The sequence below is a fragment of the Dreissena polymorpha genome, chromosome 1 (genome assembly GCF_020536995.1).
Source record: "Dreissena polymorpha isolate Duluth1 chromosome 1, UMN_Dpol_1.0, whole genome shotgun sequence".
Classification (NCBI taxonomy): domain Eukaryota; kingdom Metazoa; phylum Mollusca; class Bivalvia; order Myida; family Dreissenidae; genus Dreissena; species Dreissena polymorpha.
In genome coordinates this window covers 149,674,127-149,746,215 of record NC_068355.1, presented here as the reverse complement: position 1 = coordinate 149,746,215, position 72,089 = coordinate 149,674,127, and the positions used below count along the sequence as shown (strand labels likewise).

Sequence of the window (72,089 nt, the reverse complement as noted above, 5' to 3'; positions counted from 1 at the left end):
CTTCGCCGATTGAGCTACGAATGTCCCCGACCTCAAAATATCGGAAATCGGGACAAATCATGGGGAATCGGGTCGTAGTGGAATACCCCAATTAAGGCAATTAAACAAGTTGCAATTTGTTTTGATTCCTCAGTATTGTATTTTGTTTTATGTATCATGTAACAATCAAGATAAATATATTAAAGAAGATGGGTCTATGTAGAGTAAGTTGGACGTTATTCAAATAAGGAAAAAGGAGCATTACCGTATGTGCCGTCTTTGTATTTCCACCTTGTGTGTTTGTTTTTCCATTTTACTCTTTAAAACGGTAGACTTACCCATTTGTATACATGCGAATTCCCTAGATATGAGAAGAAAGCATCCAATAAGATAATTCAACATTGTATAATTTCAATATTTCGTTGTGCCTCCCATTCCAGCGCGCTACAGCGAAGCGCTGTTCTGGATTGGCGGCACAAAGACCGGAAGCAGTCCTGAGCGTTGGCAGACAGGAAGAAGTAGCACGTCTAGGTCAGTGCGGTCACTATAAAACTCGTCTTTTAATCTATCTTTAAACTTTTAATCTTTGGTGGCCAATTTTAGCAATTCTGTATGTGGCAATATCGTTTCGGCGAATGTTTTCGTATTTAAAAGCACTTCATTTGCTTAACGCTTATTATGCATATTATATATGTATAATGGACACTTATAGTTCTAAGTAATTTGTTTAAAAAATCCGTGTCTTTTAAATTAAGCCTTTTTTTATTGAATTTCATTAACAACATTTCAATTCAATATGACATGGACTATTCTATTTAAATTGCAATTATAAAAATGTAAACATGATTTGCATCATCTACTTTATGTGTATGCTTTAAGACTGTGTATATATTTTAAATATTCCTGTATATTAAATTTACATTAAATCAGATGGCCTGATGGCAACGGCCCGGTTGCATTAGGGACGGAGTGTGTTGCCATGGACGGACGCTACAACTTTCAGTGGCAGATTTTCCCATGTGACAGACCGACATTCTTTATATGCGAGGAACAGTATGTTGAAATCATAATTTTTATATGAGCTTTAATAATAGATATCATATTATTAAGTCTCTGTTTAGTATTCGCCATATTTTTATCATAGGCTTCACATTTTTAATCATTTGATCGAAAACATAAAATTACTCTTGTTATAGCACCTTTATGGAATCGAATATATACAAAATAATAAAAGATAACGGTTTCAACTCTTAATAGATAATTAAAATAGTTCGTGTATATTTTATGTGAATTAAATTAAACATATTTTTGGGTTAATAGTAACACACACATAAAATGTTATGTATCAAAATTTTCACATGTCAGAAAGTAGTATTTTTTCTTCTTGTATCCTTACACGTGTAACGATGATTCAAATTTTCTTTCTTTTCAGAACTATATATGTTATTGGCTAAACGTCCTCGAAGATGCTTTATACTTTGCACGTTCATTTTGTTTTAATAAAAAGGTTTTATAGAAATGTAAGTGGTATTGTTGTTTTCAATCATAAATAATAAGATGGGTGAGGAGTAATTTAAAAAAAATCTCTTTTGCAATTAACAAAGCTATTACTAAAGGAGAGGAAAGGGGAGAAAAGGGGAGAAAATGACGCTCAGACGAACGAGAGAAATACAAATGAGGTTTGACTGCAAAGAGGTAGTGACTAAAGAAGGTTGTATTAATAAAGAAATCTCAATTGTTTTTAAGAAAACAGAGAACTTAAAATATGATACAGTGCAGTTAATGTCAGGGGATAAGGGAGAGTATATCAACAGATACAGCAAATGACATTGAGCTGAAATAAAAAAAAAAAAATAAGGATATAGTGCTGAAATGGTTATAAATTAAGAAGAAAACACCAATAAAAAGCAAATGACCTTACTATTAATCAAGAGAATTAGAAGAAGGCCATGGTGTTGAAAATGATAGTGAATATGGCAGTGTATTGCAAAATATTAAGAACAGGACCTCGAGAAGTATCAAGCATGAAGATCAATTTAAAGAAACTAGTAAGTTAATAACTATAAATGAGGATAGAAAATACATACAGAGGTCGCAAATAAGATACGGCATATCAAGCGAGAGAGCGATAAAAGCACTGATGTGTTGGAGTTATACGCACGTAACTACATTGTATGTACTGTGTTACTTGCGTGACTGCTCGTATCCCCGCGTTCCATAATAGGCGGCCATTATCTTAAGAACAGGAACTTAATGCATATGTAGTCTGTAATCTAAGGAGATGACTCGGACGAGATAAAAGAGCATTTACGTTTAACAACAAAGGGAATAATGTCAGTTAAAACAAAACTAGATCTTTTATTTGTACTGTATATATCAGGTAAGCTTGACAATTCTAAAGATGTTTTTATTCAATACTTTTCAGTTGTGTAATGCAAACTCCTTCTAGGGTGGAATTAGAATTACATAAAAAGAGCTAAGTAACGACATGATAAGGATAACTAAAAGGCGATAAATCAATCAAATTCAAATTATATGAAGGGAAACTGGAGGATTATAATCATCAGTGGATCTCAAGTATTAAAGGGATCTTTTCACGGTTTGGTAAATTGACAAAATTGAAAAAAGTTGTTTCAGATTCGCAAATTTTCGTTTTAGTTATGATATTTGTGAAGAAACAGTATTACTGAACATTTACCATAGTCCAATATAGCCATTATATGTATCTTTTGACGATTTGAAAACCTAAAAATTATAACGCGTTGCAACGCGAAACGATTGAATATTGGAGAGTTCTGTTGTTGTCGTTTAAATTTACAAAACTACGAAGATTGCTTATATAAGGTATAAAATACTTAAATTGTGTATACCCGGCGGAATAGCCGAGAGGGCTAGTGCGATTTTACTTCAGACTAATTCCGGGACTCCGGGGGTCACTGGTTCGAGCCACTGGTTCGAGCCAGCTACTTTTTTTTCCTTTTTTTTTGATATTTTATTATTGATTTTTTACTGGAGCTTTTAAGATCCAATGTTTATTATCAATATAAAGCATTTAATTACAAACTTCAAAAATATGCTAAAATCTGTGAAAAGGCCCCATTAAAGCATTTTATAAGAGGGAATTAACCAATTTCCACGTTACAAATTACACAGCAGCAGTCATATTTTATTATAATGTTGCTAGTCAACGATATTCATCATAAAATCAGACATGTATCATTAAATTCATATATTTCTGTTTAAAGATTATTTATTTTTCCGAAATTAGACATTCCGCGATTTATTATCATTATTATTTTTATACTGTAATTTTGACTTAAATGTAGGTTTATATCCACATGATTTTTGTATTGAGCAATCATTTAGTACAACTTGTTAAATGCTTATTTTTTTAGTCGAAAATATAATTCCGTATAATCCTTTTAAAGTGATATTATGGGCATCTAACAGTTTATAGGGTTCTATCGCAACCGTTGTTTATTTTTTGGTGTTTTCGCTTCATTTACACTTACATATTTGTCAATGCAGCATCAACATACTAAAACAATATCCCGGAAAGAGAAAAATAATGCATTTGAATATCAACCGTACTTTCGTTTGACAACTGATCATGCATGTACGATATGAACATAAATTTAGTTTTAGTGCAGATTCATTCATACGACACAAAAACACAATTTTGTTTTACGGATCATTTCGGCTTAGAGGACTAGGTGAGTCACGTAAAAATATCGAATATAAAATATATTTTTATAAACAACTGGTTGCAAGTTCAGTTGCAGATAATCAGTCAGTAACCACATTTTAACTAACTCTTTTGACCTGTTAATTCTTTTCAGCTCAATTCAACAGTGAAAAATGCCCATAATATCACTTTAATATAACTCTTTAAATGGTTCGTGTGTCGCGTTTAACCGTTTAGGCATCACCAATGCGTCGATTTGTACGAACAACCAGGCCATATTTTTCCAATGGAGCGCCTGGTCCGAGTGCACCGGAAGTGAGCACAGTCGCCTCTGCTACGCTGATCAATCGTACGAGACGGCTATCTGTGGGAGCCCCACCACAACCGTTACTATGACCACTGCCCGGACAACAACGTTAATGACGCGGTCGTCCTTTACTACCGTTCCCCATTTCGGTAAATCCATTAGATTTCTATTTTATCTTGTTCTCCCACAGCGTACTAAAGTCATAACAGCACAATCAATTAAATATTTTGGACATATCCCTTTTCAGGAAACTTGCAACATAATTGTCATTACAGTGTGTGCGTGAACAATTGAACGTTATGTAATTTATGATAGGAAAATACATTTAAAAAAAAAAATAATGAAAATAAAAAACCGCAAAATTTCTTTTTGAAAATTACCGGTATGTATGCAAGGATTTTACTTACAGTATATCCCATCTAACTCAACTTTTGAAAGGGTTCGATTTATGTCCGGGGCGGAGAATTTTCATTGTTATTATAATTAAAACTAACAGTATCATATTTTTAAAAAGCACGAAACGTAGATTTGTGAAATTCAGCTGGCATAGCTTAAAGTGTTTACGTCAATCTTAGAGTGTTTATTTCCCTTGTACTTAAAAACATAATATAAAAGTGATCAATGTCTACCTCATCTGAACTATTTGATAGGGTAGGTGAAGTTTGTCTTTCGATGTACTTATTAAAAGAGTTATTGGATTTCGATGACGTTTACGTGGTTTTGTCTGTATTTCGAATGGAAAATTGTAGAATTCTTAGAACATGTTTATACTTTTGAGAACTCAAGGCTTATGGGGTCCTTTCAGGCAAACCGGAAGCAGCCATCTGCACAGAAAACCAGGCCATCTTCTTTCAGTGGGAAGCATGGGGTCCATGCGCGGGTGGCACGCGCAGTAGACACTGCTACGCAGACGACAAATACGAGCACGAGACGTGTGGGGGTGCAATCACTTCCGTTGTGACAACAGCTAGCCACGTAACATACACAAATACTGATCTGAGTGAGATTCATTCAACATCCTCTCCAACAGGTAGATATATACATAGGAAAAAAATGTGTTGACTTCAAAGTTTATTAAATGAGATTGGTTATACATACAATTATTATGATAATTGTGATGGTGGTGTCAGTGATAGTGTTGTTGATGGTTGTGATTAAGATAATGAAAATAATGAAGGCGGCCACGATGAGTATTATCCTAATCATGGTCGCCATAATTATTTTTATCAGAGTAAACTAACTATGCGCGTTCATATCAACGTCTAAGATTTCTAAGACTCCGTTTCTTCTGACAGACACCCGTAACTGTGCGGATCTCCCGTGCGAGAACGGTGGACATTGCACACAGCTCCCAGTGGGACACCACTGCGCATGCCCTGGGGACTACACCGGAGATAATTGTGAGAAATGTACGAGCGTTCTATTTATGGTGCATGGTAAATGTCGGTACATATAGAATATTTGTAAGCTTTCGTGGTATTACCGATAACAATTGGTATTAGTAAGTTAAGAAAATAAATGTGTTTCCACGTGATGGTTTGCAAGTGTAAATGTGTTAATTTGCTAATTTTATTTAGACAATATTTTAAGGTATTACCAAGAAAACAAACACATTTTCATTTTACTTAATGCTTTTGATTAACCTTTTAATAAAAGTTGCCTTAATGAAGTTGTATCCCCGTACTATTTTTCAGTGATGTGCTCTGTAGTAATTTGGTGAAGAACTCAAAAGTCCAGCGCCATGTTTGTTTTCAATAAATATTTAAAACTGTGCATTTCAAACGCCCTTTGTTTAGGTTCTACTTGCCCTTCCAGAAGGCACAACGACAATGACCGTCGTGTACAAAAGCCATTAAAGTTTCGGTCACACACAATTGATTCGCATAAGTCAAGTATAATATCCTACAAATGCAATGTCGAAGAGATGCACGGTGGAATTTTTTTATAGGGATTACTCATTGCGATAACGTTTCATTTCGAATGTCAACGTTATGGATTTGGGAAAGTTACATTGACAACTAAATAACGGAAAATTGAATGCTGAGCACAGAGTCGGATTAAAAATACACTGGATTTGTCTAGTAGTCACATTGATCCAAGACGACCAAGGTTATTAATCGTTGAGACATTTTATGATTACGGAACACCGTTAGTGCTATCGTGGTTACACACTAAAATACAGTGGGCGACAATGCAATAGTGCGATAGTAGTATGGCGACAATGCGATAATACGATGGCGACAATGTCATAGTACGATGGCGACAACGCGATAGTACGATGACGACAATGCGACAGTGCGACAAAACGATGGCGACAGTTCGATCGTACGATGGCGACAATGTTATAGTCATGTAGTACTGTCGCCATCGTATCATCGCATTGTCGCCATCGTTATAACGCGTTATCGTACTGTCGTGATCGTATTATCGCCATCGTACAACGCACTGTCGCCATCGTATTATCGCATTGTCGCCATCGTACTATCGCACTATCGCATTGTCGCCATCGTACTATCGCACTGTCGCCGCCGTATTGACGCACTGTCGCTATCGTAACTATTTTCGCATTGTCGCCATAGTACTATTGCACTGTCGCCATCGTATTGTCGCACTGTCATCATCGTATTTTCGCATTGTCGCCATCGTACTATCGCGTTATCGTACTGTCGGCATCGTATTATCGCATTGTCGTCTTCGTACTATCGCACTGTCGCCATCGTATTGTCGCACTGTTGTCATCGTACTATTGCACTATCGAGTTGTCGCCCTCTGGATTTTAATGGGTAACCACGATGGCCCTAACGATATTCCGTATATGATTGTAACATTTTCCTATTCAATTATGTGTGTTTATATATATATATTTGTGACATTGACATATATTTATATCATTAACACAAATGTATAATTACTTATTTTTTATACGCCCGTTTTTAAAAACGGGACGTATTATAGTTTCACCCTTGGCGGGCGGCGGGCGGCGGGCGGTGGGCGGCGTCCACAGCAGTGTCAGCTCTCTAATTCAAATAGTTTTCATCCGATCTTCACCAAACTTGGTCAGAAGTTGTGTCTAAACAATATCTAGGTCAAGTTCGAATATGGGTCATGCCGGGTCAAAACCTAGGTCACGGTGTCATTTAGTGCATTTCAAGGATTAAGCATGGGCTCTCTAATTGTAGTAGTTTTCCCGTTCTTCACCAAATTTGGTCAGAAGTTGTGTTTAGATGATATGTAGGTCAAGATTAAATATGGGTCATGCCGTTTCAAAACTAGGTCAAGAGGTCACTTAGTGCATTTCAAGCATTTAGCATGGTGTCCGCTCTCTAATTGAAGTAGTTTTCATCAGATCTTCACCTAATTTGGTCAGAAGTTGTGTCTAGATGATATGTAGGTCAAGTTCGAATATGGGTCATGCCGGGTCAAAAACGAGGGTCACGAGGTCACATAGTGCATTTCAAGCATTTAGCATGGTGTCCGCTCTCTAATTGAAATAGTTTTCATCTGATCTGCACCAAATTTAGTCAGATGTTACATCTAAATGATATCTAGGTCAAGTTCAAATATGGGTCATGCCGGGTAAATAACTAAGTCTCGAGGTCACTTAGTGCATTTCAAGCATTGAGCATGGTGTCTTAAACCTTCGAACGGGCGTATCTTGTGACAGATTGGCACTCTTGTTATTATTTTTTTATGAATAGTGGCCTTATAATTATGCATTAGACTATTTCCAAAAAAGTGAAATAAAAAGTAGTCCTTAGCAAATAAAATGAGAAAGACGTGCATTAATTGCCTGAAAATAAGCATCACTTACAATTAAACCAAAATGTCGACAACCGATTTGGTTATCTCAGTTGGTACAGCGCCGGGCTTAACATTTAAGGATTCGGAAATCCTGTTTTGACTCCTGCCCCGGATATATCACTTATGTGGGGAATAATATTGGGTCAACCGACAGCCAACAAATGACTGAAATGTGTTGAAAGTGTCTAATAATCCAAAGGAAAGGAAACTAAATAGCAAGCCAACAAGCAAAACGTGTAATAAAATCGTATGTGAATACATTTTGAAATGCTTGACAATAACATGTTATGCTCTTTTGTGATGAATATCATACGTACAATTTCTTTTATACCTAATGATAAAATATGACATTTCTGCAGTGAAATAACAGCAGTGAAAATAAACAAATTGTTATTTTCACTGGTGAAAATAACAAATTTTCGGAACTACTTTTTCTATTTTTAGATTATCATATCAAGATTTACTTCCCTTGTTTGACCCACTTAACAAGTACTTGCTTGTTAAAATCGACATTCCACCCAATCTAACATATTTTCTTTTTATTGTATGCTTTTTTCACCGTTTATTTACAATGTAAAAGAGTTTAACCGGAGAATTTCGCTGGTATAACAAACACTTATGACGTCATTTTGTGTATTGAAATGTATTGAGGCACGCCACGGGAGAAAGGGTAACTTTTCAAAGAAAGGGAAACAGCTGTTACTTTTTTTCTTGAAAAAGGGGCATAAAAGAAAATTTGTTCATGTCAGTGTAAGATCGTTTGTTATTTCACTCGTGATCATAGAAAAATAATGTGTTCTATGATCACTCGTAAAATAACAAACGATCTTACACTGATACGAACAAATATACTCTATATATTCCATTTTTAGATTTATTTCCCCGCTTTGACAACACGTGTCGCACGAATTCCTCGTGCTACGCTGTATTTAGCGAGGCGATTATGTGGCGAGATGCACAGAATTCTGCGCGGCGAGGCTTGGGCACCTGGCCGTCCTGAATGATCTCTCCGAGGCGCTGCACATTGAAACGTTCGTGGAGTCCATGAGAAGTAATCATGGAGATTGTAAATTAACACCTTATACTCGCTAATCTCTCTATCGCTAGAAACAACTTAAGTAATGTTTAATAACCTTATAGACATGGAAAATAGGAAACACCAATACATCCTTAGACTTCAGAATATTATAAACTATTTTAACCAACAAAACGCAGTCCTCACTTTGAAAATGTACATAATATCGATACTGCTTTTGGCATCAAATAAATGCCGTACAGACAGAATTACGTGAAAAGAGGTGGTTCATGCCAAGATTGATATTAAAAAAATTAAGTCTTAGCCTTACGGCTTAAAATGGTTTGGTGAATTCGGGCCCAGATCTTGAGCATAGTCAACATTTCATATGCAAAAGTTTATAGATTCACTCTAAACTCTTACTTGTTGTTTATAAAAGTAGAACACGTTTTTTTAAACGACCGTTGATTTTTTTTAACGAGAAGACATAAAGTGCTGTCGAAAAAAAAACATTGGATATAAGCTGCTGTGCGTTGTATTTGTAGTTCTACTTTTATCAAAACGTGTTCTTGCCCTCATTCCACTTCACACCTACGTTTTACTATAGCCCATTCAACTTAAAATAAACTTTGTAATCAACTTCGAACAAACGTAGTCTTAATTAGACTCCGGTCCTCTTCAAACAAACGTCCGCCAGTTTTATTAACTTTTTCATTGCAGGCAGGTATTCAGAGCTTGTGTTTTGGTTGGGGGGTACGGTGACCACATTCCGGTACAGTAGAATGGCTAAAGGGAGAACCTAGCAGTGTTACACGGTATACATAATGTATTATTATTTATTTTATTGAATTAAGTTGATCAATACAAACAATATGCCGTTCGCGACTATTAGTTTGTAATGTTGACTTTGTTTGTACTTATCTTTCATAAAGTTTGGAGACAAATGTCTCGTTGGTTCCCGTATAAACTAAATTCTTTATTATGAAGACTAAAATCATAAAGAACTAGTTTTAACCGTGTATTGAATTTGGAAGTGTTTGATTGGTTATATTAATTATAAGTATATGTTCGTAAGGATATGAGCATGCCACTCATGAACCAAGATGTAACATTTGCACGAACTGGGCCTTGTGGTAAAATGTCACGCGTTATGCCTAGCATTTTGCAGATGCAAGCCAATCAAGTATGTAGTTAAGGCTACGGTTGATGATGACGCAATTTCCGCTATCACTTCAGGTGGCTGGACGGTCTAAGTCCTTCCATGTCCAGCCCGGAGTGTCTTGCTCTGGACGGCAACATTGGCTTCCGATGGAGACCCATGCCTTGTGAAAAAACGACTTAATTTTATATGCGAGGAAAGGTACGCAACCGTGTTGTTAACAGAACAGAACAGAACAGAATAGTTTTATTTTTGACTTAAGCATGTGAAGCTCATCGTCATTAACATACATATAAATAACAGCATGCGTTGAAGTACACACAAAAACACACATCATTTTAAAGAATAAATAATCTAAATAAACACGAAATAAACATATTTCGTGAACATATTTCGTGAGAATGTTACATGGATGGGTTTAATACACAGTGGTCACACAATGTTATGCATATATATATATATTTCTGACCTTATTTTTCGTAAAAAATGTATTTCTATTTAACACTACATATATATGACATTTTCTCTTATTTTAAAGCATGTTAAACAATACATGGCTAGCTTTCTTAATACAGTTTTGTTTGAGCTATTAAGTAGTTTAATAAACGTGAACATATTTGGTCGGATTCTATAATATTTCGGAATAAATGCATTCCTAACATCATTATAATAAAGACATTTAAGAACAAAGTGAAATTCATTCTCATTGTTATTTAGGTTACATAATATACATTTGCGTTGATCTCTGTCAATATTCTGGTGTCTGCCCGTTTCTATGAATAATTTGTGAGAGGACAAACGTAATTTTGCAATAATGTTCCGATGCTTTTGTTGTCAACAATATCAAGATACGATGATCTTTCAAAAACCGGTTTGAGTTCCTTATATAAGATCATTGAGCTACACGACGTCGCACTGACATCCCAGTTGTTAATATACTGGTCTCGTAATCTGTTTTTGAATAACGGGATAAAGTGATCATTGTTAACAGATTCGGGGAATAGCCATACATCGGTGAAACCGGTTTGGTTAAGAATGTCCCGTATTTTCGATGACCAATTGTTAGCATTATTTTTACGTTCAATTTCTAATCTTTGTAAAAAAACAACTTATTTAAGAATACAATTTCCCTGTTTCACAGTATGTAAATTCAAAAAATATTTAACCATCCTGACATATCTGTCGATATGCAAGGGAAATCGACCAGCTTCGGCATATAGCGATAGTGAATTTGTTGACATTTTACGTTCAATAGTCTTTTACAGAATTTACGGTGAACGCGTTCAATATTTTCCGCTTTGATGGATCCCCTAACTTCGCACTTATAGTTTAAAATGGATGATACATATGCGTCAAATATATTAAACATGATATTTATGGGTACGTCCATATATTGTGTTAGGTTGAACAAAGACTGCATTACTTTTAATGCTTTGCCATATAGTGTATTTGTTGCGGGCACAAACGATCCGCCACTTGACATCACAATTCCAAGGTAATTAAAATTGTTCACAATTTCTAGTTCTTGACCTTTATAAGTCCATTTGAATGCTTTACTGATTGAACCCCCTTTTCGGAATACCATGACCTTTGTTTTTTCAATGTTAACTGTTAAATTCCATTTATCGCAATAGGTTTCTAAATTGTATAATGACTCTTGAAGACCGTCTTGTGTTTCAGAAAATAAGACCGCGTCGTCTGCGAATAATAAGAGATAGATAGATATTTGTTCTAATGTCATGCCGGCGTTTATTCCATTCTGCAGACTTAATTCGATGTCATTAATAAAGAGTGAAAACAATACGGGCGAGGTTATCTCCCCCTGAAATAGACCAACGTTACTATTGAATATATCTGACAGTGAACCCATGTGTTTAACCTGTAATTGACTTCATTGTACATGGATCGAATAAGGGTCAAGAGTTTACCGTCGATGCCCATATTAATCATTTTACTCCATAATTGACCGCGATTGATGACGTCATATGCTTTCCGGTAGTCAATATAACAACAAAATAGTTTTTCTTTATTCTGCAACTGTCTTTCTATGAGGGCATTAAGAATAAAGATTGCATCTACTGTGCTACAGTTTGGTTTAAAGCCGAATTGCGCATCCGTTAAAAGTTTGGCAAAACAACTAATTAACGTAATTCCCCGATAGTTATTTGGGTCTGTAATGTCGCCACGTTCATGTATTGGTATGATAACTCCGGACGCCCAGCTGCGTGGAAGACACTTTTTATTCATTATGTAATTAAATAATATTTCTAAAGGCTTTGAAATCACATGTATTGTTTCAGTAAAATATTCATACATTATATTGTCCTGCGCATGCGCTTTATTGTGTTTCAATCGTTTTGTTGCCTTTATTATTTCTTCTATCGATATGGGATTATCTAATTCGGGGTACGACGGGTGTGTGTTTTGCCAATTGTCAAATTCATTTAAGAAAGTTTCGGCGTCAAAAGAATTTAGATTTACACTGCTTTCGTCGGCTAATTTACTGAAATAATCACTAAATTCGCTTAACGATATCGTGTCTGAGATTTGTGATGAAGGTTTTCGCTTGAACAGTTTCCAAAATTCACGAGGTGATTTCCGTCTCATATTATTCATTCGCTTGCTTTGGTCACTGTTATATTTTAATTTCGTTTTCCTACATGCATACTTGTAATCCTTCTTCATAGAAATCATTTGTTCTCGCGTACGTTCATTTTTATTTAGATTGTACTCGTTTAAGGCTCTTGTTAGCTGAGATTGTTTGTTTTTACACTCTTCATTAAACCATTTTTGTTTATTTTTATCAGAATATAAAAATCGGTTATTTTCAGGTTTTATAATGCGCTTAAAATATTTCCCCCCCCCCCTTTAAATTTAAATATTTTGAGAATTCTCCCACTAAAATATCAGGGTCAGCGTTTGAATCAATTTGCGATAATAAAGTTTATTCCAGATTCTGTACATCGCACGATACATCACGCACAAAATCGCATTTGTTCTCTGGTTTCCATTTAAAATAAACAATCGGATTAACATTCGCTACAGATTGGCAACACCAGTACATTGAAATGCAAGGCTACGGTATTAAGTGGCAACACCAGTACATTGAGATGCAAGGCTGCGGTATTAAGGGCTGTGCCTTCGTTAACGTCTATTTATACGATATAATTTTACTTGCATGGGCTTTATGGTTGTGACTATACGGCTAAAGAGATGCAAGGCTGCGGTATTAAGGGCTGTGCCTTCGTTAACGTCTATTTATACGATATAATTTTACTTGAATGGGCTTTATGGTTGTGACAATACGGCCAAAGAAGATAAAAAAGGAGCAGATAACGTCCCACCACTTCATAGATATCTAGTATCCATATTGTAGTCACATGATTCTGACAATCAAGCCTAAGAGTTACGTCATAAATCTGTCCGCGACGTGTTCATATCTCTTGATCGTATTAATTCATTATAGTCGATATGTAAAAAAGCTTTCGCGTAGAAAGAAATAATGTTGCAAGGTCGCGATTTAAAGTGTTGAACTGAGAAGAATACCATTTCACTGTAACTTATTTATTATCTAATAACGATTCATAGGTTGGACACTTACTTTTCTACTACAAATATACCACGAGTTTTTGTTATTCATTTCAGACAACTGTACCACGTCGGCCTACTCGGATGATAATATGGAGCCTCTACAAAAACTTGATAGAAAGATGTCTTGTCCATGTGTGCAAATAAAAAGAAACTACAAATACTAACTAAGAGACTATTCACTGCTTTGTCAAGTGAATTTGAGTTTGCACTGCGGTTAAATTCATTGTCTTGCGTATTAAGTTCCATTGTGAACTAAAGCTCTGTCAGTGAAAACTGCCCACATATACCGCTTAGACTCAGTCATAGATCCACACTGTATTTTAAAGTTTGATAGCAAAGTATTACCACATGGAAGCATTGTGTAACTATAAAAGAGCTGCGTTCTGAGAAAACTGGGCTTAGCACAGGCTAATCAGGGACGACACTTAGCACAGGCTAATCAGGGACGACACTTAGCACAGGCTAAACAGGGACGACACTATCCGCTTTTATGACAGTTCTCGTTTAAATGAAGTCTCTTCTTAGCAATAATCCAATTTAGGCGTAAAGTGTCGTCCCTGATTAGCCTGTGCGGACTGCACAGGCTAATCTGGGACGACCATTTATGCACAAGCATTAAGCCAATTTTTTAGAACGCGACACAAAATGATACTTTTTCGTTTAACTAGTTTGACCTAATAGCACCAAACTGAAAATCGGCGAAAAAATTGCTTTTTATCGGAAGAAGTTTCTTTTTTGTAAAAGGTACTAATTGATAGCAATTGATTGTTAATTTAACTAACCAAAGGAGATAATTCAATTCGATATTCACTTACCCTTTTTGTTCCATTTAAATATTTCCATGTTAACAATAGTAATAAGGAATAAAGGGACAATGCTTTTTTTTTGCTTTTGAATTATTGAAGTTAAATCATAGTTTGACGCAAGCATTGCCATTACGCATCTGTGTAAAGTTGTAGATTTCGCTGTTTCTTTTAGCAATCGTTAAAAGTGACAGCTCGAAACCAGCACTGGGTTACAGTTATGTACAGATTAAATTTTTGCTAAACAATTGTTTATTGATTTATTATAAAAATATTAACAATAACTTAACTGATCGAAGCAAAACATATTCGAAAATAACCTTATCCGATTAAAAAGGTTATGATTTTAGGCAATACGTATTTTACTGGTTACGTGTAAAAAATTGTAACGACTTGAATACAACAGTTTAAAATGATGTCATACCGCATGCCTGACATAAGATCAAACATATTAGGTATAAAAAATGGCGACATAATATTTTTAGCGAAGAAAATCATATAATGCGAAAATATTGAAAACATTTCTTCGCAAAGTAATGACGCCCGTACGGAAGGGAATGTCCGCCAGTCCATTCATGTTGCTTTTAAAAAGGGACTGTCAACCGCGATTGACGAAAAAAGAATAGTTCTAAAATACCGTGTGTTTTTTTACAATTATTAGTTTATATTGATTAAAATATCACGACTGGTATATTAAATTACTTGAAAAAAGTTGTTCAGTTTTCATATTTTCCGTATATTCGGTAATAAATTTTACTGGGTATGTCTACCAGGTAACTACCAGTTAACTATATATCATGCAATTAGATTGATCATCATCGTCACGTGGTAAACCGGCCAGGAATGCAAATTGTGCATGCGTAGTGAATTGTATATATTTTATATATAAAATGATCAATCTACTTACGTTGTTTATAGTGTGTATATCGTTATGTCATTTATTTTCGCAATGTACTTTCGATTTCACATCGCGAACTTTTATTACCGAATATACTGAAAATATGAACTTTTTTCAAGTAATGTGAACTTTTTTTGTCAATCGCGGTTGACAGTCCCTTTAATGACAATTGCATATTGCTTAATGCCAATGCATATTGCTTAATGCCAATGCATATTGCTTAACGACAACTCCATGTTGACATATTACAATGGAATTTTGGTATATGACAAATGCTTTTTGTATTGTGATATTCGTCACCAACATACTGTTTGTACATTCCGTCTTTACATTAGTAATTACACTAGCAATTACTCTAGTTATTACACTAGCGATTCAACAAGACGAAAGCAATATGCCCTAAACATGTTGCAAGGCATGACGACACATGAAGTTAATCAAATGCGCCATGGCAATATGTAATTCATATAAAGCGCAGAATCAGAACTATCGGGACAATAAAACTCCATTTTTTTTTACTTATAAACCACGAACTTTTTGGGTCGAAAAAGCCCTGTCTCTGCGAGTACGTAAAACGCCAAAAGCAGGCTAGTTGCGTGTGCCCAAGCAAATCGATGCATGGTTAAAACGTTTGATTGTCAGCACTTTTGTACTTCCATCTTTGCGTTTCAGTCACACAGAACGTTAATTATTAACACAGCTGCGCACTTTGGAATCGTCAATGGATATTTTGTTGACTTTATGCAGTTAAATAATTTCTAAGATTTGCACGTCATTTTCATTTTTCATAAATTTTAGAAATCATGTTAAGGGGCTTGTTCATGGATTGTCGTAGTTAAGAAAAATCTCACTTAATACGTTTTCAAACCAATCTATACTGTTTCCCCAGGATTGGAACCCGGGTCCTCTGGAAGCAAAGCAAGGGGGTTACCACCACTGCGCTATGTACGCTGTTATAAATTATTGCGAATAATAAACGCTATGTAAGTAGTACTCATATTTTACAAATTATCGAGGGAAAGCTTTATTATATTACCGATTTCGAGTGCCAAACTGTGAACAAGTCCATCTAACTGCTTAAAGTCCACAGAATATCCGACGACCCGGTTTCAATTCCACTCCTGGCGCATGTACGTTTTGTTAGGGGTCATAATACCGGGAGAGCGGTTCCTCCGGGTACTCCGCCCCACACAAGATCAACACTTATTAGAAATTGAAAACAAACATTAAAATAAAATATCCAAAACTTGCGGCTATATTTAAACATTCGTCCCAACTTTCGTGCATCTAGTTATATAATAAGATCAGAGATATTGCCAAAATATAAATATTAGCCTACTACATAAGATCCTTTAATTTGAAGGACAAATACAAGCATTGTATAATTTAAATAATCAACTATACAATATTGCACAAAATATGAAGTGCAGAAAAAAATTTTTTTTTAATTAATCTGTTTTGTGTGTGTTTTTTAGAATGCACGCAACTGTCAATTGTTTCTATAGTTTGAAAATTTATATTTTGCGATAATGTTAAATGTTACGTGATTATAAGCAACTTTATATAAATGCGTTTAACCGTTGACAAATGGACTGATATACAGTATTATATTTTGGAATAGCATCTATGTAACGCAGAACACAAGGAATGTCTATGAATGTCTTCCACGCATGTAACTCTTTTTATGCAACATCTTTTTAACAGTTTGAAGCATTTTGTGTAAATTCAACTAAATTTCCATCTGTCAGGGAATAACGTATTGAGAACCGTTTTAAAGTGCGAAATTTGATGTTGTGCTATAACAACTCAGAAAATCAAAATAAATCGTTTCGAAACAAAAAATAAAACACATCGTTGTTCATAATGTCTGCAATAATGTTTATCTTAGCAGTTTTGATGCTCATATAAGTAACTGAGTGTAGTTTAATATAAGGAACACACGATTGCCACATTTTTGTTGTTGAAAGTCAATCTACCAGCTTAACTTATATTAATTGTCCAACAGAATGTGTTTTTTCCGCCATTTTTCAATCAGTGCACAAAGTGCTTAATTTCTCTTTAACAATAACTAAGTGCTCAAAGCGTTAAATCCTTGTGTTTGATGACTTTTTTGCATTCTTTAACTTAATTCTTGCAAATGCTCTTTTATATAGGAATTTTTATTTCTTGAGCTGTATCTCAAACCATATGTTAGCCACAGCCATGCAGCGTACCACAGTTGATTTCAATCATCTGAGGCTGAGTCACATGCACGGAACATTACCCTAAAGGCAATGTCAAGATCACAACTTGAAGTTTAAGATCACAAATGTGATGAATGATCCATAATTTAGCCATGTCTACACTATGCAGCATGGTATTCAGTTTGAAGTCAATGGTAAAGTCAAATAAAAGCTGCGCCATGAGCGCATGATACGCCCGTCGTTCGCCAATGAAGTAGTAAGGTAATAAATAACCCTTTGAATAATTTTTTTACTTCAGTTTATTTGTATTTGAATACATGGTTTATTTTATAAGTACATGAGCATGGAAATCACGAAATTTTGACGAACAAAGTCCCATAACTCTGGAACGACAATTCAGAATTCCGTCAAAAACGAAAGGGGATCAGGGTTTATCAATATTAAGATTGTGTTGAAATTTGAAAAAAATCCATCGAAGGATATTTGAGCTACAGTAGGACATTCAATGAAATCACGAAATTTTGACGAACAAAGTCCCATAACTCTGGAACGACAATTCAGAATTCCGTCAAAAACGAAAGGGGATCAGGGTTTATCAATATTAAGATTGTGTTAAAATTTGAAGAAAATCTGTCAAAGGATATTTGACGTAGTGTACGACATTAACAGACGGACGGACGGACGGACGGACGGACAGACGGACGCGGGGTATACCATAATACGTCCCGTCATAGACGGGCGTATAAAAATGAAGGTCAAATGTTCAATATTTTTTATTTAATGTCTTATTTTTCTAAAATTATACAGAATCAATGTTCTCCATCATCTAAAGCTGAGCCAAATGATAAACCTATAACTCTAGAGGTGAAATGATGGTCACACATTTAGGTCAAAGATTACAACTCGGATGTTTACCTACTTTCATGCAACGATAAGGGACATAATTCTGCTAAATTTCAAGTCGGAACTTAGCATTAAGCCCAAATACATGTGTGCAGTTTTTCAGTTTTCAATAATAACAGTAGCAGCTGCTGTATGTACTTTTTGCACATAAACTTTTACATGAATGTTAAAATTTGTACTTGCATGCAACCGTTCATCGGAATTTTCAATTTTCAGAAAGGGAACACTTTTACTAAACTGCAGGCCAGAGTGATGAGGCTTGGTCAGTCACCCCACATGAAGAACCTTTTAAGAAATGTATGAAGTTTAATTTGAATATCACCAATACAGGTTGTTACAGACACATGATAGTGTTTCATGCAAATCTTAACCTTAATTTCACCATGCACGCACAACTTAACTATTCTTTTATAAGTTCTAAAGAGGGCATACTCCTGCTAAAAACGGTCATAAATGTCACACAAAAGGTGGTGTTTGCTGGTCATAACAGTGCTACTACAAGAGCTGCTTTATGGATGTATATTGTTTTCATATACTATACTGAAACAAAACCTACAGTAACAAAGGAACGAAAATGCGCTTTTTGTATATTATATTTACTGAATTATACATCCATTCCATAGAAGAATTTTACATCCATTCCATAGAAGCAGATTTAAAATTTTCAAAACACGACATAATTCAAAATGTTTACACTTAATAAAACTAAATATTGTTAACAATTCAATCAATACAAAAAAACATTAATAAATACAAATCATTTGTCAAAAAAATAAGTATTTAATTGGCTGAAAACAAAACAATGGTAAAAAATCAATAAAATAGTAAATAGTTTACCATACTTTATATACATTTAAATTTAACAATACAAAAATATCTTGGTCAATAGCTGTACTCACTAAACTATTAAGCTTAAGAGTTTGTTAGGTAAATTTCTAAGCAGTCAACACCTAAAAGTACAACTTTATGATTCTGGCTTTAAGAAATTATATTTTTTATTGATTCCGGAAAAGGCAAATTTCGCTGATGCCTGTATGATTCACTGTAAATTTATTGAAGCCAGAGGATCTATGTGACATTTGTGCATCATTTTCCTGGGTAGAACCAGTGGCGTTTCCATAGAAAAAGTTACTCAGAATACTTCATAAGAAGGAATGAAACTCGCAACCTCCCTATGGCATGGCAGACACCATACATAATACTACAATTACACCACTTTCACTACCCAGACCCTTCAACTATTGACCTTGCCAGGAATATACTGCGGATCATCGTCTAGCGTGTCAATGTCTGACTGTGATGCAGTGTCATCAAAACCTCCGGTCATGTTAAAGGGAGATAACTGTCATGGTGTGTCTCTATTGTCACTCTCCGTTGTCAGAAAATCCATGTCATCTTCTGCTGGCGAGGCCTTAAAAGGAATTAAAAAGACTTGACAGCAAAGGCTTCCAATTATTTCAACGTAGAGACTGTGTACAAGAGGACCACAATTGCTCTAAGGCGCTCAAGGTACACCAACTGTCAACAACTTGCTAACCTAGTTTTTTACCACACTTGACTAACATTCAAAATGGCCTTACTATTGTCAAGATAAGCATTCTGACCGTATTTATCATGATTTAGTCACAAATAAGGCTTCTAGAGAAATTGGAATGCTTTCTTACAATTTGATATGGTGCCCAAGTTTTTTGACACATGCTACCAATATTGGAACTCAGTCTGGTGAATGTCAAGATAAACATCCTGCCCAAGATTGGTTCAAAAATGTAGATTGAAAATCAGCAAAATGTTTTTTTAAGAATTGACCTTGACATACCCGGTAGTTTTGGGATACACATGACCCAGATTTAAACTATGTCTCAAGATAACCATTTTAACCAAGTTTCGTCCAGATTGCATACACAAATATGGCCTCAAGAGTGGTAACAAGCCAAAAAGTTGACCACAGACGACGCATTATGACTGACGCTAAACTTTGGGTGATTAAAACTTCTAAATATAAGCACTTTGTGCTCAGATAAACTAAAAAAGTGATGATCAGGGTCATTGACTTGAAAAACAAGAGATGTGTTTGTCAGAAACACAATGCCCCCTTCTGCGCCGCTTTGAAGCCATGTATTTGACTTTGACCTTAAAGAATGGCCTTGACCTTGCACCACTCAAAATGTGCAGCTCCATGAGATACACATGCATGCCAAATACCAAGTTGCTATCTGAAGCGACATAGAAGTTATGAGCATTTTTCGAAACCTACACGCAAAACCTAAACGCAAAGTGTGACGGAAAGACAGACAGACAGACAGACGGACGGTCCGATCACTATATGCCCTCCTTCGGGGGCATAAAAAACAAACACAATTGATATTATGTAATACAAAAAGTAATACAAAATGTTCAACTTACTTAACACTTTGATAAATGATAATAATTAAAGCAAACTTTTAATTAACATACTAATGAATAATGATATTATAACAATTATAATATATTATTAAAGTTAATGAATTAATGAATGAATGATGATATAAAAACAATTGTAATATATTATTAAAGTTTGTTCGGAAGCCAACCTCTAACATGGTGCTTTGCTTGGGACTGCTGAAGCAGGCAAACGGCAGCTCCTTGGGTGGACTTTCGACATCGAGGTTCTGGAACATTCAGTGCAGAGCATGTGTTCAAGGTAACTTCCTTGCCCCATAATGCATCATTTAAAATACAGAAACATAATTCATTATTTGAGCCTTGTTCTGGAAAAATGAGGCTTAATAAATGTGCGTTAGTATGGTTTCAGATAAGCCAGTGATCTTCACTTGCTATCAGGGATTACACTTTCCGTCTAATCTGCATTTTCGCTTTAAAGAGACTTCTTTAACACTAAAAATATCATAAAGTCTGCTGTCACTAATAAACCTGTGCGGACCGCAAAGACTACCCCGGTATTCTGGGACGAAATTTTTAGGCACATGCATTTAACCCTGTTTTGCCACAACCAGTCACATTCCTATAATTTATTTCAAATGAATTTCTTCTTTTACCTGGGTTAAGGTATGGTAATATTTAAAATGCAAAAACTTGTTGATTAATTTTCATGTAAAACAAAAGGTGTGTTTGTCAGAAACACAATGTCCCCTATTGCACCGCTTTGAAGCCATATATTTGACCTTTGACCTTGAAGGATGACCTTGACATTCACCACTCAAAATGTGCAGCTCCATGAGATACACATGCATGCCAAATATCAAGTTGCTATCTTCAATAATGCAAAAGTTATTGCAAAACTTTAACCAAGGTTAAAAGTTTTGGGACACACATAATGAATGAATGAATGATAGACAGACAGACACACCAAAAACAATATGCCCCAGATCTTTCGATCCGGGGCATAAAAAAAACTTCAAATTTTCTCTATGCAATGTTTTTCCAAAGTTCCTATCAGAGATCTCAGCATGACATGCATGTATTTTAACATTTCAAATATTTATTTAAGCGAAATCCTAATTAAATCGGTCTAATGTAAGCAATATCTTACATAATAGTGTAAACAAATAAAATTGTGTAAAATCACCTATCCATTAAACAATTAGACACATAGGGAATTGTACTATTTCAAGAAAGTTTTCCTCAAAAGGTTTGTTAGAACACTTCCCAGTCATTAATCGCTGAATTACACACTGCATATGAGTAGCGCTCTCTGAAAAGGAGGTTTTATGCATGGTTGTAGTGTCATCACATATTAGCCTGTGCAGTTTGCACAGGCTAATTAGGGACAACAATTTCCGCCTAAATTGGATTTTTGGAAAAAATATACTTTCTTTAAACGCAAAAATATCATAAAAGCAGAATGTGTCGTCCCTGATGAGCCTGTGCCGATTCTGCAGGCTTATCTGGGACAACACTTTATGCATATGCATTAAACCCTCTTTTCACAGATGGAGGCTCATATCTCACCTCATCTGTCACATTAGGTGTTGCAGAGCGACTGCGATACTTGGCCTGCTTGGGAAGATCAGTCCTCATGGAGACCATCTGTGCTTGCATCTTCTCTATCATCCACATGGGTACCGTGAAACCCGTCAGCGTCTCCACATTGATACCTGGCGTGTCTCTACAGTGAACAGCATACAGTGGTTTATTACAAGCACTCAGGTTGTTATAGATGAATAATAAATGTTCACAACTTTTTGAGGTAATATAGTAATGATTTTGTGATTTCTAATACAATATTCAGATAGTCATATGGCGTATGTTGTGACAGATCTACAAATTAGACCTATTTATCATACATACAAACGTTTTTGTTATTATTGTGTGTGTATGTTTGTTTGTACAGCCATTTGTTTACCCTATCATTATCATTAGCAAGTTTGTTGTAAATTATAACCACAACTACAAAGCAAGGTCAACATGACCAATCAAATTAAATTTTCTGGATAGGTATACCATTTCAGCATCTATCACTCATTAAAATACTGTCAAATATGGGACAGTTAGAAATGTTTGATGTGAATTTAAAATCCATTAAACAAATACAAACTACTGTATTAAATAAGATAGATAACTTAGATTTGAATTAATACTAATCAATATTCATGCATTGGTACCAATATTATTTCAATTTTGTATGCATTTCAATAGACAAGTAGATCGAAAAATTATATGAACATGCAGATGGGTTCAACAAAATGACAGTTGTCTCCCATACTTGTACTCGTCCGACAGAGCAAGTTCCCTCACATCGTTGAGCACAATCAGATAGGACTTGCCGCCCGTGGCTGGCATGTGCTGGTGCTCATATAGCCACGTCTTGTCGTCCTGGTCACCATTGTACTGAGGGGAGAGAGATAATACAAATAAGCCTTGTTCTAGCAAAACTGGGCTATATGCACTGGTGTAAAGTGTAATCCCATATTAGCCTATGCAGTCAGCACAGTCTAATCTGGGACAACACGTTCTGCCTCAAAGATTTTTTTCTAAAAAATACCTTTGAACAAAAAATATCAGAAAAGCAGGTACAGTCATCCATGATTAGCCTGTGCAGACTGCACAGACTAATAAAGGACAACATATAACACACATGCACTAAGCCCAGTTTTTCCTGAACAAGGCTAAAATAATGACCTTTTATAACTGATTATAGTATGGACTATTCCTGATGGAATTTAATAGCAAAACTTACTGAATAAGTGGCATGAATGGTTCTTGTCGAATGATGATCTCAATTCAAATAAATAGTCTTTGTAATAATAAATTATAAATCTTGGTCTGTTAATGCCAATTGTCATGTTAGCTGGCTTTGAAGCGGTCTGTGCTCAACCATAGCTGTTTAGTAAACCTGTTTTTGTCAAGGTGATTCAATTTACCTTGAATAAATCTGGATGCTTCATATAAAGCCTTCCCCTAGTGGCTCCAAACCCCATGGCCCTGGAAAACAGGTCATTTAATAAAAGAACCAACAAAAAAATCCTTATGCCCAATTTGATTGGAACAAAAGAGAAACATTTAAGTACTTATATTTTACCTGAAGTAAATTCTAGGTCTGTCATTGCTGTAAAAGTAAAGCACACTTTGCATAATTTACAAACATGTGAAAAGATAAAAGTTGATTATTAAGCTTGAGATATTTTCAGGTAAAGAATTTTAAAGTATAGATGACTATGAAAGGTTTGAACAATATGTTTAAAAATACTGTGTCACTGTCAAATTTAATGAGACTTCGATAATAATTTAAAGCAGAATGAAACCTTAATTTTGACAAACATTTAAATAAATTGACATCAACTGGACCAATATTAACATGAAAATGACAGTACTTTTCAAACTAATATAGTACTGGCATATTGTTTATGCAAACTTATTTTTACTAGCTTTGTATAATAACTAATGGAATATTAAAAAACCCAGACATTTCATATAGAGTTAACAAAATTACTTTGTAACTTATTAAGATTCTATACATACACCTATTAAACTTGAAATTTAGTTTACTACATGATTTAGTTCTATATATACTTTGATTGAGCATATTTAACTTTCAATTGATGTTAAATGGAACATCTAAAAAATAAGAATACAAGCCATGTGTCCATACAGCACAGATAAGCAACACATTCCATTTTCATCTGCAAAAATCACTTGTGTAAAAAAACTGTTTTATGGACAAATTGGATTTTTGACCTCTACGTTTGAGATAGAAATACGGGTGTCATGTGCAACACACACCATCAAAGTACATTTTTATGCCAGAGTTATAGCTCAGACTAGAAGTTGTGCACAGACGCACAGACTGCTGTTCACTTTGAAGAGGGACATAAAATTCCAATGACAACATACTTATTGGCTTTTGACCCCATCACGAACATTGTTTCTTCATTGAGTCTTTCTGGTTCAAACTGTAAACAGTGAAAAAAGAATAATTAAGTTCCAATTTAATTTCTGCAATTAAATATATAATACCTCTAAATAATAATCACCAATCTAAGTATATTGAAAAATGAACATATTCTTTCTTCCGATCTATCTATTAATGAAGTGGAGAGCACACATATGAAATATTAATAATTTGTTTACCATGAATAATCAACTGTACTTGTACTTATAAAAGAAATACACTTCAGAAAATAAATTAAAAACTAATGACAATTACCTTTGGACCTTCACGTTTTGCCTGCTGAATAGCCAGTTTGGATGGTGTTGAACGACTGAAAAAGTACATGAACACATACAAACATAAACAATGTACAGTCCTACCTGCCGGAGCGACCGCCTGTGAATAGCCACCACCTGTCCATAAAGACCACATCGATTTACCCCCACACGATTTCATTATATATTGTACCTGCGAATAACGCCCGCCTGCAAACAATGACCTGCACCACCATTTTAAATTCCCAAAGTCGATTTTGATAGTTAACAACGACCACTTCAACGACCAGCGACCACCATTTTACATTCTCAAAAGTCGATTCACTAACAAAATCGTTTTAATTATCATAGTACAACGATTTATAACGATTAATTTGGATTCGACAAAACAGCATACATTAAGTTTTTAATACAATGATACAATATTTTTTGCAGCATTTTCTATTCAACATTGTACGTTATTATCGGTTTGCAAAATAAAAAATATTGTATTCCTTGAAATAGGCTAACAACGACCACTTCAATCATAACAATTAAAGATTTCACAACTTTCAACTAAACAATTGCCGCAATGATGCTGTGAAAGTCACGTGATAAACATCTTACCAGTGCACTCGTCGGTCGCTATTGAGATATTGGCAAGTGACAGTTTACTTAACTCGAAAGCAGTTTTTTGTTTATTTAACACACATTGCTAATTGGTAGCCGCCTGCTTCTTTTATGCATTTGACAGTTTTTCGAAAATGTAAGAAGTTGCCTTTTTATGTTAGTGGCTCGCGATTAAGGTACTATAATTGCCGAAAAATATCAAAGACAAGTTTGGGTCTTACATCAACTCATTAAGCAAATTAGCGGTTTCGTTACAATTATGATGCCAATTACACACATACATTTTGATATTACATTACTTCCTTAAATTTCTCCGTGATAAGACGTGCATAGATATGTTAATTGTCAGTACCATTATGGCATCTAAGCGTCAGTTCTTGACGTTGAATAAACGTTAAGGTGATTATAATGTTAGCCAAAGTACACAGTTATAAGAGAGTGGCTAGTGGTCTTATAATTTTATGTTTAGAAATTGAAATAATACATGTATATATAAAAACTTAACTGTATTTTCAATCCTTAATAACATAAAACATGCATTAGTATGCACACATTTAAACAATAGAGCACATACGTAGATAAAGTGCCTGTTAAAGGGGCCTTTTCACAGATTTTGGCATTTTTTTAACTTATTCATTAAATGCTTTATATCGATAAATGTAAAAATTGGATCGTAAAAGCTCCAGTAAAAAATCAAGAATAAAATTAAAAAAGGAAAAGAACATTGCCCGGACCTGGTTTCGAACCAGTGACCCCTGGAGTCCTGCCAGAGTCCTGAAGTAAAAACGCTTTAGCCTACTGAGCTATTCCGCCGAGTACACATACATGACGTATTTTATACCTTATATAAGCATTCTTCGTAGTTTCACAAAATGTAACGACAAAAACAGAACTCTCCAAATTATTCAATCGTTTCGCGTTGCAACGCTTTATAATTTTTAGGTTTCAAAATCGTCAAAAGATGCATATAATGGCTATATTAGACCTTGGTAAATGTTCAGTATTACTGTTTCCTCACAAATATCATAACTAAAACGAAAATTTGCGAATCTGAAACAACTTTTTTCAATTTTGTCAATTTACCAAAGCGTGAAAAGATCCCTTTAAAAGTCTACTAGCCTATTTTGCAAATGATCAATCGACCCTGCCAATAAACCGCATGTGAACAACGACCACAACGACCAAATCCCTTGAGTGGTCTTTATTGGCAGGTTGGACTGTACATGTATACAATTACCTTATGATGTACAGAATACTGTTTTCCATATAAGGGAAGTAACTTTTAAAATAAGGTAAAAAACATTAAATGATATCATGGAAGTTAACAAGACAAACTTATGAAATACAGAAAAACTTATTTTTGTACAGCTATAATATGGAAAAAAAATGGTCATGGTAAGATAAATGTGTAACTTTTCATCCTGTGCAGCAACAAGGGCCAGTTAGAAGCAATGAAACAAATATTGTAGAGCAATCCTATTTAATGAGAACACATAGGTGGCTCTAGATCCCTCATGTGTGTAATTTTTTTTTTCGCCAATTGTTAAAATTATGCAAAGGGATGTGATTTATAAAACCTCTCAGGAGAGGAAAATGTCTTGCCCCCACTTCAGGGTTCAACTAGATTTTAATGTCTTGCCCCCACTTCAGGGTTCAACTAGATTTCATTTCGATGTAGATCCAGCAAAGTTCACAACTATTTGCAAAATTGGTTTGACATTAAAAGAAAGGCGACAGCTGAAAGGAGGAGATATCACATCCCTGAGGTTTTATTAAGCATATGAGCAAGGTGAATGGCAAGTTTTGACCGAAGATGCATGATTTGAAGAAAAGTTACATACCAAATATTACTGGGCATGGTAGTTGCACAGAACAAAATTTCCAAAATTGTTAGACAAAACATAAGAAATGTAACCCCCAAGACGTAGCAAGTTGTTACCTATTGCGAATTATTTTAACAAACTAAATAGACAATCACCATTACATCAATAGGAAATATTGTTTAATAAAAGAAAACTAAGTTATTTCGTCTATAAAGCATATGAGCTGTGCTCAGTGAAAAGGGGGTTTAATGCATGTGATTCCTTCTCTGGGACAACACTTTACGCACATGCATTAAACCCCCTTTTCACAGAGCACGGCTCATATATTATAATGAGATCCCTGAAGCATGGATAATATTGAACCCATGGGCATGCTTTGCTCAAATGTTTAACAGATCTACTATCTGATGTTACATACCCGAAATACCAGCTCTGGAACTTTTCGTATCAGGAATGAAGATTTAAATTTATTGTGATTAATTATGTAACTCATGAGACACCAGGGTCATTGCCTGTTTGACTGCATGGGCATAATTTAAACTAACTGTGTAGAAGACCATTATCAAATGTCTTATATCACATGTATGGGCATTGACCATAACAGTCCCATAGGAGATCTTTGAAGTTATAACGCCATAAAGTAAACATATAACGCAGGGTCATAGTTTGATTATACTTATATAAATCACTATAAAATGTTAAATAAACATTGTTACACCTCTGGGAGTTTACTGATTCATACAGAAACATTCTTGAAGTGACTTGCCTAACAGAAGTAGTATTTTAAATGAGTCTCTAGAGCCATCATCTGTTTTGACACCAGATGCATAATTTGTACAAAGTTGTGAAGACCACTATATAATGTAGTATACCTTATGCCAAAGATCTGAGACTTCTGGTTTAAGAGAAGATGTTTTAAGTTATTTTACTCTAGAAATCAATAGACACTACGGCGCAGCCATGGGCATGATCTGAACAAAGTTGTAGAATACTTCAGTATACAAAATTGTATAACCAAGTATCAAGCCTCTGAAACAAGCTGTTTCGCAGGAAAATGTTTAAATTATAGTATAGACAATTTACCTCCCTCCCTCCCCCACTGGTGTTGCATATTTTGAACAAATGGGAATTATTTTAATAAATGAAGTAGAGGGCCAATACACACACATTCCAAATATAAGAAATATTACACATCTGGGCCTTGTTGTTTTTTAAAAAGTAACTTTGTTATCAAAAGTTTATGCAAGATGGCCAGGATATCCCTAAAGGCCTCTATGAGTTCAAGAAAGAGTTCAAGTTCAAGAAAAGCCAATAGTAGAAACTTGACCTGGTATATGTAGTGACACAAAAACAAGCTGCTTAAAAAAACTGTTGTTGCTATTTTGTAGAGTGTGTGCCAATGAAATTAGAATTGAATGCTAACACTATAAATACTTCTATTCTTATTTAAACCTAAAGGGTCAAATGTAAATAACCTAGTACTATTTTTATATTTATCAAAAGAAACAAAACATGTAATAAATAAGTAAATACCAACCCAGTCAAATTCACAAAAAGTCTGCCTTTTTTCTGAAAGAGAAAAATATAACAAGGGCTGTTTGTAAAACATGCATGCCTCCCATATGGGCTGTCAGTTGCAGTGGCAGCCATTGTGTGAATACATTTTTTGGCATTGTGACCTTGACCTTTGACCTAGTGACCTGAAAATCAATAGGGGTCATCTGCAAGTCATGATCAATGTACCTATGAAGTTTCATGATCCTAGGCATAAGCGTTCTTGAGTTATCATCCGGAAACCATTTTACTATTTGGAATAACTGTGACCTTGACCTTTGACCTAAAAATCAATAGGGGTCATCTGCGAGTCATGATCAATGTACCTATGAAGTTTCATGATCCTAGGCATAAGCGTTCTTGAGTTATTATCCGGAAACCATTTTACTATTTCGGGTCACCGTGACCTTGACCTTTGACCTAGTTACCTCAAAATCAATAGGAGTCATCTGCAAGTCATGATCAATGTACCTATGAAGTTGCTTGATCCTAGGCCTAAGCGTTCTTGAGTTATCATCCGGAAACCATCTGGTGGACGGACATACAGACCGACATGAGCAAAACAATATACCCCCTCTTCTTCGAAGGGGGGCATAAATATTAACTGAATAGACGCTGCATACTGGGAGCTTAGATCATGCAGTCTGACATATGTGCGTTTTACACTTGAAAAGGAGGCTGCTACACATATTTATGATCTTTTTTTTTTGGGGGGGGGGGGGGGGGAATGTTCATATTTTCAACAAGTATAGCTTGCAAACATGAAAGAGGCTATTAATCATTTCGAATGTATGCTTATTTAAAACATTAATGTATATCCTAAAACATTATAATTAATGAAGAACATTTTCATGCTGAAAGAAAAAAAAACAAATCACATATATAAAATTTAACTTTAAAAAGTTGCAATTTAACAAAAACAAGGCCAAAGCAGGTTTTGAATGACATACAATTATATTAACCTAGTCATGTGAAAATGGGTCTCATGTCATATGCAGCCAGCGTAGCTCCACATAGGACAGCGCAATGACACATTTGTATCAGCAGCTATCCTGTCTGCTTATGGGACAACAAAACCTTGAGTGACTTTAAAGCAGAGAGTATAGCTACTGAACGGACTGCACAGGCAAAGGACACGGGTAAAATAAGTGACAAAGTTACATACTAACCTTTTTCAAAGCAGCTGGTCTATGACTGGCTTCAGAATCTGTGTCTGATGGGTGACGTCTTTTGCTTAGCGCAGACTGGGTGAGTTTTTCAGAAAGTATAGCAAAATGTACTTATGTTTAAGCCATTAACAAACACAACACCATCAAATATTTATTAAAACAACCTTTTGTTTTTCTTCTGCAAAGACACTTTAATGAGTATGAGAGGAGAAAGAATGATTTTTCGCTCTACCAATGTCACCCATATCCCCAACGCCATAGACATGACACAAAACCCAGTTGTTCAAAATGATAAAATTGACCAGGGTCATGGGATGTGGGTCTTATGAATTTGCGCAGTCAGTTGAGAAGTACCCAGATGGCTAATTAGACAAAGAAACCTTGCATAACTTGAGTTGACAGGGGAGCTCCTGACCAGATAAATGGATAGGCTGGTCTGCAGCATAAGACCTATTTTGGAATGATTTAGCTCAGATAACCAGGGCTAATAGTTTGGTGACAAATCTTTTGGTCTTTACTGAAATGAAGTCTATTATGAAAGAGCTTAATTTAAAAGAAATAGTTAATACTTTTTTCACTGAGACTATTTTTATTTAACTTAAGATTATAAACTCTATGTGAATAAGAGATGGCTGCCATCAACCAGATGGTAATGTTTTGAACAAGTTGGCCTTGATGAATATTATCAGACCATTGTTTCTGAATGCATACTTACCCTACGCCCACTGCTGCCAGTGTCTGACACGCTGCCAGAAAGGTCTCTGGCAGGGGACACACTCTGTCTGTTGGACTCTGTTGTCACACTCATGTACATCTTCTTAGCCTACAAAAACAGTTCAAAGGGATTGAAATACAGTTCTGCTCATACAATTACTTTTTTCTGTCTGATTTTGCACCATCTACAGCCACAATAAATATATTAAAATAAAAATAAATATTAATCTTCTATTTGTAATGCTTCAAAGATTTTAAATGTAATTTTGGGGCAGTATAAATTCATATTAATCTGATACAGACACTTAAAAAAAAAAAAGCAAAATGATGTCCTCCAAGGAAGTCCAGTGAAGCTGTTATATAGAGATGGTTACTTAAAGAAAACACGAGTAATAAAAGTGAAACAAGAGATGTGTTTGTCAGGAACACAATGCCCCCTATTGCGCCACGTTGAAGCCATATATTGACCTTTGACCTTGAAGATGACCTTGACCTTTCACCACTCAAAATGATCAGCTCCATGAGATACACATGCATGCCAAGTATCAAGCTGCTATCTTCAATATTGCAAAAGTTATCGCAAAACTTTAACCAAGATTAAAGTTTTGGGACAGAATGACAGACAGACAGACAGGCCAAAAACAATATACCCGCGATCATTCGATCCGGGGGGCATAAAAAACTACAATTGATAAATTGATAAGTTATAAAAGTGAAAAACAAGAGCACCGCCTTGCGGGTGCAGACCGCTCATCTATTTTCTTTTTAAAGGTGAAGGGACTCTCATTTTCCATCACAAAGGAGGGAGGGGTGGAGTGAAAAGGGTAGTATAGTGTGGGGGTGTGGACATTTATTACATTTTCTTCCAAAAATGCGAAAAAAATGCAAAAATGCAAAAATAAAAATTCGGGGGGGGGGGGGGGGGGTGGAGGGGGGGGATTCTTGGGTGCGATGGTTGGATGGTATTTCAAACATAAAATAATATAAATAAATATTTGTGTTTAACTGTTTCAAAAAAAAAAGTAGTTGGGGGATGGGGGGGGGGGTATAATGTGAGGGTGTGGTGGTAATTTGTGAGATGATCTTAAAATCTTTAAAAAAAAAAAAAAAAAAAAAATTTAGGGGAGGGGGATTCGGGGGGAGGGGGGGGGGGGGGGGTGTGTGGGGGGATTCTTGGGTGTGATGGTTGGACGGTATTTCAAACCTAAAATAATAAAAATAAATATTTGTGTTTTTTAACCGTTTAAAAAAAAAAATGGGGGTGGGGTGGGGTGGGGGGGGGGGTATAGTGTGAGGATGTGGTGGTCATTTGTGAGATGATCTTAAAAAAAAAAAAAAAAAATGGGGGGGGGGATTCGGGGGGGGGGGGGGGGGGGGGGGAGGGCACGGGGGATGGTTTGGGTGGAGTCTATTGTGGTATGTCAGGTAAGAGTAGTTTTGTCAAAGTATCAATCAAATCTAATCATAACTAAAGAAGGTATGGCAATTTTAGCAAAATTTAATAATTTGACCTAGAAAGTCAAGGTCATTCAAAGGTCAAGGTAAAATTCAACTTGCCAGGTACAGTAACCTCATGATAGCATGAAAGTATTTGAAGTTTGAAAGCAATAGCCTTGATACTTAAATAGTAAAGTGGATCGAAACACAAAATTTAACCATAAATTTAAAGTTACTAAGTCAAAAAAGGGCCATAATTCCGTAAAAATGACAACCAGAGTTATGCATATTGTCCTTTTACTGTACCCTTATGATAGTTTGCGAGTATTCCAAGTATGAAAGCAATATCTATGATACTTTAGTGGTAAAGTGGACCAAAACACAAAACTTAACCAAATGTTAAATTTTCTGAGTATAAAGGGCCCATAATTCCGTCCAAATGCCAGTCAGAGTTTCATTACTTTGCATGCACAGTCCCCTTATGATAGTTAGTAAGTGTTGCAAGTATGAAAGCAATAGCTTTGATACTTAAGGAATAAAATGGACCTAAACACAAAACTTAACCAAAATTTTCAATTTTCTAAGTATAAAAAGGGCACATAATTCTGTCAAAATGCATGCCAGAGTTATCTAACTTTGCCTGCCCAGTCCCCTCATGATAGTAAGTAAGTGTACCAAGTTTGAATGCAATAGCATCGATACTTTCTGAGAAAAGTGGACCTAAATGCAAAACTTGACCAAAATTTTAAATTTTCTAAGTATAAAAAGGGCACATAATTCTGTCAAAATGCACGCCAGAGTTATCTAACTTTGCCTGCCCAGTCCCCTCATGATAGTGAGTAAGTGTACCAAGTTTGAATGCAATAGCATTGATACTTTCTGAGAAAAGTGGACCTAAACGCAAAACTTAACCGGACGCCGACGCAGACGCCGACGCCAAGGTGATGACAATAGCTCATAATTTTTTTTCAAAAAATAGATGAGCTAAAAACTACAATTGATAAATTGATAAGTAATGCACCTCCTCCAGTATTTGTCTGCGTACAGCATGGATGTGGTCATCAGTAACAGAAGCCTCTCCATTGTTCAGCCGGATATTCTTTATACCCAACTTGAAGAATTTCTGAAAAAGTGTATATGTGTGATTAGGACATCTGACAGATATGAAGATAATGTTGTTGTTTTTTATAATTTAATGGTATGTATTATGGAAACATCTGAAAAACATAAAGATGATTAACTTGTTTGAATTTCAAGGACATTCGGCTCCTTTGTTTTGCCTTAATACATATCTTAGCAATGCAGGCAATACTTATATACATGTATTTGTTTGAATTTGTATGTTCCTATTGCTTCAACATATTTGATATATAATAATGTCGTTACCTTTCTTTATAGCAGCTTATTTTATTAGCATTATGCTTGAAACAATCCATGACAATTTATCTACACATTGCCCTGTTTCCACTTGCTTACATCCATGTAGGTCTGTATAACAGCGTCAATCTCCTTATTAATGGACTTCTGCAGGTTTTCACGGATGATATCAAGGGACTTGGCAGGGTTAGTGATACAACCTCGCCTGAAATGTGGTTTGTTTGATATGGACAAGTTTACACTTGATATACCCAAGATCTTTAAGCACAGGGGTAAAATCTTTAAGCACAAGGGTACCAGTACCAGTGTTTTTTTTCACCATTTTTGGATTCCCTTTGAATTGGGAAAAATTGCACTGTTTTGACTGACGTTGAGATACAAGTGTTTTTGATTTTTTGCAAACAAATACTTTAAAATTGAGAATAAACCTGATTTAATAGTATATTTACTAAGGTTCAACTCATAGATCTGGGTTTTAGGTTAAATAAATCTTAAGACTTATAATGTTGAGAATAATGTAAAAAAACTTGTTGGAAGCCTTCAATTGGAAAATGTTGTCTCCATTTGGGAAAAATGTATACTTTTTTCAATATGGAATGGTTCCCCCTACCATTCCCACATTTAACAACGCCTCAACCTAATTTCCAACAATTATATTTTTGTGTTTGTTTTAGCTGTAAAGTAAATTCAGAACAAGCTAATTCGTTGAATTGATATCCCATGCCAAATAAATTTTGTTTATAAATAGGTGCTAATCCCTTGATTTAAGGTATAAGCATACATAATAATTAAGTGTATGGTTATTGTTTTCATACATTGCAATTCTCCTCCTTCATATCTTTACACCCATTAAGTTTTATGGTGAAATCTTGTAGTGATATATCTGAGATATAGCCTTGATAATTTTTATATCATACCAAATCAACAAAGGTCAATAACTCTTAGTTAACAAAATGTAGGGTTATGGTTCTTGTGCATGGCACTTCTTTCCATTGAATTCTTCACACCCATGAAGTTTCATGTTGAATTGTTGTATCATATCTGAAATATAGCCCTGAAAAGTTCCATCATACAAAAACAACAAAGGGCAATCACTCTTTATTTTAAGTAAAGGATTATGGTTCTTAAGCATGAAACTTCTCCTCATTATTATCAACACACCCATGAAGTTTCTTGGTGAAGTCTTGCATGGTATCTGAGATATAGCCCTGAAAAGTTACATCAAATAAAAAAACAAAGGCAATAACTCTTATTTAAGAAAGTGTATGTTACAGTTCTTGTGCATGGTACTTCTCCTTATTGATATATATACAGCTGCGAAGTTTAATGTTCATATCTTACAAAGCTTCTAAGATATGGCCCTAAACAGTTTTGTGACAGACGGTCAGACTGACAGAGTGAAAGGAAGACAACACCAATTCTATATCCCAAAAGCCGGGGATAATTATACAGGACATGTAAAAAACTAAAGCATAGCAATTTATATCTTTATAACTAAATGAATATTGCTTTCAAATATTAACATTATTCTCAAAGCCTGATATTGAAATGAAAACAAGTATTGAAGACATCAAAACTGACCCATGTCAGATATATTTGCCATGGAATTCTACAACACCTAAAATAAACTCCTACTACCTTACAAATATATTTCAAGGGGGGAATGGATGGTAACCCACTGGCAACAGGGAGGTCCCACTGGCAACTGGGATGTCCCACTGGCAACTGGGATGTCCCACTGGCAACTGGGATGTCCCACTGGCAACTGGGAGGTCCCATCGGCAACAGGGAGGTCCCACTGGCAACAGGGAGGTCCCATTGGCAACAGGGATGTCCCACTGGCAACTGGGATGTCCCACTGGCAACTGGGAGGTCCCAGTGGCAACTGGGATGTCTCACCTGCAACTGGGAGGTCCCACTGGCAACTGGGATGTCCCACTGGCAACAGGGATGTCCCACTGGCAACAGGGAGGTCCCACTGGCAACTGGGAGGTCCCATTGGCAACAGGGAGGTCCCACTGGCAACTGGGATGTCCCACTGGCAACTGGGAGGTCTCACTGGCCACTGGGATGTCCCACTGGCAACTGGGAGGTCCCACTGGCAACAGGGAGGTCCCATTGGCAACAGGGAGGTCCCACTGGCAACTGGGATGTCCCACTGGCAACTGGGATGTCTCACTGGCAACTGGGATGTCCCACTGGCAACTGGGAGGTCCCACTGGCAACTGGGAGGTCCCACTGGCAACTGGGAGGTCCCACTGGCGACTGGGATGTCCCACTGGCAACTGGGAGGTCCCACTGGCAACTGGGAGGTCCCATCAGCAACTGGGAGTTCCCATTGGCAACAGGGAGGTCCCATTTGCAACTGGGATGTCCAACTGGCAACTGGGAGGTCCCACTGGCAACTGGGATGTCTCACTGGCAACAGGGAGGTCCCACTGGCAACAGGGAGGTCCCACTGGCAACTGGGATGTCTCACTGGCAACTGGGAGGTCCCATTGGCAACTGGGATGTCCCACTGGCAACTGGGAGGTCCCATTGGCAACAGGGAGGTCCCACTGGCAACAGGGAGGTCCCACTGGCAACTGGGATGTCTCACTGGCAACTGGGAGGTCCCACTGGCAACTGGGATGTCTCACTGGCAACTGGGAGGTCCCACTGGCAACAGGGAGGTCCCACTTGCAACTGGGAGGTCCCACTGGCAACTGGGAGGTCCCATTGGCAACAGGGAGGTCCCACTGGCAACTGGGAGGTCCCACTGGCAACTGGGAGGTCCCATTGGCAACTGGGAGGTCCCATCAGCAACTGGGATGTCTCACTGGCAACTGGGAGGTCCCACTGGCAACTGGGATGTCTCACTGGCAACTGGGAGGTCCCACTGGCAACTGGGATGTCTCACTGGCAACTGGGAGGTCCCACTGGCAACAGGGAGGTCCCACTGGCAACAGGGAGGTCCCACTGGCAACTGGGAGGTCCCACTGGCAACTGGGAGGTCCCATTGGCAACAGGGAGGTCCCACTGGCAACTGGGAGGTCCCACTGGCAACTGGGAGGTCCCATTGGCAACTGGGAGGTCCCATCAGCAACTGGGATGTCCCACTGGCAACAGGGAGGTCCCACTGGCAACTGGGAGGTCCAATTGGCAACAGGGATGTCCAACTGGCAACTGGGAGGTCCCACTGGCAACTGGGATGTCTCACTGGCAACAGGGAGGTCCCACTGGCAACTGGGATGTCTCACTGGCAACTGGGAGGTCCCATCAGCAACTGGGATGTCCCACTGGCAACAGGGAGGTCCCATTGGCAACTGGGAGGTCCAATTGGCAACAGGGAGGTTCCACTGGCAACTGGGATGTCTCACTGGCAACTGGGAGGTCCCACTGGCAACAGGGAGGTCCAATTGGCAACAGGGAGGTTCCACTGGCAACTGGGATGTCCCACTGGCAACTGGGATGTCTCACTGGCAACTGGGAGGTCCCACTGGCAACTGGGATGTCTCACTGGCAACTGGGAGGTCCCACTGGCAACAGGGAGGTCCCATTGGCAACTGGGAGGTCCAATTGGCAACTGGGAGGTCCCACTGGCAACTGGGATGTCCCACTGGCAACTGGGAGGTCCCACTGGCAACAGGGAGGTCCCATTGGCAACTGGGAGGTCCAATTGGCAACAGGGAGGTTCCACTGGCAACTGGGATGTCCCACTGGCAACAGGGAGGTCCCATTGGCAACTGGGAGGTCCAATTGGCAACTGGGATGTCTCACTGGCAACTGGGAGGTCCCACTGGCAACTGGGATGTCTCACTGGCAACTGGGAGGTCCCACTGGCAACAGGGAGGTCCCACTGGCAACTGGGAGGTCCCACTGGCAACTGGGAGGTCCCATTGGCAACAGGGAGGTCCCACTGGCAACTGTGATGTCCCACTGGCAACAGGGAGGTCCCATTGGCAACTGGGAGGTCCAATTGGCAACAGGGAGGTTCCACTGGCAACTGGGATGTCCCACTGGCAACAGGGAGGTCCCATTGGCAACTGGGAGGTCCAATTGGCAACAGGGAGGTTCCACTGGCAACTGGGATGTCCCACTGGCAACTGGGATGTCTCACTGGCAACTGGGAGGTCCCACTGGCAACTGGGATGTCTCACTGGCAACTGGGAGGTCCCACTGGCAACAGGGAGGTCCCACTGGCAACTGGGAGGTCCCACTGGCAACTGGGAGGTCCCATTGGCAACAGGGAGGTCCCACTGGCAACTGGGAGGTCCCACTGGCAACTGGGAGGTCCCATTGGCAACTGGGAGGTCCCATCAGCAACTGGGATGTCCCACTGGCAACAGGGAGGTCCCACTGGCAACTGGGAGGTCCAATTGGCAACAGGGATGTCCAACTGGCAACTGGGAGGTCCCACTGGCAACTGGGATGTCTCACTGGCAACAGGGAGGTCCCACTGGCAACTGGGATGTCTCACTGGCAACTGGGAGGTCCCATCAGCAACTGGGATGTCCCACTGGCAACAGGGAGGTCCCATTGGCAACTGGGAGGTCCAATTGGCAACAGGGAGGTTCCACTGGCAACTGGGATGTCTCACTGGCAACTGGGAGGTCCCACTGGCAACAGGGAGGTCCCACTGGCAACTGGGATGTCTCACTGGCAACTGGGAGGTCCCATTGGCGACTGGGATGTCCCACTGGCAACTGGGAGGTCCCATTGGCAACAGGGAGGTCCCACTGGCAACAGGGAGGTCCCACTGGCAACTGGGATGTCTCACTGGCAACAGGGAGGTCCCACTGGCAACTGGGATGTCTCACTGGCAACTGGGAGGTCCCATCAGCAACTGGGATGTCCCACTGGCAACAGGGAGGTCCCATTGGCAACTGGGAGGTCCAATTGGCAACAGGGAGGTTCCACTGGCAACTGGGATGTCTCACTGGCAACTGGGAGGTCCCACTGGCAACAGGGAGGTCCCACTGGCAACTGGGATGTCTCACTGGCAACTGGGAGGTCCCATTGGCAACTGGGATGTCCCACTGGCAACAGGGAGGTCCCACTGGCAACTGGGAGGTCCAATTGGCAACTGGGAGGTCCACTTGGCAACAGGGAGGTCCCACTGGCAACTGGGAGATCCCACTGGCAACTGGGAGATCCCACTGGCAACAGGGAGTTCCCACTGGCAACAGGGAGGTCCCATTGGCAACTGGGATGTCCCACTGGCAACTGGGATGTCTCACTGGCAACTGGGATGTCTCACTGGCAACTGGGAGTTCCCACTGGTAACAGGGAGGTCCCACTGGCAACTGGGATGTCCCACTGGCAACTGCGAGTTGTTCCCACTGGCAACTGGGAGGTCCCACTGGCAACTGGGAGTTCCCATTGGCAACTGGGAGTTCCCACTGGCAACAGGGAGGTCCCACTGGCAACTGGGATGTCCCACTGGCAACTGGGAGTTCCCACTGGCAACTGGGAGGTCCCACTGGCAACTGGGAGTTCCCATTGGCAACTGGGATGTCCCACTGGCAACTGGGAGGTCCAATTGGCAACAGGGAGTTCCCACTGGCAACTGGGATGTCTCACTGGCAACTGGGATGTCTCACTGGCAACTGGGATGTCCCACTGGCAACTGGGAGGTCCCATTGGCAACTGGGAGGTCCCACTGGCAACTGGGAGTTCCCACTGGCAACTGGGAGTTGTTCCCACTGGCAACTGGGAGGTCCCACTGGCAACTGGGAGTTCCCATTGGCAACTGGGATGTCCCACTGGCAACAGCAAGGTCCCATTGGCAACAGGGAGGTCCCACTGGCAACTGGGAGGTCCCACTGGCAACTGGTATGTCTCACTGGCAACTGGGATGTCCCACTGGCAACTGGGAGTTCCCACTGGCAACTGGAATGTCCCACTGGCAACTGGTATGTCTCACTGGCAACTGGGAGTTCCCATTGGCAACTGGGATGTCCCACTGGCAACAGGGATGTCCCACTGGCAACTGGGAGTTCCCACTGGCAACTGGGATGTCCCACTGGCAACTGGTATGTCTCACTGGCAACTGGGACTTCCCACTGGCAACTGGGATGTCCCACTGTCAACTGGGATGTCCCACTGGCAACTGGGATGTCTCACTGGCAACTGGGAGTTCCCATTGGCAACTGGGATGTCCCACTGGCAACAGGGAGGTCCCATTGGCAACAGGGAGGTCCCACTGGCAACAGGGATGTCCCACTGGCAACTGGGATGTCTCACTGACAACTGGGAGGTCCCACTGGCAACTGAGAGGTCCCACTGGCAACTGGGATGTCCCACTGGCAACAGGGAGGTCTCACTGGCAACTGGGACTTCCCACTGGCAACTGGGATGTCCCACTGTCAACTGGGATGTCCCACTGGCAACTGGGATGTCTCACTGGCAACTGGGAGTTCCCATTGGCAACTGGGATGTCCCACTGGCAACAGGGAGGTCCCATTGGCAACAGGGAGGTCCCACTGGCAACAGGGATGTCCCACTGGCAACTGGGATGTCTCACTGACAACTGGGAGGTCCCACTGGCAACTGAGAGGTCCCACTGGCAACTGAGATGTCCCACTGGCAACTGGGAGTTCCCACTGGCAATAGGGAGGTCCCACTGGCAACAGGGAGGTCCCACTGGCAACTGGGAGTTCCCACTGGCAACTGGGAGGTCCCACTGGCAACTGGGATGTCCCACTGGCAACTGGGAGGTCCCATTGGCAACAGGGAGGTCCCACTGGCAACTTGGATGTCTCACTGGCAACTGGGATGTCTCACTGGCAACTGGGATGTCCCACTGGCAACAGGGAGGTCCCATTGGCAACTGGGAGGTCCCACTGGCAACTGGGATGTCTCACTGGCAACTGGGAGGTCCCACTGGCAACTGGGAGGTCCCACTGGCAACTGGGAGGTCCCACTGGCAACAGGGAGGTCCCACTGGCAACAGGGATGTCCCACTGGCAACTGGGATGTCTCACTGACAACTGGGAGGTCCCACTGGCAACTGAGATGTCCCACTGGCAACTGGGAGTTCCCACTGGCAACAGGGAGGTCCCACTGGCAACTGGGATGTACCACTGGCAACTGGGATGTCCCACTGGCAACTGGGATGTCCCACTGGCAACTGGGATGTCTCACTGGCAACTGGGAGTTCCCATTGGCAACTTGGATGTCCCACTGGCAACAGGGAGGTCCCATTGGCAACAGGGAGGTCCCACTGGCAACAGGGATGTCCCACTGGCAACTGGGATGTCTCACTGGCAACTGGGATGTCCGACTGGCAACTGGGATGTCCCACTGGCAACTGGGAGGTCCCACTGGCAACTGGGATGTCCCACTGGCAACTGGCAGGTCCCACTGGCAACTGGGAGGTCCCACTGGCAACTGGGATGTCCCACTGGCAACTGGGAGGTCCCACTGGCAACTAGGAGGTCCCACTGGCAACTGGGAGGTCCCAGATGTGATCCCCTCTCAGGACAATTTCCAAATAACCAATAACTGGTCTTTCTCAAAAATGAAGAACTCAAAATAATCTTACTTAGCTTTATCGATGGCAACAGAAGTAGCTCTGTATGTGGGTCTGTTGTGAGGGTTGTTAGGAAAGTTGGCCAGCGTCTGAATCCTCATGTTAAAGGCATAGGGCTATATCGGAACACAAATTATGTTATAAAAGATATTTAAAAAAAATGAAAGCTAATAACTAAAATATGTGTGCGTTTTACCATGCACAAAATCTAAAACATACCTGAATTAAATATATAAAGTATGCCAATTGTACTGAAAATATTTGAGAATTTACTTCTTAACATCATCAGCATTGAGTTGTTTTGAACACAGGCACTCTGCATTTGTTGCCCAAAACAATTAAAAACGGGTAACAATATATTCATATCTGAATATTCATATGTTTAACTTTACTTACAATGGGAACTAGTTCTTCGTCATTTTCATCCACTTCTCTTTTCATTTTCCCAACAGGAGACAACTGTGGCATATCATCACTTCTGTGACGCTTTTTTTCACTTGGCAAATCTTCATCGATAACAAGGTTTGATTGGCTTGTTTGAAATGCAGGCCTCTCATTGGACAATGAGACTGGGGGTGTTGCTGGGAAGGTGAAGGGATTCCTGGGAATTTTCTGTGCAATTTTCTCTTGTGTTGGTATAGTTGAACGATTGGAAATAGTAATATTTGGTGGTCCAGCCTGTGTTACTGCTCCTGATGTTAAAGCCCTTGATAACAAAACAGTTTCTACAGTTTGATATGATTTACTGGAAGAGCTCATGGATGGTCTGCTTAGACTTACAAATGAAGATACCACAGGAACATTTTGACTTGAGACATGCATTGACCGACTTTGGGATGGTAAAACAACAGGCATGAACCCAGTAACCTGTACGTTTGAAATCACTGAGGCAGCTGAAGAACTATTGGAAGCAGAGCTAACCCCACCGACAGAGCCTGATGTGGGGCTTACATGCTGTCTAATGGGGACGTGACTTGTACGTGGGTTCACCCCTGTCAGTGACTGCGTGATGAGAGGGTGGCTGTTGGCTGGGTTTTGGATAAGACTGGCATGATCATGTGACCATGGTCTCTGGACTGGATCAGCTGGCGTGATGGGTGACAAACCACCTTGTAAAATCTGGCTTCGGATTTGCTGTTGGGCTTGATTCATGACCTTATTTAAATCAGCAGGTCGGAATTCTTGATTTTGGGCTTTTATCTGTAAAACGTTTTTCTAGTCCATTTGAGTCAATAAAAAAGATAATCCATTTCAAAAAACATTATTACCACTAATTATAATCAAGTCAGTATAAAATAAAGATTAACATCAATAACAAGTAACTTTACCATATTTCATTCACAAATAAAATTTAAATACAGACTTCTGAAAACTTTCGATCTATCACACAATATCAGCACATTTTCAGTTGGTCCCATATTGTTTTTAAAAAAATTAGTGCAACAATTTTTCTGCAAGTATAGAAATAATTTATAATATTGATAAACCCTCTTCATATCCTTCCTTGAAACAATACTCAAACCATGAAACCCACTCTTAAACCATAGACAATTCCCTCCTTGACAAGTTATAAGCTTTTGATCATCAATTATCTTGTGATGAAAACAATATATCCACATTTTTGATTATCCTATCTACCACTGACCTGCTCTTCATGGGGCTTCACTAGGTTGACAGCGTGTGACCTCGGCTTTTCTGGACTCCATCTGGCCCGAGTGTCTTCACCCTGCGGCATATGGGCAGGAGATGGAGTCCTCCGAATAACTGCCACCGGAGGAGGGGTCAGTACACGTTGGTGGGCAGGCAGGGGTTGACCTTGGCTACGAGGCCCTGGGCTGGTCTGAACCACTTGGCCCGCAAGCTTTTGGCTGATGTAGCTCGGCTGAGACACAGCTTGTAAACTTTCCTGGCCTTTGTACTGCTGGAATATTTTCTCATGTGACAAGCCCTCTTTCTGTAGTTTCTGGGCTAATAATGGCAGATGGGACAACAACTGACCTTGACCTTGACTTGGTCGGCTTTGACCTGAAAGTATGCAGTATATATAAAGTAACTTTATACATGGAAAAACAAGATATTACAAAAAAACATTAAATGATAATGATTTATTATTCCACTTAAATAATAATTACAAAAATTCAGCACATAAATGAAAACTCAAAACGATGCCATACATCCAGCTTGTCAACAATTTAATTTAAATTTATGTGTGGTCTGCATGAACGCTCCATTATCACAAAAGGTTAGCCTGATATCAAACTTATGTTAATTATTTTATTGGAAAACTGCAAATCAATAACTCATATCATTGGGCAGAAACTATTTCTTTTTTCATTAACCTTGACCTTACTGGTCCCAAGAAATGTCTGCATATTAGTTACTTATACACACTTTTTCAGCATATTTTTTCCATCCTAACTCAATGCATTGAGCAAAAACTGTTTTTTGCTTATTAGGTTAATAGTGACCCTCACATTAACCTTAATGGCCCCAAAGGAACTCATTGCTTAATGTGAATTTAAGAATCATTCACACCAAATTTTAGTATAAGGCCCCTATCCAAACTCAAGTTACTAACTGGAAATCATATTTCTAATTTAGTACAATTAACCTTTACCTGGACCTAAGCTAACTGGCCCAAAATGTAATTTCAAGTGAGGTCAGCATTTAAGCTACCTACACACACAATGTCAGAGCAATACCTTCAACCAAACTGGAAGTTCTAGAACATAAGCTTTTTTTCTCCTTAAGTGACAGTTAGTGAGTGACCATGACTTTTTAACAACATGCCCAATAACAATCCTAAGGTATGCACGCATGTAAGCTTGCTATATACAAACTTTCATTAAGATTTCAAATTGTTATCTAAAATTATTGACTGGAAACCTGCTCTTAGTAACAGATCTAGACTATACTTTACTGCCCAAGAAGTTAAGTCTTTATGTAAGCTATCTACACACATGATTTCAGTGTAATATCCCCATCCAAACTCGAGCTATTGAGCAAAATTTCTTTCTTTATTTAGTAACAATGGCTTTGACCTTTACCCATAAAGCCCTTAATATAATCCCAACGCAAGCCAGCGATATCCAAAGTTTCATAAAGATTGGTTGATTCAAACTAAATTTATTGACACGCCCATCTGCCATACCTGATATAATAACCAGAATTTTCAACTTTGTTGATAACCTGGTTAATGATCAATTATTCATTTAAGTAAATTATTGTTAGCTCTTTACTAAAGCAAAACATATTTAGCAACACAATACCTTGAGCAGTAAACTGTGTAACAATCTGAGTGGGGGGATTAGTTGAAATAGACTCTACATAGATGGGCCTTGAAGGAGACAGGCTTTTCTTTGGGGGCAAGGTTGTAGGGGTCCTAGAAGGAGAGAGACTACTCTTTGGCGAGACAACAGATCCTGAGCCTGGAAGGGACGTGATGATCCTGATTGGGGACATTCCACGGATAGAGGCGTTCATGTTTGGACGTACAGAGCCCCTTATTTCAGGGCCAACTGGACCCATGTTGGGGTGTGGAGAGCGGAGAATGGTTGACAAGATGTTCATAGTTGGGGTCCATCCCGTGGAAACAGCAACCACAGGGCGAACATTTCCAGCTCTGGCTGGAGAAATTGATCTTCTTTCTGCAACATATAGATTTATCAATCATTATTTTTGTGATAAAACTTAGTGTACTTCTTTCTATTTGTTCTGTGTATTGATAAATCATACCTGTTAAAGCCAACCAAAAAAAAAATCGCAAATTGACAAACGCATTTCTAAATTACCTTCAGTTAAGACAATCAAATAAAATTAGGCTAATAGTGAATTACATGTATGCAACTGGTCCAGTTGGTAGTACTAGTTGTTATTGTAGTAAAATTTAATGTTAAGATAGTGGAAACAGATGTAGGGAAACATCATTTGGCATCAATAAAAGCCCCTACTATACAAAGTAATGATCACAAATAACTGCACATGGTTATAAACTTAAAACTATTTATTCTAAATAATGTTTTCGGTTTAAAAACTCATTGGTCACAGACTCAAAGTCATGCTCTTAAATAAACATGAAAAGTCCAGTTAATCAAAACCGTTTAGTGTTAAAATGTCACCATTTTGGGAATGGGGCCAGGTCTCTTTGCATTGTGTAAAATCTCGTTGTTTTAACTAAAATTGGTACATGTATATTAGAGTTGCTGATTTTTTTTACAAACAAATACTTTCAAATTAAGAATACAGGTGATTTCAATATTATATTACTAAGGTTCACCTTACAGAGCTGGAATTGAGATAAATTAAATGTCCAGGCTAATTTGAAAAAATCTGAAAACCTTCAACTGGGAATTTGAAGTCCCATTTAGAAAAATATATAATAGGAAATGAATCCCCCTAATTCACCAAAATTTGAACAAAAAATGTCTGTCTCACCATTAGAACCAACGAGTACCAAACATTGTAAATATTTGACAAAAAAAGTTTCAATTTCACAAAACAAGATTGTACATATTACCTTGTTGTTTCCGATCCATACTATCACACAGTCGTACAATACTGTATATTTTCAGTCTAACCAATCTGAAAAAAAAATCTTTTTTTTCAACAAAACAATTTAACAAATAAAAATACACAAAATGCCCCATTCCATCACTAGAATATGAAATATAAGACTAAAAACTCACTAAAATTAACCACATACTCTTATATTAACAAAAATTATGCCCTTATATTGTGTTCTACATTAATAAGATTTTTGGCTTTGTTCAAGAACAAGTCTAACAACTTTACTCAGTTTAGTGATAAATGAACAGTTATTTATTGAAATCATATTTGATTTATTAAACTTCATTCCAGAGCGTAAACAAATAAATTAATTGTTTCTCTACTTAAAATGATAAGTATTACAATCATGCATGAAGGTTACATGTGCGTGGGCCATTATGAAGAGGTATTTTGCTTTTTAATTAAATTCATGTATAATAATTATTTTGTTCTGTCATTTATGTCTAGTACCATGCTAGTATTGACTACTAGGAAATATTATCTTAGTCAATACTTTTTCAGCAGCTGTATTTTCAGTTCTTGTTGTTGCATTATTGAGAAACATTTTAAATTGGATTGTTTTTTGTTTTCATTAAATTGTCTTGTTAACAAGAGCACCGCATAACGGGTGCCACGCTCGGCTGCGGGTGCAGTTTTGAATAAATGAAAGCTTGTCAGAATTTTTTATTTTTTTTAGAGGTAACAGTGACCTTGACCTTTGACCTAGTGACCCAAAAATGGGTGTGGCATGTAGAACTCATCAAGGTGCAGCTACATACATGTATGAAGTATCAAAGTTGTAGGTTGAAGCACTTTGATTTTAGAGCCAATGTTCAAAACCTTGTCAAAATGTTTTAGCACGCCGCGGACGGCGGATGACACAACGACGGACACAACGAGCTGGCTATAACAATACCTCGGGTTTTCTCCAAAAACAGCCGAGCTAAAAAAGAAAAGATAATCTCTAGTAAGTATGACTATATTGTTTGCTATAACAATTGCCATTAGCTTTTCAAAAATCAATTACTTTTAAATTATGATAAATTCCATAATAAATATTGATACTTTAAGCAATTTTGAGGGGAATTAATATTGTCTTTTTTACAAGCAGTAATTTGAGAGATTTTGCTACCAACATGAGTGTATTCCATAAGATTTTGCAAAAAGGATGGGCAAACTGTAAATAATAAGGACTAGGCAGTCTAAAAAGGTATGGGGCCTGAAAAACACTCTTTTATAAGCTTTGTACATTTTAACTAACTTAACTTACTGGTAGATAAACAAGACTATTGCCAAACAATATAGTCCTCTACCGGCTCCACCACTGTCAGAAATTCCACCATTGTTAATTTTTTTTATTTGTTGCCATAGCAACCAGAATTTTTGACATAGGAAGTAATTGAAAGACGTGCATAATGTCCATATTGCCATCTATCAATGTTGAAAGTTTCATTAAAAAATATTAAGAACTTTTAAAGTTATCGCAGGATCCAGAAAACCACCATTTTCAGCAGTATTTCTAGTCTATTTGTTGCCATAGCAACCAGAATGAAATGAGGTGCATAATGTCCATATTGCCATCTATCAATGTTTCAAGTTTCATGAAAAAATATTAAGAACTTTTAAAGTTATTGCATGATCCAGAAAAGTGTGACTGACAGACAGACAGAGCGCAAACCATAAGTCCCCTCCGGTGAAACTGGTAGGGGACAATAATATGTCAAATTATATATGACTCAATTTTCAGACATACAATTTTTTGTCAATAATAAATATTTCTCAATTTTTGGACAAAATGCTTTGTTAAAAGAAATCTGCGAGGGTCGTACAATCTGACGGACAAATGCATAAAGGCAGTGAACAACTATTTTGATAATTATTTGATAAAACAGGGGTGTCAATTTACCAAAATCTAAAATCCTGAAAATCATCCTAGAATTTGGGGACCAGAGTCAAAAGAGTTTTAATGATTCATAAAATTATGTTTCCTTTGTAAACAATATGCCAAAGGTCAATAATTTTTGTTTAAGAGTGACATTTTGTGACAAGAATGCTTAAAATAACCAAAACAATCCTCTGATTTATATTAATATCAAAAGTTTTCCTTGAGGGCTTAAATCCTGAATTCAGGAATAATCCTGAAAATTGACACCTCTGTAAAATAAGCATCCAATTGGGACAGGGATTACTAACAAAACATGTGTATATCAAGTCACATATTTTCACGATGTGCACACACGGACTGTTCCATGTATCATTATCTTAGAATAATTAAAAAGTAAAAGAGTTTACCTTTTCAGCGATTTATTTTGCCCAATTGGGAAAAGTACCTGTATCAGCCCAATTTGGAAAATTGTGAACGAAAAAACCTGCACTTGGGAAAATTTGCGTCATAAAGTTTTCATATTGGGAAATTGGTTGTTTTCGCTCCCAAATAATTAAAAATTAATAACTAAAAGTTGTAAAGTTGTCAATATTATATTTACTTAGGTTCAAGCCATAGAACTGCATAGGGTAAAATGTTTCACTTTCTTTAAAATAAAATATATATTTATATATTTATTGTTTATTTTTTGTAGAAACCTTCAATTGGGATTTTTTTTACAGCAATTGGGACATTTGCAGTTTTTTCCTCATTTGGACAGTACCGTTTTCCGGTACTGTAGTCAGGGATTTCAATAGACGCAGAATCCTGCGTTTTGACGCGAGCAAATTAAAAATGATTTGTTTTTGACGCAACCCTTTTTTGTGCCGTGCGTCATTTTGTCGCATCGTAAATTTGACCTGTGCGTCAGTCAGTTAACATTTCCAGTTACGTGGTAATAAATCCCGCTGTGCTCCTATTAAATTGAAATTAATGTTTCAGTATATTTAAAACTCAGTTTATAATCGAGTGAATACCCCGGGCGTTGTTTATCTTATCTCATCTCTTCCAATACACATGTCACCATCTAAATAGTGCGTGCGCACTAACTGGGTAGCCGCAGCGACTACGTGATGATTGATTAACCATCCGATAATTGCAGGTTTTTTTGCAGACTTTGCAGACGGCACGGTTAAAGAAAGTCGGCAAAAATAATTAAAGAAAAAACAAAATTGATCTATTAATTACGTAGATCCACTATTAAGTCCAGCGAGTTTTGTCAGTTTGTTAACCCACCGATAATTACGAGTAACACCCATCTTATATAAACTGGAATCACAGTTCATTTTTTTACACTAACAAGTCATAATACTACACATAAACATTAAGAAAACACATTTCCTTGATTAGATATAAATTATTCGAGTAGAATTAAATTGCTACGTCATGACCTTCGACATTGTAAATGGCGGACGTATTGTAAATTAACATTCAACCCGCGTTCAATTAAAAAAATGGTGATTCAATAATGGAGAAAGCATTAACTGGATTTAACAAACATTTGATTAGGTTTGTTAAACCAGATAACAACAAGGAAAATTTGGATTATTAAAGTTAAACTACTACTGGTAAGGCATTCTTAAGTGTATATATTTCGGACATGTATAGTATTCGGATAAACATTAATAGATCTACTAGATGTTCCATTCATTTAGATTGTGTTTTTGTACAAAAGCTATCATAGGGATGATGATAATACAAGAGGGCCATGATGGCCCTGTATCGCTCCACTGTTTTTTTCTTTGCGAAAAAAACGTGTAATGCGCATGGGTTGAAATGTACTCAAGCATGTGATTGTGACTTTCTCTTTCTATCCCTCGTCCCACTGGGCGCATAAAGTTGGAAGGGTGAGCATTTTTATATATGGAAAAAGTTACTACCGTGTTAACTAAACAGACAAAAAAGCCCGGGAATTGTTGCACAGGTCCTTTGCTTATAACGTAGGTACATTTATCTCTCCAAAAGATATTGTCGTGCTTTCTATTTCACATATTTTTAGATGCTGAAGATCAAATCTACGCATTTGATTTGAAACAGATTCACAAGACCCATAGGAATCTAAATGCCTTAACCCTTTACCAAACAACACATTTTGGACTTTCCCAATTTGAAAGAGGTTGCAGACGTCAATTGAATTAAAATGGAATATGAAGGAAATGATCAGGTAGGGTAGAAATAATTGTGATAAAAGGAGAAATTGCTCATCAACCCACACATCCCTAAGACCAACAGGCCTGAGAATATTATGATAATCTAAAGATTATTTCTTTATATTTATAAATGTATTTAATTAAGTTATACATTTGACTTCTAAGATCAATTCATAACTTGTATTAAGAAAATTATAAAATGGTCAGAAATATATATGGATTGTTGAGCAATTGACAATCATTTCAACAATTCATGATCAGTCACTATTCACAAATGGAACAATGAATCATTAGTTATTAAAAAGCAGCATATACGATAGTTAAGAACATTGCACTTCATTAATTTCAACACATTCTCTTGGATACAAAGTTTGAGTTTACCGTGCAGTATCATATATTGACTTTCCTTGAAATAATTATGTTCATGGAAGTTGTGTTTTTAAAATCAATAATATATTATTAAACTGGTTTTAACACTACAAAAAAGACATGAAATTAACATGTCATCTAAAATATTTTCATCCGGATATATGGTCACTTTCGACATACTTAAATAAAACCCGACATTTTTCAGTTTATAAGAAAAACACTCATAACACATGTTCTTACTTCAATGCCTTTGTAAGCAGTCACCATCTGACCTAAAATGGCACTAAATGACAGGGTTTTATCTCATGTTAACAAGATGTTGATGTTGTTGTTGGTCACAGCCAAACGGCCGCAGTAATCTCCACTGGTAAACGTCATATGTTCAGTTTTGTGACCCCCAGGGCCGGGTCAAATTTGAGCCAAGGGGAATAATTTGAACAAATTTGGTAGAGGACTATTAGATATCAGTACATACCAAATTTAGTAGCCCTAGGCTCTATAATTAAGAACAAGAAGATTTTTAAAGTTTGCACAAAATAGGCCTTATTTAAGCATATGTTCATTTTTGTGACCCCTGGGGCAAGGTCAAATTTGTTCCTAGGGGCATAATTTGAACAAACTAAGTAGAGAACTATTAGATGTCACTACACTGAATTTGGTAGAAATAGGCCCAATGGTTATGGACAAGATTTTTATAGTTTGCACAAAATGGGCCTTATATAAGCATATGTTCAATTTTGTGACCCCTGGGGAACGGTCAAATTTGATCCCAGGGGCTTAATTTGAACAAACTTGGTAGAGGACTATAAGATGTCATTACATACTAAATTTGGTAGCCGTATGCCATACAGTTATGGACAAGAAGATTTTTAAAGTTTGCACAAAATAGGCCTTATATAAGCAAATTTTCGATTTTTTGACCCCCCAGGGCAGGGTCAAATTTGACCCCAGGGGCATAGTTTGAACAAACTTGGTAGAGGACTATTAGATGTCACTACATACCAAATTTGGTAGCCCTAGGCCCAATGGTTATGGACGAGAAGATTTTTAAAGTTTTCACAAAATAGGCCTTATATAAGCAAATTTTCAATTTTTTGACCCCCTGGGGCAGGGTCAAATTTGACCCCAGGGGCATAATTTGAACAAACTTGGTAGAGGACTATAAGATGTCACTACATACCAAATTTGGTAGCCCTTGGCCCAATGGTTATGGACAAGAAGATTTTTAAAGTTTACACAAAATAGGCCTTATATAAGCAAATGTTAAATTTTTTGACCTCCCGGGGCAGGCTCAATTAGACCCCAGGGGCATAATTTGAACAAACTTGATAGAGGACAATAAGATGTCACTACATACAAAATTTGGTAGCCCTAGGCCCAATGGTTATGGACAAGAAGATTTTTAAAGTTTGCACAAAATAGGCCGTATATAAGCAAATTTTCAATTTTTTTAACCCCCTGGGGCAGGGTCAAATTTGACCCCAGGGGCATAATTTGAACAAAATTGGTAGAGGACTATAAGATGTCACTACATAGCAAATTTAGTAGCCCTAGGCCCAATTGTTATGAAAAAGAAGATTTTTTAAGTTTGTACAAAATAGGCCTTATATAAGCAAATTTTCAATTTTTTAACCCCCCGGGGCAGGGTCAAATTTGACACCAGGGGCATAATTTGAAAAACTTGGTAGAGGACTATAAGATGTCACTACATACCAAATTTGGTAGCCCTAGGCCCAATGGTTATGGACAAGAAGATTTTTAAAGCTTGCACAAAATAGGCCTTATATAAGCAAATTTTCAATTTTTTAACCCCCCGGGGCAGGGTCAAATTTGACCCCAGGGGCATAATTTGAACAAACTTGGTAGAGGACAATAAGATGTCACTACATACCAAATTTTGTAGCCCTATGCCATACGGTTATGGACAAGAAGATTTTTAAAGTTTGCACAAATAGGCCTTATATAAGCAAATTTTCAATGTTTTGACCCCCCGGGGCAGGGTAAAATTTAACCCCAGGGGCATAATTTGAGCAAACTTGGTAGAGGACTATAAGATGTCACTACATAGCAAATTTGGTAGCCCTAGGCCCAATGGTTATGGACAAGAAGATTTTTAAAGTTTGCACAAAATAGGCCTTATATAAGCAAATTTTCAATTTTTTAACCCCCCGGGGCAGGGTCAAATCTGACCCCAGGGGCATAATTTGAACAAACTTGGTAGAGGACTATAAGATGTCAATACATACCAAATTTGGTAGCCCTAGGCCTAATGGTTATGGACAAGAAGATTTATAAAGTTTGCACAAAATAGGCCTTATATAAGCAAATTTTTAATTTTTTGACCCCCCGGGGCTGGGTCAAATTTGACCCCAGGGGCATAATTTGAACAAATTTGAAAGAGGTTCACCACAGGAACATTCCTGAGGAATTTCATCAGATTTGGACGAGTAGTTTAGGACAAGAAGATGTTTGAAGAAAAAGTTAACGCACGGACGCACGCACGGACGCACACACGACGGACACAGGACCATGACATAAGCCCCGCTGGCCTTTGGCCAGTGGAGCTAATAATGAGGATAAATATGTGATGAAAAGGTGCTACCGGTACATATCTTAATTTACTTATATGTCTTAAAGGACTAAAATGTGTTATGATTAAGTAGATTTTAATGAGCATTTATTGTTTTAACAAATAAACATAGTATAGTGATAGAAATAATAAAAGTTGTAAAATGAACATGTTTTGTTTTTGAAAAACTTAAAAGTCGATATTGTTTGCACAAATTATTAATATTTTGTCCTTATCTGTGTGTACCAATTCATTAAAATATGTTGTGTTATGTATCATGGTATTTTTATTTAATAAAGCAGTATAACTTTTTAAGATATTGTGTTTCTCTTAGAGCATATGTTTATCTAAAAAAAAAAATATTACACAGTGCCCCAGATAATTATTTGGGAAATAGGGTTATCACCCATTGATTTTGAATAATAGGGTGATTTCATTCTTGAAATAGGGTGAAATGAGTTCTAAACATGCATATTGTTGAATCATTGCTGCTTTACTTCTGTTGAAGCTGCACACTTGTATTGATTCAATGAAGCTGAAAACTATCATAATTACCTTTAACTGATGTTTCATAACATCTTTAATCCTTGCAACTGTCCATAATATAAACTTTTAACTTTAAATTTTAGATAGCATGAATGATTCAGCACTTATTGGCTCTTGCTGTCTTGGTTCAACTTCAAACAAGTTTGCGATCGACTGATGTTTTGGCGCAACAATCGCGGACGTCTTTCGACCTCTCTTAGACATTTTTATTTCGCATCGTAATAGAAACTGAAAGTACAGACGCTTTCAAATACATGCACAATAAGCGACGGATTAAGTCAGATTGAAGACGCATGTGTATGTCGTCATAAATAATTTGGTCAGACGCTTTGATTAACTATGAAATTTAGTCCGCAGAGCGTTTGGATAACTTTGACTGTTTTCCTGCTCATTCATCCATGCGCTTGTTAAATAAAAGCGTTGCCGCGTCACGATAATAATTTCAAAGAGAAAATACAGAAAATGAGCAAAGCATTTTTTATCAAAGCTATAGTATCCTACGCATCGAATTTGAAAAATTTGCGTAAAAGTCAATTTGTTTGCATTTTCAATACGCATGATATTGTATTTCTTTGCGTTTTTAAACATTTTAATAGGGTGAAAGACGCAGATACGCAGCTTATCTGGGGCACTGATTACAGACAAAACCACAATTAACGTGCTTCAAAATGACCCCAGCATTTTTTAAATTTGACCCCCCAAAATTTCAGTCCAGGGGTCATTGACTCCTGGTTTTTAAAATCTATTGAAATCCCTGTGTAGTAGCACAGTTTTCTGCAATTTATGGGCAAGTTTAATGAAGGGTCCCAAAAAAAATTGAATAAAATAGGGCTAAATTAGTCGTGTCTGTATTCATTTTCAAGTGTAGTAATTTTAGGGAAACTAAATACTTGGAGTGCATGCTTGTGAAGTAATCACGAGAGCTGTGTTTTAAATGCATATAAAGTGATTGAAATTAGGCTCTGCTTTATTTGGTTAACGGAGGTTTCGTCACACTGAATTTACTGTAGAAAACGGGTAGAGGGTTCTTCACAATGGTAATATATAGGTGTGAATAATACCGGGAATCTTTAGCACCTTTGATTGACACCTTTCTTCTAAGTTAAAACAACATGTTTTTTGTTGTTAAATTAAATACATTTAGATAAATTGAAGTATTTAAAATGTTGCAATTAAATAACATAACACAATGTTGTAAATGATTCACAAAAATCCATTTATTCACATACAACACAATATTACACAATACATTAACATACAACTCTACTCAATAAACGGTATAATAACATACTTACCTTTACACAACACAAATTTATTTGCAAACAATATTACACAAAACATAAATATTTACATATAAAACATAAAGATATAATCAAATACAACTCTACTCAATAAACGGTATAATAATATACTTACCTTTACACAACACAAATTTATTTGCAAACAATATTACACCAAACATAAATATTTACATATTTATAAAAGGGAAAGGGGGACGAGCATGTAGAATCCAAGGTCAGCACCCCCGGCTCGCGTATTGATTCTTCGATGCCACCCTGAAATAATGTTTATTTATTGAGCAAAGTTTGTGAACACTGTTGTTCATTATGTTAGGCGAAATAAAAATGCTGTAAACGATGTTGTTTATTACGTTACGTAAAATGAAAAAATAAAGAATAACATAAATTGTTCTTTGAATAAAAGCATACCTTCAACATCGTTGTTAGTCCTTACTGTTTGTCTATAGACGCTCCAGTTCTCCGGCTTCCACATTGATCCCCGGATCCACGTGCGCTCAACGTAATTGACGACATTCAGAAGAGGACTGCCAACCTGGAATAAGCAAAATTTATGACATATGCGTACATTACAGTTTAATTATTGTATTTTTATTATATATTAAGTTATTAACAATAGAAGACCATTAAAGTAATTACGCGAGTAATACATGTAAATACCACATGTGTTAAGTAAATAATAATGAGGTAAGTTATAAAAATATTAGTACCTCTTCAGCCTGTAGCATCATCTGTTCGAAGGCAGGAGTGATGTGTTCGCTCGGCAGATACGGCAAGGACATGAGTTTCCTCAAGAAGAGGAACTTGTCGCCCTTTGCCGCATAAGCTGTTGCGAGACTCTCATTCACCACCTTCCTGTACACACGTTAATTCCAGTGGAACACGAAGCCTTTCACGGTCGCTCTTGGATCCATTCATTATAAAACATCAACCTAACTAAATAGTTTCTAACAAGTAACAATTAAACTAGTGTCATATTTACTGAAACTACATAATTCACATATGTACATTTGGCAATTTAGAAAAACAAAATAATGCAATTTTACACTATGATTGATTTTCATATCACTGTATTTTTGTAAATCTAAATAATACAACATCGTACATTCCCATCAGAGCCTTCCATAGATGAATGGTACATCATGACTCTAGCAGTTTTCTCTGATGGTTTTCCTGAGTCAACTTCTTTAATTGCCAATTAAAGGCGTGTGTCGCTAATTGATTGTTTGCAATGTGCTAATTAATATGTTTGCACTATCAAGTAATCAATAATTGAAATATCTCATAATTGTAGATTGGTAGTCGATAGGGTGTGGACGTGTTTTCATGTGCTCCACAAATATGTGTTTTATTCATATATTACGCGCACACAAAAAGTTGATATTATGATAGAAAAAAGGATGATATGCACGCAATAACGCTAAAAAATAACATAAAGAAGCATATATCCAAATATATTTATTAACAACATCATATTCAATTCAGGGATCATATTTTTTCGGTTTTGTCGGTCCTAGACCGATTGGGGTCATGAAAGACCGATTGAAAATCCCAAACAGTCGGTCCGATTCTGTTTGCTATTAAAATTCCCGTGTTATGAAATCGATTAAACAGTGTACATGCTAACACACCCTAATGACATTCTTATCTCAATTAGGTGTAATAAACCATTCGCTGCAGTCTCTTAAGCGGTCAGGACCGGTTTATTGCACATCAGACCAAGAATCAAAAACTTGTGAACAGCGGATTAAAGACGCATCCGAAAAGACGCGTCTGAATGCACGCGCTGTAACTAAACAAAACATGCCGATACATTTTCCACCTGCGTAATAATCCAGTAATAGAATTATGAATGAAAGTCGCGGATCTGATCGACAGAACAGCCAAAGTTATTTTTATGGGCGGAACTTCACATAAAATAGTACACAAGAAAAATAATATACATTGAATAAATCTTTAGTAAAATCGTGTTAGAATCGAAATAATTCGTGTACTTTATACTTTGTTGTTGAATAACTCACGACCGGAAAATTAGATGCGTGGTTTCAAATGCTTCGCTCCCGTAATCAAATCCCTACGCATCTAAACTATTGGCCGTGGGTTATTTGACAACAAATTATTTCTTAATTATTTGGTTTGTTGTCAGTAGCCAACCTAGGCACAGACATTTGTTTGGTTCAGTGCATGTTTGTAAGCTATTATGGAGTCGACAACAATCTAAAACATCAGTATAGACTAACACAGATTAATAATATTGACAACGATGAAAAAAGTCTGATAAAACAGCACACGAAACAACAATGAAATACCAAATGATTAAACCAGTTGAGAAAACTCGTTCCGTTTAAAAAAAATACCTAAGGGAATTTAACTTGTACATGTATTATATCACCTTTATGAATGGCAAAATCAATAGTATACATATATTAACGTAATTTGTCATGATTTCGGATATACATTTTCGGATACTTTTCCCCATTTATATCCGGACCGATTGATGTTGCGGGAAAATATGATCCCTGGTTCAATTGCAATACAGTCAGTTTATCTATTCCGGCTCCTGTCCGATTCCGACATATTTCTAGATTGAATGGCTGGTACGGAGAGAGTATGTTTAGAAACTTAATTTTGTCTGTTGTTTCATGTAAAGTAATTATTTCTTTGTCTACTGAATGGATGTTTACAAAATGTATGAACTCTTGGTCTGCCAGCGCTTGGATTTCCAAAACAAGGCTTCAGATCGGTTGAATTTCCGGCGCGTTTTTTCGGACGTCTGAAAAGTCGGTGGACAACATTAATCTGTTCAATGACCGAGGTTACCAAAAGGTTCGTGTTATTTTCTTGAATTATATATATTTTACTCGTTACAGTCATCAATATGCATTTCCACCTTCATTTAATAAAGATAAACACCATTATATAAAGGCCAGTCAGTGTATCTATTCCGTACCAACTGGATGCATAACTCGGGGGCCGTATAAACATTACCGTAACTTCGACAAACATTTTTGGTGCATGTTTTGCGGATTTGGTCTGTTGTTTAATGCTATAGTTCGTCATTTAACTTGGTTGACATGCAAAGTATGCCTTGAAATAAAATGTTTGCAATATTTTCTCCCATTTGTAAATGTGTAATGAAAATAAATAAACTTTCAGTGGTCAGACAAACTGTCTTAACTGTCAGAATTACACCACAGGAGCTTGAAATTCTTTCACTACATAAAGTCTATGCATAAATTATTTAGAAAAAATACCCCACCCACCCCTCTTCTCTATATATAAAAAGACAGCTTGTCTTTTTATATATAGAGAAGAGGGGTGGGTGGGGTATTTTTTTAATAATTTATGCATAGACTTTATGTAGTGATAGAATTTCAAGCTCATGTGATTACACACACACACACACATATACATGTATGAACACTATTATAAACAAAAGCTATGATGAATTCTTTCAAATAATTGGTCTCATTATTCACAGTGTGTCACAATGTGTTCACTATATCCCTGCTGCAGGCTCATTAATGAGCAGTTTATAATTTTGTCACAATATTTACACAAATTATCCAATGCATTGAATAATATTCTTTGCATTAGGGAAATGCTAAATGTATGCTGTCTCAGAACAAATTTAAAGAGTATATGCTGACAGATATTATTATAAAGATAAAGTTATAATATTAATTCAAATAAATTGGCGGATTTCTAAATATTCATGAAACATTCTGTGTAGCCCGCATTACCTTAATTTTTAGGTTTAGACCATCCTAAACTGAAAGAGGTTGCAGATAACACACTAAGTTGTAATGTAATAAGACAAAGTTGATTTAGAAGGTTATATATCATTTTGATAAAAAGGGAAATTGCTCAAATTTGAGCAATTTCTCCTTTTATCACAATTATATCTAGTGTCATCATCAAAATCTTGTAAAACCCTGTTATTGCATTGTAAAGGGTAAACACTTGTTATATCATTTACATTTGCAGATACAATTGCCATGGGAAAGCAGAAGACAAACAGATCATCAGTTCATTGTAGTCCAGCTGTAGAGGCAGCAAAATCTGTAAAGCGGGTAATTAATTATCTTAATCAATTAAATAGTTATGCAGTAAAAAATATTTCAAAGTATAATGTGCATCTTATAATGGTACACATAACAATTTTGACTTAAATACCATTTTGATTGCTGTGTGTATCTTAGTTGTGAAATTCCTAAAGCCATTTTCAAATTCATTGAATACAGAGCACAGTTTCATACTTAACTTAGCTATAAATTAAAATGTATGTTATACTCACGCAGTACTGTATAAATAAACTATGATATCATAGGAAATATTTGCCTTTAATAAATGTAAACATATAAGGTTACATACAGTATGAACTGTAATAAAAATGAATACAGTATGGTACATGTGGTATTTTCTCACATGATCAGTTGATCACATTGTGCAACAAGGTGAACACAAAAGGATTTATTTTTTTTTATTTTACCCCATGTACAAAGTATGGGGCTGAATTGGATTCACATCGGTGGGTTGGTCCAGTGTCTGTAAACAAAAGTTGAAAATCTTTGTGGCCATTCAACAGAGTCAAATGATATGTTATACTAATATGCAATACAGTACTCCACAATTGCCTGTAGGTTTGTTTAATGATTCACTTCAAAATATACTTGTGGCCATTTGAATATGCCTGTCATTTATGACAGGTTGTATAATGTGATCACTTGTAGCTGGTGTGTGGGTGGGCTTCAGAGTTTGATTTGCTAAATAACTTAAGTACCCTTGCATAATGAACACCAAACTTTGTGTATAGACAGCTGGTACTTACATGAAAATCCCTTTAGAATTTAGTCAAGGTCATTGTGGATATAAATATAATTTGAGTGTCCGCTTAATTACTCAATAGTTTCTGCATGTATGGACAGCACATTTTTATGTCCACCAGTATATGCTGGGGGACATATTGATTTTTGCCCTGTCTGTTGGTCTGTTGGTTTGCGCCAACTTTAACATTTGCTATAACTTTTGCCATATTGCACATAGCTACTTGATATTTGGCATGCATGTCTCTCTCATGGATCTGCACATTTTGAGTGGTGAATGGTCAAGGTCAAGGTCATCCTTCAAGGTCGCACAGGTCAAATACATGGGTCAAACTCGCTCATTTCATTCACACTTTTGCACTAATTAACATACCGACTTGATATTTGGCTTAAGCTGTAAGAACTTGTTTCCCAAATGTTGTAAAATTATTAAGTTTAAACTAAATTGTTGCTGTAAATTGTAACAGGTATGAATGAGTTAACACATAACCAAACAATAAAGATATTTTAGATGTTTGTTGCAGATGACATAGGACATCACTAGGATAAAAGTAATATTTACTCATTTTAGCAATTTCTCCTTTTATCATAATGATTTCTACCCTACCAAATCAATTTCTTCCTTCTCTATCAAAGTTCCATTTTTTTCTGCAACCTCATTGAATATAGGACATTCCAAATGTATTGTTTGGTAACAAGTTGACACCGAACTTCATTTTTTCCCCCACAAAATATGTGATAATATACTCAATGAATATGCTAGTCCTTTATGTCTTGTTTGTTAATTATATATTTTTATATATTTTTATTTTGTTATTGATTTTAAACCTTTCAATGCTGCATTTCAAGATTTGGAATTAATGTGTCTATGGACTGGATTTAAGCACTTGCATCCAATTAGCTCAGCCTTCCAAAATAGCCAAAATGATTTGAGACAGTTTGTAACAAAGATTCAACTACACGAATGTGTGTGTTATCTTTGAAACACATTGTTGATAAGACACGCAAAAAATATCCAGCATTGAAAGTGTTATTTCAACAGGCAGTTGATTTGCTAGAAATAAAATTGTAAAATTATTACTTAATCGTGTTTTTTATTTACACCCCATATTTTGTAACAATGTCTCGATACCTTTTTGTACAAAAATCTGCTCAAAGTGACAGTCAAAAATCATTTTGAGATGACCCCCGAGAGCACACATCTAAAAATAGATATGCGATTCGGAATAGTTTCTCTGCTATCGCAAACGGACACGTCGGGTGCAGGTTTACACGCGTGGTTTTACCTACTTACACGTGCTCGATTTAATTCAAGTAAGTCTTAAATTATCGATAAAAAAAGTGTCTCTCATCATACGAAAACAGAGAAATGTGTCTATCGCACGTGAGAAATTTGCAGCGAAAAAGCGTAAGGTGTGACGGAATAGATACACTGACTGTATCATTTTATTCTATTCAATATATCAGTGTGACGAAACCTCCACTGCCCTCCTTCATAATATCAGTGTGACGAAACTGCATTGTGACGAAACCTCCATCACCCCTTTATTTAAAGGCATTGTACGATACATGAAAAAAACTGCTTAACAAGTTCCCAAAGGAGACCATTTTTACAAATGACAAATAGTAAGGACTTTTTGAACATGCCGTTAAATAACGCAAGTTGTGGCTATGGTTTAAGTAATACAGCCATGCAGAAGTTGGGGGTGAATTGGCGCAACACATTTTACCATTTATTGTCCGAAAAGTTAACTTAACAATAATTTTTGTAACAAATAAATGTTACTATATAAAATCGTCGATGAAAAAAAACGTTGGGCAAAATGAAGGAAAAACGTGAAACATATTTTAAAAGGTTTGTTTTTATAGATTGCACCATTGAGACTAAAGAACAGGTAACATATTCCGATAATTTTTTTCCGACACATGTGACACATCCCAGCGACTCAGAAAGCAACATATGTTAGAGGTAAGCAAATGCGCTATAACAACTTTAGTATAAATCTCCTTAACTAGGGTATATTTAACTTATTTTGGCAAAATATTACTTACACAGAAACATCATATTTTAAACGCTCATACAAACAAAAATTGCATTTTTCTTAAACAACAACAAACAACTGATTAAAAATAAAAAGTGTTGTAAAATTGGCAAAAGGCTACAGTAAATCATTACATTTGAGCGCGATCACTTTGTAACTTAGTCGTTATAAATATCTTTTATTTCAGATCTAAAACCAAATATAACAAAACAGAAACCCAGGGTTGTACCGCTGTATAGAAAGGCAGACTGGGATTCTTTCAAAACCCGCATGCAAGGAGTGAGTGGCAGGGTACTTGAAAAATGTGAAAGTACCTCGGTAATAGTTGCAATAATTCAACTCTAAGCTTTATAGCCCAATGGGCCGCCATAGCAAAAATTATCAAAGGTTCTGGGAGTCCGTTTATATGGACTAACCTCGGTAGAAGAACTTTGGTCATTTTTTTCAGATAAGATATCAACTGGTGTTAAACAATTTATTCCGTCAAAAACTGTGGGTACAAGAAGATCATTACCATGGATTACCTAACCGATAAAACGACTAATGAGAAAAAGAGATACACTATATTCAGACTAAACAACAATTGAGTTCATAAGACCAGGAAAATGTTCCTACATATTAAAAACCTCATCAAACGAAATACCAAAATCGATTATAATAAATATGTCAAGTCCATTTTAGGCATCGAAGACCCTGACGTTCAAGAGAACAGATCCAACTTTAATCCGAAGAAACCGTATAGTCTCTTAAAAAAACTCCAAACAAGACGCTCAAGGTATTTCTACTCTTTTTGACAATGTTTCAGGAAAATCAACTTCTGTGAATCAAGAAAAGGCAAATGTTTTGAACCAACAGTTCCAACCCGTTTTCACACCTATGTCCCCCCTTACCCTTTCTCAATCATGTTTATTTTTTTTCATAAATCTTTCAGAAAATTTCCAACAATGCCAAAGATCACAGTCAGTGTCAATGGGGTGCAGAAGTTGCTATCCAATCTTAAACCAGACAAGGCAGCAGGTCCCGACAACATCAAACCTCTTGTTCTAAAAAGAATTAAGTTCACAAATTCCTCCAATAATAACACTCCTTTTTCAGAAATCCTTGGACTCCGGAATTCTCCCGAAAGTATGGACATCTGCAAATATAATACCGCTGTGCAAGAAAGGGAACAAAGAAGACCCAGCAAATTACAGACCTATCTCTCTCATCTGTATTTTATGTAAATCCTTACAACATATAGTTTCCTCTAATCTTTCAGCTCATTTCAGTGAATATAACATACTAAATATGACTTACAGCATGGTTTCAGAAAAAAGCGTTCCTGCGAAACACAACGTCTACAACTCATTGATGACCTTGGCATTAAATATGACATCTGGACAACAAACTGATCTAATATTGATCGATTTCAGCAAAGCGTTTGACAAAGTGAGCCATCTTAAACTGCTTTTCAAATTACATGGCCATGGTGTGGATAAACTACTCTCTCATGGATCAAATCATTCCTTATAGGTCGTACTCAACGTGTTGTAGATGGAAAATTATCATCCGAGGTACCAGTGACATCCCGGGTACCACAAGGGTCTGTGCTTGGTTCGTTACTTTTTCTTCTCTATATAAATGACTTACCTCAATCTATTACTTATTAAGTTCGCTTATTTGTAGATGACACTGCCGTATTCCTAACAATCAACAATATGCATGACCGCCATACTCTACAAGAAGATTTAGATAAACTAATGAAATGGGAACATCTTTGGGACATGGAGTTCAACCCAAGCAAATACCAAGTTTTAAACATAACCAGAAATAAATCAAAATTCTTTTTTAATTACAGACTTCATGGACAAATATTAGAAACTGTTGACAATGCAAAATACTTAGGTGTGGACATTTCAAAATACCTTTCCTGCAACACCCATATAAAAAGAATTACAAATAACGCTAATAAATCTCTTGGTTTTCTCCGCAGGAACATACAGACACAAGAAATTCCAACATTCGCCAGCACGCATACAAGACCATAGTCAGACCACAGGTTGAATATGCGTCTTCAGTATGGAGTCCTCACACATCACAAAATATACAAAAAATGAACATGTACAGCGTCGAGCAGTCCGCTGGGTCAAGCATAACTATTCCCCATGCGACAGTGTCACTTTCATGCAACAGGAACTTGGTTGGCAGACCCTACAGGTCAGACGAAATGACACTAAATAAATAATCTTTTTCAAAATTGTCCGTGGTTTAGGGGCTGTGCCCCTACAATCATATATCGAGCGACCCACCAGATTCACTCGTCACATGCACCCCTCTAATACAGACAGATCCATACCACTGCAAATTATTATAAGATTTCATTTTTCGCAAGTGCTATTGTGAAGCGGAACAACCTCCCTGCCACTTCAGTTTTACATCCTGATATTGAAGGGTTTAAACAGTCCCTGCTTTCCCCTTCTGCCCCTTGAACTCCGGGAGACACGTTTTATCAGTTTTTAACTTTAAATCTTCACCTTGTATGATAAATCTATAAAACTTTTATCTTTCTCACTTTTTCACTTTTAACACTTTAAATCTGGCTCTGACTGCGCACCTGTCAATAATACCCGCAAGACAGACAGATGGACGGACGGACGGACGGGCGGGCGGGAAGGCAGGCAGGCAGGCAGGCAGACAATGTTAAATCTTTGATAACCGCATTGCAACGGTCATTGCAATGAATTGGTGGTTTAATCCCCATGTTATGCTTTCCGATGATAAATATATAGAAATATCAGTAAATTAAAACCGAAATTTCAATGTTTCAAACAGAAAAAAAACAACAGTGAAAATTATCGAAAATTGTGATTGTTTTACCGGAACTATTTGTAGATTTCTTTGGTTCCATATTTCAACCCCCAATTTTACCAAGGGCGACTTCACTGCATTGAATATTTATATAAACATATGGATGAGGGAGATGGAGAGGGGAAGGCGGAGGGGGAGAGGGGGAAAGGGAGAGAGGGGGAGTGGGAGAGGGGGATGGGGAGAGGGAGGAGAGGGAGAAGAAGAGGGAGAGATAGAAAGTGTGTGCGTGTGTGCGTGCGCGTGTGTGTGCGTGTGTGTTTGTGACACTATTCGGGATCACATTAAATCTTTAGTTATGATTTTATCAAGCTATTTTCGAAAACATGTTTACGCTAAATAGAAGTTGAGCAAAGTTTACTTCATTACTCTTTACTTCACTATGCTTTACTTAGCTACTGGCTTTACTAATGTATCCTTAACTTCACTACCCTTTACTTAAATAATGTTTTACATTCTTTATTTACAATTTTATCGGGCTACTAGAAATTTACATTGGTTTATAAAGCAACATAGACAGAAAACTCGAAATTATTTAAATTGTACTCTTTTATATCTGGTAATGTAAGAAGTGACACAAGTTTCGCCGATAATCGGTGTTTATGTGCTTACAATAAGGACGTGTTTCGTCGCTCTAATGATTGGCGTAATAATTACCGGGGTGCATGGGCTAAACCATTCGTTATATAACGTTAACGCAACTGCATTGATATTCCTGCGTTACGTTTAAGCACTCTTACTCATCGTTTAGTGTATACATGGTAAACAATGAGAAATCTGTATTTTCTTAAATAACGCACAATACACGTAAATCACAAACATAAGACTAGACTTGAAAAGTCGCGTTATTATACTTGTATGCGCCTTGCAATAATACTTATACGATAGTCTTATGCGAGTCTGTCTGCTTTATTATCAATTTGAGGCAACAAATAAAAAGAGTTGGACGTTTGAGATACTAAATATAATCGAACAATACGTTATGATCAATATTGACAATTCTACTCGTTATCGTGAAGTTAGTGAATTGCATTTAACTGGTTTTAAAATACCGTACGATACCTAAATTAGCCTAAATAGCATTTACGACCGAACGACTATCGATTGAATGTTCAGGTGGTCTAAAGATATTGAATTTCTTAACATGGGCATACTTTATGTTAATTCTGCAAACTCGAGTTTAGTGTTTGAATGTGTGTTTGTTAATGCTGTGATATTTTGGACACTCACTAGGTTTCCTTTCAGTAATATATTTGTTTCAAAGACGATTGTGTGACATCGATACTTAAGTAGAACAAGGGTCTACTAAATATATGTTAACTTCACTTTTACGGGATTACTTCTGGAGTAAATATTAACAATTCAATTAGACGGACATTTATTACATTGCGTGCAAGAAAATGGATCGTAACATTATTTCATGGGATTTCGAATTCAGTTACCTCGTGGACAGTGACCCATGAAAACACGCGTAATCTTACATTTTATGACATTATCATAAGGCTAAACGCATAGTTCTTTTTTTTTACAGCAGTCATTAAAGTATCATCAATAGAAGAATTGAGTTAATGTATTGGTGCTTGTTTGTTATATCATACCATTTACTTTTGTTTAAATTGTTTTTACGCTACTACTACTGCTGCTGCTGCTGCTTCTGCTACTACTGCTACTACTACTTCTACTACGACTACTACTTCTACAACAACAACTACTACTACTACTACGACTACTTGTAGTGACTACTACTACTACTACTACTACTACTTCTACTACTACTACTACTACTACTACTACTTCTACTACTACTACTACTACTACTACTACTACTACTACTACTACTACTACTACTACTACTACTACTGCTGCTGCTGCTACTACTACTACTACTACTACTACTACGACGACGACGACTACGACGACTACGACGAGGACGACTACGGGGACTACGACGACGACGACGACGACGACGACGACGACGACGACGGCGACGACGACTACGACTACGACGACGACGACGACGACGACGACGACGACGACTACGACGACGACTACGACGACGACGACGACGACGACGACGACGACGACGACGACGACGGCGACGACGCGACGACTACTACGACGACGACGACTACTACGACGACTACTACTACTACGACTACTACTACTACTACCACCACCACCACCACCACCACCACCACCACCACCACCACCACCACCACCACCACACTACTACTACTACTACTACTACTACTACTACTACTTCTACAACTACTTCTACTACTACTACTACTACTACTACTACTACTACTACTACTACTACTACTACTACTACTACTACTACTACTACTATTACTTCTACTACTACTGCTACTACTACTACTACTTCTACTACTTCTACTACTACTAATGCTTCTGCTAGTAATGCGTCTGCTACTGCTACATTTGCTACTATTGCTGCTGCTGCTGTTGCTGCTACAACAACAACAACAACAACTGCTCCTACTTCTACTTCTACTACTACCACCACCACCACCGACGCCACCACCACAACCACCACCATCACCACAACCACCACTACCACCACCATCACCATCACAACCACCAAAACCACCAAAATCACCACCAGCACCAAAGAGCCACATTTAAATGTTCGCTTTTTAATTTCATTCAAATTGAAACTAACATTGTTAATTTTTTAATTGCAGGTCGATTCTTAATATTCGAAGTATCATTCAAGTGAAAAGACTCGATCATTTATTGCCAATTCAACAGCCGCAGAACGTATGATCGATGGCGGGCGTATACCGGAAACCCGTTCTGGCGCAACAGTCTGACCTCCCAGCTCCTCCCGCCTTATACAGTCGCGGACCCGCCTCGCCTCGAGAAAGGTCTGGGAACTGGATATCGGGGACACACATCTGGATCAAGGCAAGCCTCCCGGAAGAGAGTCCCTGTCTCCTTACAGGTGTCTGCATCTTAGGAGACAGTCTGATCGTCTGCGATAATGAGAACAAGACGCTGAAGCGCTTCCACATCGATGGGAGGTTCTTGGAGGAAGTCTTTTTAACGGATCCATGTGGTATTTGTAAATTACCGAATTCTAATGACGTTGCAATAACTGAACCAGAAATAAATCAAATAACTGTATGTTGCCTTGACGCAGCTATTGTTGTGACGTTTTCCCTTTCCACAAAAAAGAAATACCAAAGCATCGCCGCTCTTGACGATAAATATGTGGTAGGGTGTTGTGATGTGGCATCACCGTGTATAGATTTCATTGACTCCAACGGAACCATTCTCTATTCATTAAAAAGTAAAAACGAAACATTAACATTATTCAAAAATCCCGCCTCAGTAACGTGTTTGTCGTCTGACAACATTCTGATCAGCGATCCCGGAAGTTGCGCAGTTATCTGCGCAACACCTCTTGGTGACCAACGCTTTAAACTTGAGACGCAGGGTCGACCTAGTGGCATATGTGTCGACGAAAGTGGGTCCATCTACATGGCGCATTATGATTCCAACATTGTGTACAGACTCACTAATGAAGGCAAAATTGAAACCGTTGCTGTAGATCAAAGGTATCACTTACGAAGTCCATTGGCAGCTTGTGTATCCAACGGGATTTTAGCTATCACCGAGGAAACACCAAGCGACAGAATCCTTTTAATCAAGGTATGCATATCAAGAACGGAAGTACCGGGGTAATTAATGTTCAAATGATTTTTGGTCATGTAGTTAATTCGTTGAAAGTCGATTAATTTTTTAGGTCAGTTTTATGTAGAAAATACAGCGATTACTTACGATAAGAACATAAAACAATAGGTCTTCAGTCAAATCGCCATTGATAAAATCATATTACATGTGTGTTGTGTTCGACGATTTTTTCCACTGAAATTCTGGAAAGTTGTATATTACATTTGATTATAAGGTGTTAAAATTCCAGGACAAACTTAGTAATTTTTTATTTAAGATAAAATAACACTGCTGCAGATATAACTTTTTTCTACAGTTAACAGACGTTCTGGAAAAGCAGAGCACATGCGTGAGCCTCTCCGGACTGCAATTTCAATAACACGCCGACAGTCAAACAAGCACAACACGTGGACAACATAACGTCGCGTTGTCATGGTTTCAGTTGATTACACATAATGCTGCATACGCTGTAGAATATTTCTTGCGATGTTTTACATTTGCCTTATTATAATTATTAGCACGATTCTCATCGACCGTGAAGATCAGATTAAATGGAAATTAGATTAACAATTATTTGCAGGAAAAAGATTTTATAACAATTTGCTTGGTAAGCTATTATGTAATTGGTTGTCCCAATGTTACTGATTGTGTCTAGGAATTGCAAGACAACGCAACTTTATAATATGACAAAGTATAACGGGAGTCAGTGTCACGTGTAGTACACGATGATTATATACTAAGGAACATTTTCTTAATTTACATAAAAGTTAGTTGTATTAAAATATTCAAACATACATTTCAAATTTACCGGGCTTTTATTATCATTTTAGATGGTTTATGATATCATACATGACAAATTGTACTGTATTTACTCCGTGTATAAACATATATATAAACAGCACACAAAATATGTTATACATATAGTATTGCAATGTAAACATGTAGACATTTAAACAAATCGCTTTTCTTGTTAAATAAACAACTATTTTCTGTTTGTTATTGTAAATATATTGAATTTATTTAAAATGCACATATTCGTCAACAACTATACTTTCATTAGACTATAAAGATATATAGAGCATATCTCTCCATTGAGGTTCCTAATTATAAAGATGTTAATTCGTATGATTTGATAGAAAAACGTTGACCAGTAATTTAAAATGAACGTAGTTTAATTTAAAAGAAATAAAACCGTGATCGTGTTTTGTCTGGATGCAATATACATTTAATTCTTTTCTCTGTAAACGGTCATTATAATAATTTTCGTTTTACTTCCAGCTACTAGTATATTTATTCATGACATTTATGGTATCAAGAACGTCGTTAAGTGAGGAAATAATTGACGACAAAAACATTTATTAATAACGTATTGTGCTGCAACTCACTTCGCGATACATTAATTGGCCTGGGGCGTAGCCCTAAGGCCATAGCAATGATACAAATTTCTGAGACAGTCAGAATTGGCTGGCTGACAAAACCCACGAATGAATGAATTCCTAAAAGTCCGATTTACCACTTGGCGGTAATTCATGCGCAATCAAAGAATTTATTATAAATACAGAACATCACTATATGACATATTGAAGCAAAATTGCTAAGCATTGGCTACGACATAGTTTTTATTATTGTTTGCATATTCATGCGAGAATTAGTTCCTCACTTGACGGTCTAGGCCGAAAATGTACGAGTGTCTTCGGAGACGGTAAGAAGAATTTTTTCTGATACATTTTTTGAAGACATTACATTTGGTATTTATAAACATTTTTTAAGATATTGTTATTTTATTTTGCGTTAAAGAGACATTGAAGTAAAAAAAAAACAAAAAAAAAAACAACAAATATGCATGATCATTCTCGGAAGTATACGAAGTTACCGGATATGATATTTCACTAGGGAGATCCAGCGCGCAAATCGAGCGTGAAAAGTTCTACATGAGGCAACGTACACAATCTGTAAACCGTTCTTTATCAGGGTAAAGGCCCAGTCTCACTAAGATGCCGGTGGAGCCTCTTTGCGTGATCCGGGATCTACCGGGACGAACCGGGGCTCTACCGGGATGAACCGGGTCTCCATCGGGGACGACCGGGTTGAACCGGGAAAAACCGGGGCTCCACCGGGAAAGTATTAAAATGTTTAATATCTCCGGGATGAACCGGGAGTCACCGGGAAGGATCGGCAACGACCGGCGCGGCACGAGGAACAACCGGGACGGCATCGGAAACAACCGGGACGGCACCGTAGCTCCACCGGGGCCCATACAGACCCCGGCAGAGCTACGGCAACGCCCCGGTGAATGCCGTTAGAGTCCCGGTATAGCTACGGTATATAAGAAAACAGGCGCTCTGCCGGAATGCCACCGGCATTCACAGGGGCATTACCGGCGACGACCGGGGTAAAACCGGGGCGTTGCCGTAGCTCTGCCGGGGTCTGAAGCCGGTATAAAAACGGTTAGTGCCGGCGGTGTTATGGTATACCGGGGCTATGCCGGCTTTCACCGGGGCTCAACCGGGTCACTTCCGGCGACAACCGGGGCTATGCCGGGACGCTGCCGGCTTTCACCGGGGCACTACCGCCGACAACCGGGTCTCTGCAGGGGCTTCACCAGGATAAACCGTAGCCAGTCCGGGTTGACCGGGACTCTGTAGGGCTGTTGACCGGCTTCAACCGGGACGGCACCGGGAAATAGTGTGACTGCGTTAAAAAAATTCTACGAATCATCCCGGTCCTCGCCGGTCGACCGGCGTTAGCAAACCGGGATGGACAGGGGCTCTACCGGTAAAAGTTAGACTTGGACTTAAAGGGGCCTTTTCACAGATTTTGGCATTTTTTAAACTTATTCATTAAATGCTTTATATTGATAAATGTAAACATTGGATCGTAAAAGCTCCAGTAAAAAATCAAGAAAAAAATTTAAAAAAGGAAAAGAACATTGCCCGGAGCAGGTTTCGAACCAGTGACCCCTGGTGTCCTGCCAGAGTCCTGAAGTAAAAACGCTTTAGCCTACTGAGCTATTCCGCCGAGTACACATTCTTAACGTATTTTATACATTATATAAGCAATCTTCGTAGTTTCACAAAATTTAACGACAAAAACAGAACACTCCAAATTATTCAATCGTTTCGCGTTGCAACGCTTTATAATTTTTAGGTTTTAAAATCGTCAAAAGATGCATATAATGGCTATATTAGAGCATGGTAAATGTTCAGTATTACTGTTTCCTCACAAATATCATAACTAAAACGAAAACTTACGAATCTGAAACAACTTTTTTCAATTTTGTCAATTTACCAAAGCGTGAAAAGATCCCTTTAAGTGGATTTTCTTTTGTATACATTTTACAAAGGAAGTATGAGTGTTTTCCTGATCTGTTAATAGAAAGCTATTTCAGGCTATTGAACGTGATTTATTTGACGCCAACAATAACAGTTTTTTGCGGCCACGTTGTTGTTGTTGTATATCTTCACCGCCTATGTAGACGAACCTCTACCAGATCTGTAGAGTTGAACAAAAGGTTATCGTTACCACAACCAGTATCGTGGTGTCCTCCACCGTCTATGTACACTGTAGTATATACACAACTATTGTCTTGTCTTACAGTCTCTGAGCTTCTGCACTCAACCTCTAGGGTCAATCCGTATAAATTCGGACAAAGGGAGAAATTCGAACAAAATATCGTTAATGCATTTTACGTCACACTAAACCTAGCCCCAGGCCTTCAGTGCCTACAGCGCTTTGATTTTTATTACGGTACTAGATATATTTGATTGTCAAATCCTGTCGAGAAACTATAGGTGTGTAGTTTGAAAAGTTAACATGTATCAAATTCGGCTTTCTTTTCCAATGGACGTATACATCTGACCTTTTAATTAATGCTTATGCTATCAACACATTTCAGAAGCAATTCTTTGAGAAACAATCGGCCATTCGGACTACCGACCTACTGGAACGAAAACAATTATTGAAGTTGAGGCAAATTAATTAATTGGCACCCCTAAGCTACCAGAATACCAGAAGGATTCGCACTGTTTCTCTTATTTTAGGAAATGGAAACTTACTAAATATATACAGTATCGCATATATTTGGGGTTTGGGTTGAAGTGATATTATGGGCATTTTTC

At 37.6% G+C, this 72,089-nt stretch overlaps 3 protein-coding genes across 8 annotated transcripts in view; 2 read left to right on the top strand and 1 right to left on the bottom strand.

Moving 5' to 3' along the window:
* The window catches only part of LOC127855494 (fibropellin-1-like), a 25,110-nt gene extending 11,409 nt beyond the window's left edge, over positions 1 to 13,701 (top strand). Inside the window, exons 8-17 of one of the 3 annotated variants that reach the window (XM_052391149.1) lie at positions 420 to 510; positions 910 to 1,032; positions 1,412 to 2,359; positions 3,902 to 4,120; positions 4,777 to 5,001; positions 5,267 to 5,371; positions 8,645 to 8,823; positions 9,508 to 9,602; positions 10,024 to 10,147; positions 13,592 to 13,701. In XM_052391149.1, coding sequence (XP_052247109.1) covers positions 420 to 510; positions 910 to 1,032; positions 1,412 to 1,433 — 236 coding nt within the window. In that variant the 3' untranslated portion in view covers positions 1,434 to 2,359; positions 3,902 to 4,120; positions 4,777 to 5,001; ... (3 more) ...; positions 10,024 to 10,147; positions 13,592 to 13,701. Of the gene's footprint in view, positions 1 to 419; positions 511 to 909; positions 1,033 to 1,411; positions 2,360 to 3,901; positions 4,121 to 4,776; positions 5,002 to 5,266; positions 5,381 to 8,644; positions 8,824 to 9,507; positions 9,603 to 10,023; positions 10,148 to 13,591 lie in introns of all 3 variants that reach the window. The other 2 variants (XM_052391141.1, XM_052391157.1) reach the window with 2 other exon arrangements.
* Positions 13,702 to 18,901: 5,200 nt separating this feature from the next.
* Positions 18,902 to 55,691, bottom strand: LOC127855305 (uncharacterized). The gene is made up of 18 exons (XM_052390766.1): positions 55,669 to 55,691; positions 45,679 to 45,743; positions 44,432 to 44,809; positions 42,808 to 43,187; positions 41,559 to 42,362; positions 41,175 to 41,278; positions 33,749 to 33,854; positions 33,294 to 33,395; positions 30,837 to 30,944; positions 30,122 to 30,196; positions 28,936 to 28,967; positions 24,968 to 25,022; positions 24,655 to 24,713; positions 23,685 to 23,745; positions 23,027 to 23,151; positions 22,273 to 22,429; positions 20,895 to 20,972; positions 18,902 to 19,735 (listed from the first exon to the last, which is right to left on the bottom strand). Exons 1-18 carry the CDS (start codon positions 55,674 to 55,676, stop codon positions 19,670 to 19,672), a joined length of 2,763 nt encoding a protein of 920 aa, XP_052246726.1. The 5' UTR covers positions 55,677 to 55,691; the 3' UTR covers positions 18,902 to 19,669.
* Positions 55,692 to 57,076: 1,385 nt separating this feature from the next.
* LOC127855539 (uncharacterized) lies at positions 57,077 to 68,965 on the top strand. Of its 4 annotated transcripts, none has more exons than XM_052391267.1 (4): positions 57,077 to 57,389; positions 58,551 to 58,636; positions 66,981 to 67,950; positions 68,288 to 68,965. In XM_052391267.1, the coding sequence occupies exons 3-4, from the start codon at positions 67,066 to 67,068 to the stop codon at positions 68,348 to 68,350; spliced, it is 948 nt and encodes a 315-aa protein (XP_052247227.1). In that variant the 5' UTR covers positions 57,077 to 57,389; positions 58,551 to 58,636; positions 66,981 to 67,065; the 3' UTR covers positions 68,351 to 68,965. The 4 variants fall into 4 exon arrangements, with proteins under 4 accessions (XP_052247227.1, XP_052247240.1, XP_052247234.1 ...); XM_052391280.1 differs by lacking the exons at positions 57,077 to 57,389; positions 58,551 to 58,636 and adding exons at positions 60,973 to 63,024; positions 63,404 to 63,627; XM_052391274.1 differs by lacking the exons at positions 57,077 to 57,389; positions 58,551 to 58,636 and adding an exon at positions 65,380 to 65,746.
* Positions 68,966 to 72,089: the final 3,124 nt, after the last annotated feature.

Coding starts and splice junctions, on each gene's coding strand:
- LOC127855305 (XM_052390766.1), bottom strand. Junction 42,363..42,807: donor TGAAGCCCCATGAAGAGCAG/GTCAGTGGTAGA, acceptor AACGTTTTACAG/ATAAAAGCCCAAAATCAAGA. Junction 25,023..28,935: donor CTTTTTGTGAATTTGACTGG/GTTGGTATTTAC, acceptor GTACTTTTTCAG/TCGTTCAACACCATCCAAAC.
- LOC127855539 (XM_052391267.1), top strand. CDS start 67,066: ATGGCGGGCGTATACCGGAAACCCGTTCTGGCGCAACAGTCTGACCTC. Junction 67,951..68,287: donor ACAGAATCCTTTTAATCAAG/GTATGCATATCA, acceptor TTTTTTCTACAG/TTAACAGACGTTCTGGAAAA.